Source organism: Cryptomeria japonica, chromosome 7 (assembly GCF_030272615.1).
Source record: "Cryptomeria japonica chromosome 7, Sugi_1.0, whole genome shotgun sequence".
In the NCBI taxonomy this organism is placed as follows: Eukaryota; Viridiplantae; Streptophyta; class Pinopsida; order Cupressales; family Cupressaceae; genus Cryptomeria; species Cryptomeria japonica.
This window is the reverse complement of record NC_081411.1, coordinates 839,308,262-839,380,350: the sequence shown is the minus strand read 5'-3', so window position 1 is coordinate 839,380,350 and position 72,089 is coordinate 839,308,262.

Sequence of the window (72,089 nt, the reverse complement as noted above, 5' to 3'; positions counted from 1 at the left end):
GAATGTATTAAATTCCTTAGATGTAAATTCACCTCCTTGATCTGATCTTAAACATTTTATTTTCTTACCGGTTTCATTTTCTACCATTGCTTTGAATAGTTTGAACTTTTCAAGTGCTTCTGATTTTTCTCTGAGAAAAGTAACCCAACACATTCTAGAATAGTCATCAATGATTAGCATGAAATATCTATCACCTTGTAAGCTTTTAGTTCTAGCTAGACCACATAAATTAGTGTGAATCAAATCAAGAGCATTATTTGATTTTTCTGGGATACTTTTGAAACTATCTCTAACTTGTTTTCCAAATTGACATTCCTTACATACTGTATTCTGAGGTTTGACAATTTTAGGTAAATCTCTAATTGCCTAAGTAGTACTAATCTTTACCATGCAATCAAAGTTTACATGACAGAGTCTCTTATGCAATAACCAAATTTCATCTATATGTGCAATTAAGCATGTGTTTTCATTGTTATTCAAATGAAAGATATTACCTCTAGTCTGATTAACGGTTGCAATTTCCAAACCAGTTTTGTTCATGATTTTGCATTTTCCATTTTTAAATTGTAACTGAAATCCTTTCTCAACTAATTGACCAACATTCAAAAGATTATGCTTTAATCCTTCAACATAGTAGACATTGTTAGTGTTATGCTTACCATCAAGAGATATTGTACCATTACCTTTGATTGAACAAGCTTTGTCATCTCCAAATCTCAATAAGCCTTCATTGTATTCTTGAAAGTTCAAGAATTTACCTTTGTCTCCTGTCATATGGTGTGAGCATCCTGAATCAATGATCCATTCATCCTTTACTTCAACTTTAGCTGCCAAGGCCTGTACTAGCTATTGAGCAATAGGTGTCAGTTGATCTTCTGTTATAGCAACAAAAACCCATCCATTGTCTATCAGATCCTCATCAGAATCATTAGTCACACCTTCATCAGCAATGTAACAAGATTTGTCTTTATTCTTCTTAAATTTGTATCTCTGATATTTAGGGTTAGGCTTGTATGTTCTTCTAATTTCTTCTCTTAGTCTAGCATGTCTATAAGGGCATCTTGAAGCCATATGACCAATCTTATTGCAGTTAAAACATTTAAAGGGTTCTTTACCTTCATACTTACTTCCAACTAGACCTTTAGGCATTTTCCTTGCAAATAGTGCTTCAAGTTCTTCAAGTTCTTCATTTTCTTTCCTACTTTCTTCAAGTTCTCTTGCATAAAAGGATTTCCAATCAGATTTGTCAAATGATGGAGCAGATGATGTTGATACTTTAAAGGCCAAATCTATCTTTATAGTAGCAACAAGACCAAATTCTTCAATTTCAAAAGTTGAAATTTTCCCAATCAATGTATCCCTGGTAACTGATGTATTAGGCATTGTTCTTAACTCATTTATAGTAGTGACTTTCATTTTATATGCCAGTGGCTATCCTCTTAAAACTTTTGAAACAATATCATCCTCACTTAAGGTTCCTCCACAATATTTAATACCCAAAACAATTTCATTTACTCTTTCCATAAAAGAAGAAATCCTTTCATCTTCTTCCATTTTCAGAGGTTCATACCTGACTCGGAAGCTTTCAAGTTTTGCAATTTTGACTATGGAATCTCCTTCATTCAGTGTTTCCAAATGATCCCAAATAGCTTTAGCAGTAGACCTATCTGATAGTCCCATAATTTGTTGATCTGATAATGCGCTCAAAAGTGCTTCTCTTTCTTTGCAATCATTTTCCTCATCTTTTGTCAAGTTAGATGGACTAGGCTAACCTTTTACAGTAGTAGTATAACCATTCTTTGTAACTTCCCAGATATCTTTTCTAATGCAATTTAGATGTGTCTCCATTCTGATCTTCCATATGCCATAGTTGGTTCCATCAAGTTTAGGATTGTCCTTCCTAAAATAAGTAGTAGACATTGGATCTCCTCAAGTTGTTAAACTTTTGTAAAAGAGGACTAAGCTCTGATACCAATTGTTAGGTCCCGGAAACAACTGAGAGGGGAGGGTGAATTAGTTGTCAAATAAATTTAAACCAAAAACAATTTAACCAGCTTAATGCTTAATACCGGTAAACTAGTTAAGTATGTCGATAGACAATTATAACAGTTAATTGCTATACCGGTAAGGATTAGTGCATGAAACATAAACACAAAGTCAACCATAACACATAACACCAATATTTGTATGTGGAAACCCTCTAAGGGGAAAAACCATGGTGGGAAACCTTACCCACAATTAGATGATACTACTGTAGATAATAAGTGTACATAAATGGGGTCTGCACATGTAGAAAGGCCAACAGCCTAGAGCTGACTGCTCAATCACAAAATGGGAGTCACACTAACTACAGTTGGATGGTTAAATCCAATAAGAATGTACTGCACAAAATAGCATCTTCACATGTTAGATTCAGTACCGGTGTAATGCTGATATGCTTCCACAAAAACCTAGCTTCACCTTCAAATGATGTCTATGTTTATAGCTCTGCTTAATCTCGCATATACCTTCACACAATCCTTTTTCGCATTCCATATTTGATCTTACAAATAAGATCTTACATTTATATCATAATCTAAGACCAATTTTAGTAGGTCGGCTCTACAAGATATTACAATAAAAATATTTTACAAACAATATAATATCCGATGCAATAACCAATTGAACATGTCGGCTTAATGTATTTACAACAATAATTAATCATCTCCATAGCATTCCATGTTGATCTGGAAAAGATAAACCTGCCGGTGTAACCCTAGACCTATTTGTCGGTAACAACAAATATGCAACTATGAATATACCAATGAACAAAACTCTAGGACAAGATGTCCAAATGATGTCTTCGACATAACCATGTGTCTTCCATGCCATTCCAAGTGTCGGTGATCATTAAATCTTGTTGGTGTACCAGATACCAGTAACTATGCAATAGTTGCTTGCCGGTGAATGTTGTTGGATCTCCAATGTGCTAGTATTTTAGTAAGTGTTGACATCAATGACAAAACCATACCAAAATACCAACATGTTATACACAACACTGGAAGATATCCTCAAAGGAGTCAAGGAGTTTTTCCTGAATCCTCTATGAACCAAAATCCAAACTTGTATAGTGCCTATGACCATCAATCAGATGGTAGTGGCTATCAAGCGGCAACTGGTTGGAGAGTAACCTATATGATTTTCCATGGCAGTAGTCTTGTTGCTTCAACATGCAGGAGGAAGAATGGTAGAATGAACAATGGACCATGGAGAAGACATGGTGTGGTATGCTATCATTGCAACAAAATGGGACACCCTGCTAGAACCTGCAAAATGAGAAATAACATATTAGATGATATACCAATCACTCCAGAAGGAAAGATTGATGTTGAAACTATTCAAGCAAATATGAAGACAACATGGAAGAAGAAACCTGAAGAAGTGTCATAAGAAGAACTAGTTTTTGCACCTAGTGTGGAAGTCGCTGAACTGGCAAACTAAGTTTCAGAAAAGCTTAGGGGGAACAAATCGGTGAAATGTTTCGAACCCTTGATTTACATCAATAAAAGAACTTAACCGGTATGTGTTACCTATCAATCGACAAAAGACCAAAAATGGTAAAAAGAAAAATTAGGGTTTATAACCTAATAGTGGAGCATTTATTATGGTAGGTGAAGAATTTGTTTAAAAGGGATTTTCAAGTCATTTTCACTTATCAATTTGTGAGCAAACAAATTCTCAAGTGCAAAGCGACCAAAGGCAATTTGTTTTATGATTCAGAGAGATTTCAAAAGCTTTGAAGTAAGAATCCAGAGATAGTATCAATCAGCCAAGTGAATAACACTAAGCGATGTTCCAAGTGACCTAAGTGGTTTGTTGCAAGCCACAACATCAAGGACCTAAATCTTGATTCTGAAGGTATTTTTTGAGCTTCTTTGTTTATCATGGCTTCTGCATCGCACTCCAGTTCTAGTGCACCTATTGATTCAGTAAATTTCATCCAATGGAAGGCAAAATACAATGCCCTATCCTAGATACCCACTAGTGTTATAGTTGAGGAAGGTATTTCAGATTATAGTGATTGCAAAATAAAAGATCTAGGATCTATAGTGATCCATTCTCAGTTAATTTTATTATGTGGGAATGACAAGAAGATCAAACTGAAATACAAAATCCTAGAAAGAAATAAACTTCATAATACGGTCTATTTTCTTGAAGAATTTATAGAAGATCACATCCGCATCATTCTAAGTAGAGTGCATGGTGAGAAAATGTATCTTGAGTGAACACATGACATCACACATAGAGTGATTTATGTTGTCACTAGTTTCTGTAACGTTGGAGAAGTACTAGCCCTAAGGAAAGTCATTAAGATGGAAATGACCAAGCTCACCAGTTCTATGAGCGACCAATGTGGAATGACCGTCAACACCATCAATGACGATCTAGTCAAGTATGCTTGTATGGTGATAGGTTACCGGACATTCTATGCTAGCAAAATTAACTCTGTCTCTATAGTAGTGGTGAATGTCTCCTACAAAATGATCATGGAAGATGCATCATTTGATCTATGCACCTCTATGCAGAGGCAACTTCTGGTAAACCTAAAATCTATCAAATAGGACAATGCCTTAAGCTTTAAATTTGGACAACTATTAGTAGGTTTGTTTTTCTATTTTCAAGGCTATTTTCTAGGAGTCAGTGATATACAATGGTCTGCTAACCAACTAATTACCAAGAAAATCAAAGAAAGTCTTCGAGTGGTAGGAACCAGTTATCCTGAAGTCCTGAACAAATACTTTGATGAATTCAGATGCAAGATGAGCCAGAGGATGAGAATATCTAGTGATATTGTCGAGAAGTATGAAGAGGACATCTGCTTTATCATTAGAGTAGATGAGTGCATAATGGAGGCAGTTGAGCCCAGAAAGGAAGAAGTGGAGCCCATGGGATATGAGGTGATGTATGACATGCTTGATGGGTATGCCTCTACCCTACTTACTTCGCCTCTTGATCCAAAGAAGAAGAGAACTGACACCTAATTGGAGAGGGTAACACTAGTTGAAGAACATTTAGTGAAGAAAGGAAAGGTAGTGCCATCGGTATTGGCACCGGTTACTTCAGTAAGTCCTAAAGTGACCAAGCGGTCACCGGCCAAGAAGAAACTGGAAGTTGCACCTACCAAGGTCTTTGAAAGAAAGCAGAAAACTAAGAACACCTCACTAGATTCTGAGGATACAAAACTTGAGGTACAGCCTAAAAAATACTAGGCAAATGAGGAAGAAGACAAAGACAACCAACAATGAACTGGCATCATCAGCACTGGTAAATATAGACATTTCCTCTTACAAACCATTGACACATTGTCAAAGAACTATCAAGAATATTAGGAGAAAAGTGCTAAGTGATTTAATAGATCATTTTGATGATTTTAATGACAATGAAAAGGAGGAAGTTGAATAGGAAGCTATTCAATATTTATGTATTAATGATCAGTCACCATCAGAAATTAGATCTGTGACACCAGATTCTTTATACAATTCTTTAGATAACAAGTGGCAAATTGCCATAGAAAAGGAACAGGAAATAAGAGAGAAAATATTTGCACAATATTTTCTTGATGTATCAAATTTAGAACTTTATGAAGTTATGGAAAAGTACAAAGGCCTCTTCTTCATGAGAAGAAGAAGACTCTTGTTATTGGAAGGAAATGTCCTTGAAGTGGTAAAAGATACCCACTCACATGCCAAAGCTGCTTTGAGGTTGCACCAAGTGACTAAAGCCAACAAGAAGGCTAAGAAAGAACCGCAAACCAAAAAATCAGATGAGGTATATGATAGTGAAGGAGAACTGGTCACTAAACAGATGGACACAATTGATGTTGATGCTTTGGATGGTGAAAATGTCACTCTAGATGCAAAAAAGGAAAAGGATGATAAAGAGAGAGCGGGCAAAGAAAAGGCTGATAAAGTGCAAGCAGAGAAAGAGAAAATGAATCAAGAGGAAGAGAAAAGGAAACAAGCAAAAGAGGAGAAGAAGAAAAAGGAAGAGGGGAAGAAGAAAAAGGAAGAGGAGAAAAAGAAATAGGAAGAGGAGGAGAAGAGAAAAGAAGAAGAGAAAATTAAATAGGAAGAGGAGAAGAGGAAAAAGGAAGAGGAGAAGAAGAAAAAGGAAGAGGAGAAGAGGAAATAGGAATAGGAGAAGAAGAAAAAGGAAGAGGAGAAGAGGAAATAGGAAGAGGAGAAGAAGAAAGAAGAAGAGAAGAAGAAGGAAGAAGAAAGGAAGAAGGATGAAGAGAAGAAAAAGAAAGAAGTAGAGGAACAAAAGAAGGTAGAAGAGGAAAAGCAAAAAGCCGAAGTGAAGAAGGAAGTGACAAAGAGCACACATGTGGAGTCACCAAAGGCAATCAGTAGTCAAGTCAAACCGGCTATCATTACCAGTCCCATTGACCTCCAATCTATGAATGAATCAGAGCTACTGCAAAGCATTAAGCTTGCCCAAGAGTGACTGGAACCACTAAGGAGGAAGAAGGAGAAAGATGTTATTCAAACTATGGTGGAAACTCTTACCAGTTTGATTCTCAGTACCAACCTCCTCAATACCGATTCCTCTCTGGCCCAATTGAAACTTTTATGCACAGTTGTAGAGGACCAGGTACAATGCTTGGAAGATGTTATTGAAGCCAATGCACAAAAGAAGCATGAAAAGGCACTAAACACTGCCTTAGTGAAGAAATTAAACGAGCTCTGGTTTGAACTTCAGAAAGCACAGAAGGACATAAGAGATGCTCTAGATGAGGGGAAACTACTACTCAATAAGATATGCCAACCCCATCTATTTTGTGATGATGTGCTTGCACAAAAGAAAAAGCTGCAATCTAACTTGTAGGCATATATAAGCACCTTCAAGATTCCCTATGATTCCTTCACCACATATGGCCAAACCGTTCACCAGTTTCAACTCTAGACTGCTATAATAGAGCTGGAGATCAACAACTCGACCCGTGATTTGCAGGAACTTCAATTGGTTCTACTACCTCGACTGCAAATACTTTAGAAATGCTATCTCAATCTAGATCCCTTAATGGTCACTCAAGAGATGAGTACCTTGGACACCATGGAGGAATAGGTATCCCAGATGCAAATGGAAAGTGAGGTTGCTACCTCATTGCTTGAGCCATGGTCTCTATCCGTGAAGACCTTTATGCAGGATTTTAAATTGGTTTTTGATAAGTTTCACTCATTATTGTCATTAACATTTATTATATTAATGATAATATGAACAGGGGTTATTCTGCAGTACTTTGTCATTATTGGCAAAGGGGGAGTAGTATTTTTGTATTTAAAAATTTTGGTGAATGCTATGTATACTTTCATGTTATCACTTTAAGAAAGTAGTATACATTGTATTTTCTGCAAAAGGGATAGTGTATATGCTTAGGGGGAGTAATTTTGATTATGGCATCTTTTTTTGTTGTTGTAAAAATACTTAGATGTCAAAATTTTTCCTAAGTGTTGCCATAAATGCCAAAGGGGGAGATTCTTGGCCTTTTTTATGATGATATTGTGATTGTCATTGATGGATACACACTTGCTTTGAGATCACTTTTTGTATGTATGAATTATGCTCAACCAGTATTTTTTCCAACCAGTGTTATGTATTATAGTCTTTAGACTATCAGTGTTTTGTAGAAAGTGTTTACCGATCTCGAGTGGTATGAAGACCCAAAGCGGTATAAAGACTCAAGCGGGATGAAGACCCAAGCGGTATGAAGACTCAAGTAGTTCAAGGATCCCAAAGTGGTATGAAGGAACAAAGTGGTTGTTATCATTTTTCCCAGTCTTCATTTTGACAAACCAGTAATTGGTAAAATGTGTGAACTGGTAATCGAAAAATGTATGAATCGGTATTACTCTGTGATGAGTTACCAACTGGTATTTTTGTGATGAGTTATCATCCACCAACACTTTGGTGTTGATTCTGCGCCATGTTACCAAATGTGTCCAGATGCACTGAACCTAGGAACTTGCAATGTAATCCTATTTGTCGGACATGAAATCAGATTCCTTTATAAGGACATCATGTCTAGGGTTTTAGTGGTTGTTAGGGTTTTTAGGTGGTTGATGAAGTTTTTGTATGTGCGATCACAGAAGAAGATTAGGTCTTTGTGAAGAAACAGAGTGTGGAGATTTTGAAGACTAAAGTAATATTGAAGTGCATTAACAATGAGCTATCAAGGATCTAACCAAGCATACTATGCTAGTATTTAGATCACTCACTTGTTGATTACTCACATCTTTGACAAGTCTGAAACCCTTAACCGGGTAGGCCTGGCAAAGCCTTTGTAAATCCTCTAAAAAGGTGGTTCACAACTTTGGATATGAAATCCTCTCACATGGTAGTCTTTAATCGGACTTATCTCCTAAAAGAGATTGAGATTCCTAATAGGATCTATTTTGTTGAAGAACATTGTATGACCTTAACCGGTCTGGTTACTATTTTGTAGATAGTTACTTGTGAGTTTCATCTCACCGTGGTTTTTCCCATTTGGGTTTCCACGTCAAAATCTCTTGTGTTATGGTGATTGTGCTTCTATGGGTGAATGCCTTATTTATTGCTTGGTTTGCATTTGTCTTAACTTGTTTGTTAGTAAAATTGTTATACTAGTTTACTACTAAACTGTTTAAGTGTTTGAGTTCAGTATTTATTGGTATACTAATTCACCCCCCACCTCTTAGTATTCATCACCACGGTCCTTGGCTTTTTTATTGAAATTTTGGAAGTACAATTCAATGATATTATAATGCTTAACCCCAAAAGATTTGTGGTAAATTCAATTCATAGGTTGGTCTAAAGGCAGAATTAAGTCAAAATTAAGATCTAGGGCTGCATACATAAGAGCTCTCTTTCTTCATTTGAAGGCATCTCATAAAATATAGGAAAAGGTTGTTGGAGCAAGCATAAGGAGCTTTCTATGCAGTGAAAGAGAAGCCTATGTGGAGTCTTCAACAACATTGAACAACATTCATCAAGCATTTTTCAAGCATTCATCACCAATTAGGAGCCTTGAAGACACTGAATAGTAATAGGAGATCTAGTGGCAATATCTCTCCCTTGGGGATTGGTATGATTTCATGTTATTTTCATGTCTTTGTATAAGATTCTTTACATCAATTTGCATAATTACATTCATTCTTTAGATCATTTAGCATATTTAGTTTGAAGTGTTGTTATTTACATTCACATTTATATTTAGGGTTTACTCTCATGCTTAGGGTAGCTCTAGTTTCTTATCATTTAGGATCTTGCATACACAAAAGGTTCTAGCACACACATTTTTAGTATATTATCAGCTATTTGTGGTGATGGAAATCACCAACATAGGGGTTTGACTAAGGCAAAACCCCATATAGCCACCCAAACCTTCCCTTTTCAGTTACAGGTGCAGAAACAGGTACCTGGAGGCACTTTCAGCTCAGTAAAAGGCATAGGAACTACTAAGAATCTTTAGATCTTCCCTAATCTACCTAGAATAGGGGCATGGCACCCTAGTCCTACCTAAGACAGTGGCATGATTCCATGGTTCCTCTACTTTTTTAGTGATTTTTAGCAAGTTGCAGCTTTAGGTCATCAGATTTGTAGTCTTTCGGTTGTAGCCTCCTGTCTGCAGAAACAGGATAGTGGCATGGCACCCTGATCTAGGTTAGTTTTATCCAATTTGTAGCATCAAGTACACATCCAGAATCCTCTCCCTTTCATGCTTTCAGTATCTCAATTTCAGATATGTAGGTTTGTTCAATTTTGAGTTCATTTATGCTTTATTCTATATCTCCTAGCCTAGTTGATCATTCAAATCCTAGTTTTTCTCATCATTTACAACAAGAGGAATAGAAACCCTAAGAGACAATCCTTAACTCTCTCTTTCCCACAAGAAGTAGCCAAAGTGATCTATCTCCCTAGGCTCTTTCATATTCCTAATATGTTGGCAAAAGTAGGATTAGGTCCTAGTCACCCGGTCCCACTTTTCCCGCCACCACAGGAACAATGTCAGAAGCTGAGTCAAGAGAATGTTGTCATGAAAAATGAAATGCAAGCCCTAACTATGAGGATGTCCAAGGAGATTGAAGACCAGAAGAAAAATGAAAAAAATATTGTTATATCTATGAAAGATAGATCTAAGGAATGCATCTGGTTGGTTCATGAAAATGATATGTTGAGAACTGAATTGGTAGAATCATAGAACAATGAGCAAGAATTGGAAAGAATGGTAACAATCCTAAGAGATGATCTAACTATTGCAAATGAATACAAAGATAAGTTCAAGGTTAGTTCTACTAATCTTGATGAATTATTGAAGGATCAAAGGGACACTGGATACACTAGAGGTCTTGGATTTGAGCATTGCAGTGCCCCTTCCTCTATCAGAGTTTTTAGACTCATATTTGACTTTAGTTGACTTTTTCAGTGCATACATTATATTGTGATATTTTACTTAGACTTTATGTGATGTTGTGATATGCTTTAATTTGAGTTTCAATGTATGTTTTTCATGTAGTATTTTCTTATTGATGTTTAAATGTTATTTTATTGGATTACTGACATGGACTGACATATTTATTTTATATGTATGATGAGTTATATACATGTTTCATGTTTGTAAGTGTATGGGGTGAGAGAAGATGATTTTCCTTCACTCACTTCGGTGAGATAGGGAATGCCACGATTCTCCTTCACCGGTGTGCTTTCTCTGGCTATATATCTATATGCACATGTGGTTCATTGACGCAGGGAATTGTAGGTACAAGTACCATGTAGGTACAAGGTATCATCTCCACCTGGCTTCACAGGTCTAAGCATACCTTACTCATCTGATGGAAGTGGATGAGAAAGTCCTAAGAGCTACGTTGTTGGCATGTGATGAAGTAGTGACAATGTATGTTGTCATTGATGTCAATAAGTGAATAGCTATGTGGTACCCAAGTAGGTGAACTAGTATGAACCAGTATGAAGACTGGAAGTGGCTATTGGGATGGAGTGAACCAGTGTTGGGGTTCACAGTTTGACTATCAGTTGGTAGTCTCAGTTCAGCTCTAGGGTTTCCGGTTTGGCTTGTGTGGTGCAACCGATGATGTCTTGTGATGATTTAGTTAAGAACAAGGATAAGGATCAAGATGCCACATTAGCTATGTGCACGTGAAATATTTCTTCGCGGATCTTGGACATGAAGATAGAATGCATTGAAGGATACCTTGGGAATGTGTGTTTTTCATAGAGGTATGAGAAAAGAACATAATGGGTTACTATTTTTTAGTTGCGATGAAGATTGGATGATGCAGAATGACTTGAGATCTTTCTCACATTGTTTTATTCTATACAAAGCATTTTAATACTCAAGATTGGACCGCTTGTAATTGTAAACCTAAAATGCTTAGGGTTTAGGGTTTATGCTAACCGACCTAATGGTTGTTGTTTATAAGGTCGATGATGTTTGTTATTGTTTGTTGTTGGAAAAATTTGTGTGTGTGTCTACATGTTTTGATACTTGCCAAACTAGAGTGAGGAATCTGTAGAGTGTGATCATAGAAGAGAGGAACTAAAAAGGATCTTCCTTAGCAAGAAGCGTTGTTATCAGATCAGGGTGTTTTACCTATTGTCTTCTAACCATTTCAGCAAAAGGTAAATCCCTTGACTGGGTAGATTTAATAGGATTTGTTGTAAATCCTCTAACTAGGTGGCTCAAGTTCATTGAGTTATTTGAATCCTCTAGCGAGGTAACCTTTAATAGGGTTTCAACCTTTAACAGGGTATATAGCCATCACTTAACTAGGTGATCCCTAACAAGATCGGTTCCTAATATAACCTTATTGTAAAGTCTTTAACTAGACTAGGTTCCTAACAAAGTGGATTTCAAAAGAGTTCAAAAAAATCTTATGGGTATTCATCCCCACCGTGGTTTTTACAATCTGGGTTTCCACGTGAAAAAACTGTGTGTCATGGGCTGTGTATTTTTCATGAGATGATTGATTAGTTTTTGTTTTTTTTGTATATGCATGCAAAACTAATGGTTCTGATATTGCTAATGCAACTCATGCATGTTCAAACTAGTAAAATAGCTATCTAGATTTGAAAATTGTTGTATGCTATTTGATGTCATTTTGTTTTACCGGTTTAGTTGTCTGAAGCATTTTTGTTTAACTGGTATTGCTATGGTTAAGTATAGTGGTATAGACAACTGATTATCTATGTCCAGAAAGTGTTAAAATATTAAAACAAGTTTTGTCTATACTAATTCACCCCCTCTCTTAGTATCGGTTATAGTATTAGTTGTTCATTGTTATTCATCAATTGGTATCAGAGCACCTCTAGGTCGTCAGTGATATAAGCTTTACCACTTGAGGAAAAAGATCCTACTTTAATGATGAAGAGGGAAGGTCCTAAGTTCAATAGGGACAACTTCAAAATATGGAAAGACAAAATGAAGATTTATATCAAGAGTTTGGGTGCTCAACACTGGAACTATGTTGAGAATGGGCAAGTCATGGAAGCCCTTATTAGCAACATCTCTGACATTGAGTTCATTGATCTACAAGATAAGGACAGTCCTAAGGATGTCTGGGACACACTGGAAACCATTTATGGCAGTGATGAGCATGTCAAGCATGTTAAGGAAGAAAGCCTTAGAGGAAAATTTGAAGACATGAGGAAGGTTGAAGGAGAGAACATTCAACAATATGGCACAAGGATCAAGATTATGGTTGGAGATATAAAGAGCACTAGTGGAACAATTGATGATACCAATGTTGTTAGCAAAGTTCTGAGATCATTGTTACCAGTCTATGCAATCAGGGTTGTTGCTATTCAAGAGCTAAGGTCTATCAACAAAACCAAGGTATCTTTAGACTCTATTATTGAAAAGTTGACTACATATGAATTGAATAGCTATGATGGTAGTGTTAAAAAGACAAAGTCAACCTTTAGAGTGTTTGTTTCTTCTGCTCCAACTAGAAAAGGAAAAGAGGTTAGCACCAGTTATGAATCAAGGCCAAGTAGAGATATGGATGATGAGGAGATTCTGATGGAGTTAGAAGCTCTTCTTGCCAAGTGACTCCCAAAAGGCACCAAAAAATACAAAGGTAAGCTCCCTCTAAAATATTTTTCCTACAATAAGATAGGACATATAGTTGTTAACTGTCCTAACAATGATAATAAGGATAAACTGGAAAGGTTTAGAAAGTATAAAGGAGGAGGTAGGAGAAATTGTCTTGTCATAGTTGATGAAGTTGCTACCGATGAAGAATCTGAGGATGAAGAGAATCAGGACATAGTGTTTGTAGTTGTAAAGGAAGAGGTGTCTGATCAAAAAGACCTTGTCTCTCGCATTGACAACTCTAATGAGTGGATCATTGATAGTGGGTGTTGTCACCACATGACTGGTGACCAGAGAAAGTTTCTCTCTAGAAGAATATGATGGAGGTGTTTTCCAGTTTGGCAGCGATGCACCTTGCATGGTGAAAAGAAAAGGATCCATCTCACAAAATGGAAAGAGTGGTGTGGATGACGTCTACTGGGTAGAAGGCCTTAAGCACAACCTTTTGAGTGTTGCTCAGCTAAACGACAAAAGAATTATTTTGGAGTTCAAAGGTGGAGTCTACAGAATAATTGGAAAGAGTGGTGAACTTATTGACATTGGTAAGAAGACCAAAGGAAACCTATTTCAGCTAAATGCCATGATTAGTGGTGCAGGAGCACCTATGGAACACCTATGAAGCACCTGTGGAGCACCTATGGAGACAAGGTGCACTAGGGTCACTGATAAGCCTTCAAGGGGAATCAATGATTAATAACGTATTAAAGGACTTTAAGGTCTTAAAACAATTTAATCATGGCCATTAAAGACAATAAATGCAATGAAATGTAATAGAAAGGTCAAAAAGCGTAAAATTGTCAAAATTGGCAATTAAGCCTAAAAAGGGCTAAAATTGGGTTTTGAAGGGTAGAATATGTTTGTGAGGAATAAAAGATGTTTAAAATGTTTTTATGGTCATCTTAAGACCATTTTTATGTTTTGGTAGAGTTAGGGGTCATGTTTGTTCATGTTGACAACTTTGTTTATCAAATGGCAACGTTTCGAGCAACTATTATTATCAAAATTGTAAAAATGACAAAACTAGGTGGTTAGAGGTAGTTGGGTGGTTATGGTTTAGTCTTTAAGGACACAAGTGCTATAAAATTATGTAAAACAATGATATTGATGGATATGGTGAGTGTATGGTCGAAGACAATCATTTGGAGCAATAAAATCCATATTTTTATGTGCATTTTCTGAGTTTCAACGTGAACAGTCTGATCCTTATTGATTTTGATACATTTGATGTTCATATCTTGAAGGTTTATTGTTTAGGAATGATAAAGGAGTGATTTAACCTTTCTTTGGAAGTGGTGGAATTCATTTTCATTGTGTTTAAGCAAAGTTCTTTGCTTTTTTGTGAAAACTGCCAGAACCCTGGCTTAGGGTAACCAGTGGCTTTATAAATGTGATATCTTTTGTTTTATTGATTGAAAAAACCTCATTTTGGGTAGGGATGAGGAAAAGGATGTATTTTACCTATAAATAATGTGTGAAGGGTTCCATGAAGGTTTTGTCATGTGCATGCAAGAGGTTTTTATGACTATCATAGTCACAGGGGCAGATTGACTATTACAGTCAATGGTGGAGGCTTTGTTTTATATGACAAATTGTGTGATGGAAAGGAGGGCTTAGGGAGGTGTTGTTAGGTGTGTTGAAAACCTTCTAAAGGTGTTGGAGAAAGTGGAGTTCCCAAGAAATGAATTAAACCAATGGTTTTCCAAAGATAGCAGCAGACAGTCATAGTGTGACAGAATGACAGTCACATAAACATGCAGCCTGATGCGGGGGCCATAGCTCGGAGTTGAACCATTGGATTTGTCTAAATTTTTGATATGTTGTTCTGAATCAAGTTATTCATAATCTCACTATAGCAGTTGAGGATTTTTGATCCGGGTCAAAAGTTATAAACCTTTGTGCATAGGTATATCTAAGAGGACAACAAGAAGGTAACTTTGGTTTTATTTAATCAAAGTGTTAAGCATTTTTGGCTTGTGAACCTACTTTGGAGTCTAGTGGATTGTAGGGCTTTCAAATGAAGTATGAGAAGAGTATACCTTTGTGTTAGGGTATGGAGGAGGCTTAAGAGTCAAGTATTGATCCTTGAGTAGGGTCCAAAGGTGTGAGTAGGTCACTAAAACCTTGATAGTGCAGTCTTAGTCATATTGATGAGATGATCAATAATGATCAATGGAAGTTGGAATGGGAGTTAGATTCACCTAGAATGTTGAAGGATACTCTAGAGTGTCACCTTGAGTGATTTAACCCTTGAGAGATCTATAGTAGGGGATCCCTCTGCATCAAATGGTATCTGAGAAAGCAAAAGGTTTGGGATATGTGTGTAGGAATCCTAGATAGGGGAGAAGATGTATCTGACAAGGTCAAAAAGAGAGTTTTGTAATTATTTCATAGAATACATGGATGGTGGAAGGAAGAAAAGAGAAAAGGAGATGAGAGAAAGAAGAAATAAGAAGAGAGGAAGAGGATAGATGAAGAAGAGTTGAGTAGATTGAAGAAAGAACTTGATGAGATTGATGAGAAGTTAAGAAGACTTGTAGAAGAGAAGGAGAAATTGAGAAGGGAAAATGAACATTGGGAAGCACAAATGAAGTTGAGGTTGGAAAACCTAGAGAGGAAAGTGAAGAGTTGGCACTTGAGGGTGAAAAAGAGGGTAGCTTGGCCTATGAAGAGGCTAATAGCAGCAAAGAAGAAGGTTAACAAGGAAGCCTTGAAGGTGAATGATGAGTTGAGATGCCAAGGTGAATGGCATGAGAATGAGAATAAATTTGGTGAAGGACAAAAACCTGATCTATGGGCATTGTATATAGCCATAGAGGAATAATGGAGAAGCCATGGTGCAAATGACTCACTTGAGATATTGACACAAAATATTCCTATGATGGAACAAGCTGATAATGAAATCAATGATGATGCTATATTTGTTTTTTCTAATCATTTGTATGTAGGTTTTTTGAGTTTTTACATGGATGCAAATGTTGGAGGTACTTATATTGAGTACCATTTGCTTGGGAGGAGTTGCAATGAGCCACCAAAGCATGGAAATTTTATTGAAGGGTACAAGGAGCAAGAACCTATGAATTGGAAGACCAAAAAGAGGAGGCATCCATTCAAGGGGACCTTGAATCTTTTGTCTCTAGGAGTATGGTGCAGTAGCACCTATGGAGCACCTATGAAGCACCTATGGAGCACCTATGGAACACCTATGAAGCACCTATGGAGCACCTATGGAGACAAGGTGCACTAGGGTCACTAATAGGCCATCATGGAGAATCGATGAGTAATAAAGTATAAAATTCCTTTAAGGTCTTAAAACAATGTAATCACACCCATTAGAGCCAATAAATGCAATGAAATGTAATAGAAAGGTCAAAAAGTGTAAAATTGTCAAAATTGGCAATTAGGCCTAGAAAGGGCTAAAATTGGGTTTTGAAGGGTAGAATAGGTTTGTGAGGAATAAAGCATGATTAAAATGTTTTTATTCTCATATTAAGACCATTTTTATGTGTTGGTAGATTTAGGGGTCAAGTTTGTTCATGTTGACAACTTTGTTTGTCAAATGACAACTTTTCGAGCAACTTTTATTGTCAAAATTGCAAAAATGACAAAAATAGGTGGCTAGAGGTATCTGGGTGGTTATGGTTCATTATTTAAGGCTATAAGTGTTATAAAATGATTTAAAACAATTATATTGAGGGATATGGTTAGTGTATGGTCGAATACAATCATTTGGAGCAATAAAATCCATATTTTTATGTGCATTTTTTGAGTTTCAACGTGAACAGTCTGATCCTTATTGATTTGAATTCATTTTATGTTCATATCTTGAAGGTTTCTTGTTTAGGGATGATAAAGGAGTTATTTAACCTTCCTTTGGAAGTGGTGGCATTCATTTTCATTGTGTTTAAGCAAAGTTCTTTGCATTTTTGTGAAAACTGCCAGAACCCTGGCTTAAGGTAACCAGTGGCTTTATAAATGTGATATCTTTTGTTTTATTAATTGAACAAACCTCATTTTGGGAATGGATGAGACCAAGGATGTATTTTACCTATCCAAGGTGTGTGAAAGGTACCATGAAGGTTTTGGCATGTGCATGCAAGAGGTTTTTATGATTGTCGCAGTCACAGGGGCAGATTGACTGTTACAGTCAATGGTGGAGGCTTTGTTTGATATGGCAAAGTGTGTGATGGCTAGGAGGGTTTAGGGGAGTGTTGGTTGGTGTGTTAAAAACCATCCTAAGGTTTTGGATAAAGTGGAGTTCCCAAGGAAGGGTTTAAACCAGTGGGTTTCTGAAGATAGCAGCAAATTGTCATAGTGTGACAGAATGACAGTCATAGAAAAATGCAACCTGATGCAGGGGCCATATCTCGGAGTTGAATTGTTGGATTTGTGTAAATTTTGGATATGTTGTTCCAAATCGAGTTCTTCAGAATATCACTAGAGAGATTGAGGATTTTTGAACCGGGTCAAAAGTTATATACCTCTGTGTATAGGTCTATCTAAGAGGACAACAAGAAGGTAACTTTGGTTTTATTTAATCAAAGTGTTAAGCATTTTTGGCTTGTGAACCTAGTTTGGATTCTAGTGGATTGTAGGGCTTTCAAATAAAGTATGGGAAGATTATAAATTTGTGTTAGGTTATGGAGGAGGCTTAAGAGTCAATTATTGATCCTTGAGTAGGGTCCAAATGTGTGAGTAGGTCACTAAAACCTTGAAAGTGTAGTCTTAGTCACATTGATGAGATGATAAATCATGATCAATGGAAGTTGGAATCAGAGTTGGATTCACCTAGCATGTATAAGGATCCTTTGGAGTGTCACCTTGAGTGATTGAACCCTTGAGAGCTCTAGATTAGGGGATCCCTCTGCATCAATTAGTTAGCATCTGATGGAGAAATTTGATGATAGTTGGATATGGCATAGGAGACTCTATCATATGAATTTTGATAATATTGTTAAAGCTAGTAAGATCAAGGTAGTAAGAGGATTGCCTTTGTTGAACAAACTGGAGAATGCTTTATGTATATAATTTCATCTTGGGAAGATGTCTTCCTCAACATTCAAAGGTGTCTTTTTCAATAGAGAACTTACTTGATCTAGTGCACACTGATCTGTGTGGTTCGATGAAAACAAGAAGTATTTAGGGAGATCAGTATTTCATGATCCTTACCGATGACTACTCAAGAATGATGTGGGTCACATTCTTGAAAGACAAGTCTGAGGCATTTTGAAAGTTCAAAGCCTCTAGAGCATTGGTGGAGAAGGAAAGAAACATAAGAATAAAATGCCTAAGAACCGATCAGGGAGGTGAATTTAATTTTGATGAATTCAACAAGTACTATGAAGAGAAAGGCATCAAGAGGTAGTTGTCTACCCTAAGGACGCCACAATAGAATGGCATAGTAGAAAGGAATAACAAGACTGTAATTGAAGTGGTAAGGACTATGTTGATTCAAGGAAATGTTGCTCACACCTTTTTGGAGGGAAGCGGTGAGCACTGTAGTTTTTACTATAAACTAGGTACTCATCAAGAAAGCTAAAGACAAAACCCCTTTCAAGTACTAGAATGGGAGAACTCCTAATTTGAGTTATTTTAAAAAATTTGGTAGTAAGTTCTATATCAGGAGAGGTGAGCATCTAAGCAAGTTTTATGCTAAATGTGATGAAGGAATATTTCTAGGATATCCCACTAAAAGAAAAGCTCTCAAATGCTACAACGACTCAGAAAATTGTTGAGAGTATCAATGTTAGGGTTGATGAATCCCCTGAGGAGCCTAAGGAAACTAGTAGCAAGCAAGCAGAAGATGAACTAGGTGTAGCCTTCTTGTTAGGACCCGGAGGCAACTGAGAGGGGGGGGCAGTGAATCAGTTGTCTATTAATTTCAACCCAAATATAACTTAACCAAACTTTATGCCAGTTGATAGTTTAACAATTAATTGCAATATTGGTAAAGTTTAATGCATGAAATAGAAAGACAAATAACATACACAACCCATAACACAGTTATTTATACATGGAAACCTTGTAAGGGGAAAAACCACAGTGAGAAAACTTACCCACAATCAGATGATACTACTGCAGATAGTATGTGTGTACAAATGGGGTTTGCACATGCAGAAAGGCCAATTGCCTAGAGCCCAATGCTCAATTACAAAATGGGAGTCACACTGACTACAATTGGATGGTTAAATCCAATGATAATGTACTACTTAGAATAGCATCTTCATATGTTGGATTTAGTATCGGTTAAGCTTTGATTATCTTTCTCATACCTTTCTTGAATCTTCAAATGATGTCTATGTGTATAGCTCTACTTATATACACATATACCTTATTATAATCCTCTTACCACATCTTCTCCATCCTCTCTCAATCTCACAAATGAGATCTTACATATATACCAAAACCTAAGACCAAATGTATAGGTTGTCTTACTAAGAATATTACAATAAAATCAATTACAAATGAATCAATATGCGATGCATGATGTTGGCTCAATGCATTTACAATAATAACAAATCATCTCCATAATGTATCGTATTGATTTGGATAGATAACGCTTGTCATTCCATAACTTAAACCTATTTGTTGATAACAACAAATATCCAAACCCGATTAGATCAATGACCGAATCACCAAACCAAAGTGTCCAAACAATGTATTCAACATAACCAAGTAATCTCCAGATGATAATAGATCATCCTCAATGTCAATGAACAATATAACCTACCAGTGAAACAGATACCGGTGACTGTGCATAAGTCACTAAACATGTCGGTGAACATAACCAAAGATCTCCAAGTGCTAATAGGTGTTGATAAGTGTTGACATCAATGAAAAAACCAATGCAACAAATCCATAATACCAACAATCTCCCCCTTTGGCATTGATGGCACCACAAGATGGAAAAACCATCTAAGTGCCAAAGAAGAAATGCCAAAAACCAAACACCAACAATCTCCCAAAGACATGATTAACCAGAAATCTAAATACAGATACAGAGAGTAACAATCTCTCCCCCAATGAATAATGTCTCCAAAAGATAATGTGTTTTTCGATAGATATCTCTCCCCCTTTGACATCAAATGCCAAAGTAACCAGATACAAACAATTCATAGAACTTATTACAAAATACCAACTTATCAATTTATCCAACTACTCCCCCTGAGAAGTATCTCTCCTCATCAAAGCCACAAAAAAGATTTCTCAGTTAATTCTGCTGGTCTGATGCCATGCTCCAACTGTCTAAGTTACTACCGGTGAGGGTATAACTCCAAGCTTCTCTCTTAGATATTCAAAAGTTTCCTTAAGAAAAGGCTTAGTAAAGATATTTGCAATCTATTCTTTAGTATTCACATTAACCAATTTCACTTCTTTTTCTTCAACATTCTCTTTCAGATAATTGAATTTGATAGAATCATGTTTAGTTTTAGAGTGAAGTACTAGATTCTTAGATATATCAATTGCTGCCATGTTATCACAGTAAATGATTATAGGTTCTTTGCATTTTACCTTTATGTCCTTCAACATTTACTTAATCCATAATACTTGTGTATAATTAGTTGCTGCTGCAACATATTTTGATTCTGCTATTGATAGTGATGTACAACTCTATTTCTTGCTCAACCATGAAATTAGACTGCTGCCAAGAAAAAATGCTCCACTGGTGGTGCTTTTTTTGTCATCTACATCTCCTACCCAATTTGCATCTGTGTACGCACATAAATCAAAATTTTCATCTTTAGGATACCATAAGCCAAGATTTGTTGTGCCTTGTAGGTACCGAAAAATCCTTTTTACTATTGATTCATGATTTTCCTTAGGATTACTCTGAAATCTTGAAACAATACATATTGCATTCATAATATCAGGTCTTGCTTGTGTCAAATACAATAAACCTCCTATCATAGACTTGTATCTTGTCAGATTAATAGGTGTTGATTCATCCTTCAATGATAGTTTATCAGTTGTAGTCATAGGTGTGCTTACCGGTTTAGAGTTTTCCATGCCAAATTTCTTAAGTAATTCCTTCAAGTACTTTTATTGATTTATGACTATACCTTTATCAGTCTGTGAAATCTGCAATCCTAAAATGAATTTTATCTCTCCAATCATAGACATTTCAAATTCTTCCTACATCTTATTAGAAAAGTCTTTACACAATCCATCTTCTCCTCCAAAAATGATATCATCAACAAAAAATTCAATAACCAAGATGTCATCATTAGTCACTTTGTAATATAAGTTGTTGTTAGCATTACCTTTAGTGCAACCAAGCTTCAAAAGATATTTGTCCAATCTAGCATACTAAGCTCTAGGAGCTTTCTTCAATCCATATAAAGATTTCCTTAGCCTGCAAACCATATCTTTGTCATCTTTCAAAGAAAATCCATTAGGTTGTTCAATGTAAACTTCCTCTTCAAGATCACCATTCAGAAATGCACATTTAACATCCATTTGATATACTTTATAATTGTTGTGTGCTGCAAAAGCTAAGAATAATCTGACTACCTCAATTCTAGCTACCAGTGCAAAGGTTTCATTGTAATCAATTCCTTCTTTCTGTGAATATCCCTTACACACTAATCTTGCTTTGTTTCTGATTAGCCATTTAGTTCCAATTACATTTTTGTTTTTAGGTTGGGGAACTAATGTCCATGTGTTATTCTTTTCAATTTGTTCCAATTCATCTTCCATATCTTTAATCCAATATTTATCTTCACATGCCTCAATAACTGATGCTGGTTCAATTTGAGAAATTAGACATACCTCTTCATTTTCCAGTCTTCCTCTTGTCATAACTCCTTGATACTTATTCCAAATTATCTAACTTTCAGAGTGATTCAATCTTACATACCTGGGTGTATTCACTTACTGTTGTTCTTCAGTCACTGTAGAATTCTCAGATGATGCCAGTGTGACTGGATCAACATTCTATACCAATGTATTCATTTTAGGTTCATTTCTAATTATCTCTATTGCCAGTTCAGAGTCCATTGACCTTGAATTACCTCTAAACTGTTCATCGATCTTGACATTTGCACTTTCAACAATTTTTTGCAATCGCTTGTTAATTCATCTATATGCCTTGCTCTTAGATGAATAACCAATAAATATTCCTTCATCACTTCTAGGATCAAATTTGCCAATATACTCATCTCTCCTAATATAACATTTTCTTCCAAATATTCTAAAATATTTAAGAGTAGGAGTATTACCAAACTATAGTTCATGAGGGGTCTTACTGGTTTCACCTTTGATGTGAACTTTGTTGAATGTATAAACCATTGTGTTCACTACTTCTTTCCATTATACATGAGGTAGGTTTGCTTCTGATATCATGCTTCTAGCTACATCCAAAATAGTTTTGTTCTTTCTTCCCACAAGTCCATTCCGCTGGGGTGTCTGAGGTGTTGATAATTCTCTTTTGATTCCATTCACTTCATAGAATGTATTAAATTCCTTAGATGTGAATTCACCTCCTTGATCTGATCTCTAACATTTACTTTTCTTACTGGTTTCATTCTCTACCATCACCTTGAATAATTTGAATTTCCCAAAAGCGTCTGATTTCTCCCTGAGAAAAGTAACCCAACACAATTGAGAATAATCATCAATGATTAGCATAAAATATCTATCTCCTTGTAAACTTTTAGTTATTGCTAGACCACATAAATCAGTATGAATTAAATCAAGAACATTATTAAACTTCTCTAGAATACTGTTAAAAGTTGTGCTAACTTGCTTTCCAAATTGACATTCCTTACATACCAGATTGTGAGGTTTAACAATCTTAGGTAAATCCCTTACTGCCTTAGTTGTACTAATTTTCACAATGCAATCAAAATTTACATTACATAGTCTCTTATGCCATAACCAACTTTTATCAATATGTGTAATCAAGCATGTCTTCTCATTGTTATTGAAATGAAAGATATTACCTCTAGTCTGATTACTGATTGCAATTTCCAAGCCAGTTCTATTCATGATTTTGCATTTACCATTCTTGAATTGTAACTGAAATCCTTTTTCAACTAATTGACCAACACTTAAAAGATTATGCTTCAAACCTTCAACATAGTAAACATTATTAGTACTGTACTTACCATCAAAAGATATAGTGTCTTTTCCTTTGATCAAACAAGCTTTGTCATCTCCAAATCTTACTAGACCTCGATTGTATTCTTGAAAGGTTAAGAATTTACTCTTATCACCAATAATATGATGTGAACATCCAGAATGAATGATCCATTCATCCTTTTCTTCAATTTTAGCTGCTATGGCCTGCTCTATCGATTAAAGAGTAGGTGTCAGTTGATCTTCTATTAGAGCAACAAAATCCCATCCATTGTCTGTCAGTTCCTCATCAAAATCATTAGTTACTCCTTCATCAGCATAGTAACATGATCTGTCTCTATTTTTCTTAAACCTGTATCTCTAATATTCAAGGTTAGGCTTATATGTTCTTTTAGCTTCTTCTTTCAATCTTGCATGTCTATCAGGACACCTAGATTCCATATGACCAATTTTATTGTAGTTAAAACATTTAAATGATTTTTTACCTTCATACTTACTTCCAACTGGACCTTTAGGCCTTTTCCTTGCAAATAGTGTTTCAAGCTCTTCAACTTCTTCATTCTCCCTTCTAATTTCTTCAAGTTCTCTAGCATATAATGCTTTCCAATTGAATTTTTTAGATGATGATGATGATACTATAGATGATAAAGCTTTGAAATCCAGATCTATCTTAATTGTAGCAATAGGACCAAATTCCTAAAGTTCAAAAGCTGAAATTTTTCCAACCAAAGTGTCTCTAGATACTGATGCATTAGGCATTGTTCTCAATTCATTAATAGTAGTTACTTTCATTTTGTATGCTGGTGGCAATGCTCTTAAAAGTTTAGAAACAATTTCATCTTCACTTAAGGATCCTCCACAACATTGTATACTCAAAACAATTTCATTAACTCTTTCCGTAAAAGCAGAAATCCTTTCATCTTTTTCCATTTTCAGATTTTCATACCTGACCTGGAAGCATTCCAATTTTGCAATTTTGACTATGGTATCTATTAGGATTCCCACAAATACTAAGAGGGGGGGTGAATCAATATCTAACTAGTGATATGAATTTTCTAAGTTAAAACATGCAGAACATAGAATAACAGTATACCAATATGCAAGAATTAATGCCATAAACATAATCAAAAAAATCCACATGAAAAGAACACCATAACACAAGATGTTTAATGAGGAAACTCGGTGTGGGAAAAACCTCAGTGGGGTTTGTGACCCACAATATTCACTCACTGGCCAATAAGAGAATATTACTTACAATAGGGGCCTGCACATGCAGGAAGGCGAACTGCCTAGAGCTCACTGCTCAATGAGAAGTCACACTAACTTACAATAAGGATTATACTAATCCAATGACTTGTACTACTTTACAATAGCATCTCCAATTCCAGATTCAGTACCGGTTCTTGCTCTATTCTTTACATATACCCTTGACCTATAATTTGCACATTAGGTCTACCTAATAATTTTCTTTTTGCTCGCTACCTTACCTTTCTAAATGTCTACAATGATCTCCTTTATATACAAGAGTCATTTTACAATTTTCCAAGTTGACTTACAATAATAAACAAAATATTACATATCAAAAATCATGTCGGCCTCTATGCCAGTATACATATTTTCTTTTGTGCCAGTGTCACTATCAGTGCCAATGTAGAGTGATCTTGTTGATGTCGGTGCATTGTCTCGCCTATGTAATGCTTTGTCGGTATGATGTCTTGCTGGTGCCATAGGATTGCAAGGTTGCCATCAATGACAAAACCTTCAATCACATACAATGTCTCATTCGAGTGTCCATATGCCAACAATCTCCCCCTTTGGCATTGATGGCAACACTCATGAGAAATTTCAAAAAGTGTCCAAAAAATGTTTACCAAAAATATGAGGGCTCCCCTTGAGCATATGATTCCTGTCTTTGAACTTTCTCATCCTACTACTCCCCCTTTGGCATCAATGACAAAGGTTTTTAAGATGTTAGTAGAGTTTGTAGTTACATCTGTTCATATCCTCAACCCTATAGTTGGGTAGTTATTATCTGAAAAAGATCACCAAAAATTAAATTTATACCATCCATAAACTTTTTGCTATCTTTTATTGCTATTTCAGTCCTCTTCACAGTGCCGGTGAGATGATGTAAATGCTCTGTCAGTGTTTTGCTTCCTTGTGCAAATGCCTCTGAGATTTCCTTCTACAGAGATGCTAAATAGTCCAATCTTGGACTCAGTTTAGATCTCAAGTGTTTTGCCTTGTTTATTATTCTTTCTTTCTCTCTTTCCTATTTGAGCAATTCTTCCTCAAAATTTGCTAACTTTTCTTCAAAAATAGATAATGAATCCGGTGAGTTGACAAAATTGTCTACAAGTTTATTTATCTCATCCTATGTCTTGCTTATTTTCTTATCAATATCTACAGTCAAGAAGTTTGTTTTACATGTATCTTTATACAAATTTTTATACTCTTTCAACAAACTACATAGTTCTGGTAGAAGTGTGTCAAAGTCTCTATTACACTTCTTTATTTCTTCATCAAAGAATTTCTATTTCTCCTTTCCTACCATGTCCTTTACTGATTCTTCCTTTATTTTCTCAATATTTCTAGAAATGTATTTACATAATGTATCCAATTGTCCTAAAGAATCTTTATTATCTATATTACAATTAGGAGCAACTAACTTCAAAATTGGTATTGAATCATCTATTATTTTATAAGCCTGTGAACTGTAGTCAATTATTTTCTTAATGGATTCAAGTAATACTTCAGTCACATTTGTTGACTTGAATGTTGATGATGACCCAACAAACTGAGTACCAGTGGAAGTGACCATGCTTGTATTGACCTCTGGCAGGTCAGTTTGTGTTTACATTTCTTTTAGCACTAGTTTCCCTGGTTCACTACTTACTGGTGGCACTGTTTCCTTGTGAACCTATTCCGGAGCCTTTAGCTCTGTTGGTTTCTCTGTATGTGCCTCAGATTCCATCTTTTTCCCTGTATCCTCTACCAATTTGTCTGTATCTCTTGTTACCGGAGGCTCTTTAGCCATATCTAATTTGTCAGTTGTATCTTTATCAACTATTATGTTGATCTTTTGGGTATCAACATTTACAGTGTATAGGACTTCAAGATTTGGATTGCTATCCTCTACATCCATACTTTCAACTGCCAGTTGGTCTTTAGTGGTTGTAATTTTCATAGGTGGGGGTAGGTTGTCTTTAACCTTTATGCTTGGAGGTCCACCAACTTTGCCTTTCCCTTTGTCCTTATCCTTCTGATATACTTTAATAGGCTTCGGGTTCATGTATTCTACTTGTTTTTCCTTTCAACTAGGAATATGTCCCAACCATTTTCTATTTCTTCTGTAACTTCAGTAACTCTTCCTGCCATTAGTGAAATATGCTGGTGTGCAGTAGAGAATACTATCCAGTTTTCCTGAGCAATCAAATCATCAATTTCCTTGGGAGAGTTTACCGGATATACAGCAAGTAGTTTTTCTATTTTTATTTTCTTGTCTAATTCAATCACTGCTTGCCTTCTGGCCTCAAGTCTTTTTTACAAATCATTAAAAATTTCATTCACTACTTCCATCAAAAACTTTTTTTACATGTCCATATGCAGTATTACACTTTCCTCAACTTGCCCTTTCTCATCAGCAAATAAAGTGTCATAAATTTTCTCTATGTTTTTCAGTTTTCCTTCCTCTGTGATCTCATTTAGCAATATGTATAGAGGTGCCAAGTCAGTTTTTGTCTTTTTCTTTTTTTTAGGGGTTAGCTTTTTCTTAGGTGTGACCTTTCTAACCGAAGATCTCACAACTTGTTGCTTCTGCCTTGTCCTTCTAGTTGAAGGAGTGGTTGTCGGTGAGGGATCTCTTTTCCTAACAACTCTTTTAAAAGTTGTTGGCATGTCACCTTCCGAAGAAGTACCTACCAGTGATAGATGAGCTTTAGGTTGTGGGGCTGCCAACTCATCTTCTGTTATGCCGGTTTTCTTTAATACATCTTCCTTAATGGCCTTTGCTTGTCTGGATCCTTTCCTCACAAATGCCTCTACCTTCTTTACTCTTTTCTTAGATTGTATTTGGCTTTGTATGGTCTCAACACTACCAAATACTTCTTCCTTAGGTTCTTTGGGGGCTTCCAGAAGTGCTTTAGCATAAGTTTCAACTATGTGGTCATCTGTCTCATAGCCCATTTCGGTTACCCAGATTGTCCTTGGGATGACTGCTTCCATCTATATTTCATCTTTCTTAATAACAAAGCATATGTCATCTTTTTATTTGTCTACTATTTTCTGAGATAACCTTATTCTTTTCTTAATTTTTGTCTTCAATGCTTGGAAAAAGTCATGAATGTTGTTTTCTTTGTTCTCACCCATGGTATTAAATAGTTCTGTCAATTGCTTTTCTACTGGTATGTCATATCCTAGTTCTTTATATCCTATACTGAGAACCTATTTTGTTATATGAAGCATTAGGCATACTAACAAATTTCCAAATCTGAAAGTTCCTTTCATATCCTTCTTTATCTTTCCAAGGTTGTCTATCAGTTCATCTTTTAACCATTCACAGATGTCAATTTTTGCATTGTCTGTCACCATATCATACACACTCTTAATGCATAAACTTGAAACTGAGTTAAGTCTATCAGCATGAGTGGCTTTGTAACATAATATCATACTTATGAATCTCACATTGATATCCTTTACATCGTTAACCCTTAGAGATATCTTATCGAATGTTGCACCTATTAGGTCTATGACTAAATCATTGGAAACCTTCTTGTTTTTGTCTAGTCTCTTACCGGTGGTCGGTAACCCTGTGACAGCTTTTACCGCTTCCTTGGTGATCTTATGAATTGCATCTAGCCAGAAAAATTCTCCATGAACTCTACTTAACACTATTCCAATCACATCCTTAGGAAATTTAGGAATGCTAAGGATTTCTGTGAATCCTAGGGTTTCAATAACCTTGTGTTCAGCTTTAACATTGCCGGTATCATCACATATCTCAGTTTTATACATGGTTTTTATTTCCTCATCTCCTAACTCTTCAATGTTGCAGTGGATGTACATTCTAGGGTCTTCAACATATACAACACCTTTAGGAATTTGAGAAAATGCACCTAAGGTATCATCCTTCTTTGCTATCTCGGGGACTAATTGAAATATGAGCCTAGGTCTTTTAATTACTTCCACAATAGTAGGGTTTGCTATGTATTCAATTGCAGAGGTGGATGCCATGATTAAATACCTTTTTCTATCTTGGATGGATGAATGCTTGGAGTGTGCTTGCTTCTTGCTCGAAATGCCTTAGCTCAGAATCTTCGTGCTCTCTGAAAGTTTGAAATCATGGTGAAATGAAATGGAGCCAAAACCTTATTTTTATAATGTCTTTACACCATCTACCACATTAATTGCATGCCAGTTAAGTATTCACTTAACATTGTTTGCTAGTAATAAGTAATTTTCAACTTCTTATTTCTAACCAAGGGAATAATAGCACATGTGTCATTAGATTGCCAAACCCTCAAGGAAATTTTCTTCAATTAGATGAAGAACTTCTTGCCAGTGGAGCACTTCTCTGTCCTGCCGGTGAAGCATCACTCTATCCTGTCGGTGGAGCATTTGTTGGTTCTATCGGTGGAGGAGTATTCCCAATATTTAGATCAGCTTTTCTAATCCATTGCTTTGAGAATTCTTGCTTAACCTCTTCAACCTTTTCTTTACATTTCAAGCTAGCACTTTTGTTGTCTACCAGTGTACCTTTACTTCTACAAAATTTAGCAATATGCCCAACCTTGTTACATGCATAACAAGTTACATTATTTTTCTGAATAGCTTTCCCATAACCTATGCTGGTTTGTGTTCTGCATTGATTAAATAAATGTCCAAATCATCCACAAACATAACATCTCACATTCATTTTGTAGTTTTTCAAAGTTATGACCAATTTTGTTGCATTTTGAACATTAACTGGTGGATGTATTGATATTCTGATAATTCCTAGATCTACATTCATTTTCCCTATGACCATACTTATTATAGTTAAAGCATTTTCCATTGAATTTATAAGCATTAGGTGGTCTTACCGGTTTGTTGTGATCCTAAGTATTTGTAGTACCAGAGCTTTCACCAACTTCAAAACCAATTCTAGAAGTGTCACCTTTAGGTTTTTGATTCTTCAATAAGGTATCAAGTTCTTCTGAGCTTTTCTTGAATTTTTCTTTATGTTGATTTGTAGTTTCCAATTCCCTTTCCAAGATTTCTTTTTGTCTCATCAGTTCATTTGAGTCATTTTGAGTATGCATCAGATCTATCTTCAACATGTCATTTTCATAGCTAAGTCTTGTGTTCTCATTTGCTACATCACTTAGTCTTCTGGTCAATTCTTCTTCATTCTTCTTCCTATCCTCAATCTCTTTGCAAAATCTCATAGTCATATTCTGCATTTCATTTTTTGTTGTCATGTTCTCTTGTTTTAGCTTGTGTATCATATCATTAAGTGATTCCTTTTCATCATTCTCATTTTGCAAATTTTCACAAAGTTCTCTTCTCTTATTTCTTACAATAGTAAGATTTTATTGAAGTGCCTGAATGATATCCTGAACTGCTCTTAAATCATCTTTTAATTTGATATTTTTCAACTTCTCTACATGAAACTCCTTCAAGTTGCTTCATCAGATTTTCCATCTTTACCGGTGTCAAGATCTTCCTCAAGCTATTAGGCTTCTGAAAATAGAGGACCAGGCTCTGATACCAATTGTTAGGATTCCCATAGATACTGAGAGGGGGGGGTGAATCAGTATCTAACTAGTGATAAGAATTTTCTAAGTTAAAACATGCAGAACATAAAATAACAGTATACCGATATGAAAGAATTAATGCAATAAACAGAATCAGAAACATCCACATGAAAAGAACACCATAACACAAGATGTTTAATAAGGAAACCTAATGTGGGAAAAACATCAGTGGGGTTTGTGACCCACAATATTCACTCACTGGCCAATAAGAGAATATTACTTACAATAGGGGCCTGCACATGCAGGAAGGCCAACTGCCTAGAGCTCACTGCTCAATGAGAAGACACACTGACTTACAATAAGGATTATACTAATCCAATGACTTGTACTACTTTACAATAGCATCTCCAATGCTAGATTCAGTACTGGTTCTTGCTCTGTTCTTTACATATACCCTTGACCTATAATTCGCACATTAGGTCTACCTAATAATTTTCTTTTTGCTTGTTGTCTTACCTCTCTAAATGTCTATAATGATCTCCTTTATATACAAGAGTCATTTTACAATTTTCCAAGTCATTTTACAATAATAAACAAAATATTACATATCAAAAATCCTATCGGCCTCTATGTCGGTATACATCTTTTCTTCTGTGCTGATGTCGGTGTTGGTGTAGAGTGATCCTGTTGATGTCGGTGCACTGTCTTGCCTGTGTAATGCTTTGCTAGTATGATGTCTTGCCGGTGCCATAGGATTGGAAGGTTGCCATCAATGACAAAACCTTCAATCACATACAATGTCTCATTGGAGTGTCCATATGCCAATAGTATCACCTTAATTCAATGTCTCCAATTTATCCCAAATAGCTTTAGTAGTAGACTGGTCTGATAATCCCATGACTTGTTGATTTGACAATGAGCTCAAAAGTGCTTCTCTTGCTTTGCAATCATTCTCTCAATCTTTAGCCAAGGTTAGTCGATTAGGTTGACTCTAAGTAGGACCAACATAGCCATTCTTTGTAATATCCCATATGTCTTTTCCAATGCAATTCAGATGTGTCTCCATTCCAATCTTCCATATACCATAGTTAGTTCCATCAAGCTTCGAATTGTCCTTCCTGAAATACTTAGTTGCCATAGAATCTCCTCAAGCTATTAAACTTCTATAAAAAGAGGACTTAGCTCTGATACCAATTTTTAGGACCTGGAGGCAACTAAGAGGGGGGGTGAATCAGTTGTATGCAAGGGATATGCTCAGGAAGAGGAAGAAGACTATGGGGAAACCTTTTCCCTAGTGGCAAGACTAGAAGGTGTTTGAATGTTACTTGCATTTGCAGCATTCAAGGGATTCAAGGTATACTAGATGGATGTGAAGTCTGCATTCTTGAATGGAATCCTATAAGAAGAAGTGTATATTGAGCAACTAGATAGGTTTTCTTTATCAGAAGATAGTAACATTGCGTGTAGATTACACAAGGCCTTGTATGGATTGAAACAAGCACCAAGGGCATGGTATGAACAGTTACACTCTCATCTTATGAAGATAGGATTTCTGAGAATAAGTGAGGACATCAACATCTACCTAAAATCTGAAGGTGATCAGATACTAATCAGTGAAGTATTTTTAGATGACATAATCTTAGGAAGAGATGATGAAATGAGTCATGCATTTGCAGATGAAATGAAGAAAGAGTTTGAGATGTCTCTGATTGGAGAGATAAAGTTTTTCATTGGTCTACATATTCAGCAGATGAAAGAGGGTATCTTCATTACCTAGTCCAAGTATATCAAAGAAGTATTGAAGACCTTTGGCATGCAGGAGAGAAAATCAATTGGAACACCGATGGTGACTAGCTGCAAACTAACAAAGTAGGATGATATAGCATTTGTGGATGAGAAGTACCAGTCGATGATCGGTAAGCTACACTATGTGGTGCACAATAGATCGGATATTGCTCATGTAGTGGGCATAGTGGCCCATTTTCAGAAGAGTCCAAGAGAATCCCACTTGGTAGTGGTAAAGAAGATTCTTAGATATCTAAAAGGGATAGTTGATTATGGACTGTGGTGTCCATATAATGGCAAATTTGATCTCAAAGTATTTATCGATGCAGATTGGGCAGGTAATGTGGACAACCGAAAGAGTACAACTAGTGGAGCGTTCTTCCTTGGTGGGAGACTCATCTCATAGAAAAGTAAGAAGAAGAGCTATATTTCCCATTCTACAGCTGAAGTGGAGTTGTGGTAGCATTTATGAACTGCACTCAAGAAACCTGGATGAAGCATGTACTAGATAACTTCAAAGTAACTGTATCTGAACCGGTGAGTATTTTTTTGTGATAATACTAGTGCAATCAATATCTCCAAAAATATGGTATTGCATGCTAGGACCAAGCATATTGAGCTCAAGTATCATTTCTTGAGAAGAAAAGTTCAGAATAAAGAGGTTGTACTAGAACATGTTTCCAGTAAGGAGTAGCTAGCAGACATATTCACTAAGTCCTTACCAAAGACTATATTTACCTATTTGAGAGGTGAATTAGGGGTTCTACCCCTTCATGAAGTAAACTAAAGTTGTGTAGTCCACATCAGTCAAGTACTACTATGTCAAATCTTATAGGATTGATGTGTTGAAGGATGCTACTCTATAAGGGGAGAAGCATAGTGAAGATCAGAAACTTGTGGCTCCACTTTGGCATTGTTGTCAAAGGGGGAGAAGATATATGATGATGAAGACATATGGGGGAGAAGATATATGTTATTTAGAATGGTGCAGATGCTGAGCACTTATACACTGAGTATTGCATCAATGCCAAAGGGGGAGATTGTTGGCATATGATGAAGTGATGACAATGTATGTTGTCATTGATGTCAATAAGTGAATATGTAGTGAACTGGTGTCAAGGTTCACAGTTTGACTATCGATTGGTAGTCTCAGTTCAGCTCTAGGGTTTCCAGTTTGGCTTGTGCGATGCTACCAATGATGTCTTGTGATGAATTAGTTCAGAATAAGGATAAGGATCAAGATGCCATGTTATCTATGTGCGCGTGAAGGATTTCTTTGAGGATCTTATGCGTGAAGATCAAATGCATTGAATGTCTACCTAGGGAATGTGCATTTTTCTTAGAGGTATAAGAAAAGTGCGTAATGGGTTACTATTTTTCAGTTGCGATGAAGATTGGATGATGTGGAATGACTTGAGATCTTTCTTAGATTGTTCTATTATATGCAAAGCATTTTAACGGTCATGATTGGATAGCTTGTAATTGCAAACCTAAAATACTTAGGGTTTAGGGTTTATGCTAACCGACCTAATGGTTGTTGTCTATAAGGTCGATGATGTTTGTTATTGTTTGTTGTTGGCAAAAGTTGTGTGTGTGTCCACATATTTTGAGACTTGCCAAACCAGAGTGAGGAATATGCAGACTGTGATTGCAAAACAGTGGAATTGAAAAGGATCTACCTTATCAAGAAGTGTTGTTATCAGATCGGAGTGTTTTACCTGTTGTCTTCTAACCATTTCAATAGAAGGTAAATCCCTTGATTGGGTAGCTTTAACAGGCTTTGTTGTAAATCCTGTAACCAAGTGGGTCAAGTTCATTGAGTTATTTAAATCCTCTAGTGAGGTAACCTTTAACAGGGTATATAGCCATCACTTAACTGGGTGATCCCTAACAAGATCAGTTCCTAACATAACCTTATTGTAAAGTCTTTAATCAGACTAGGCTCCTAACAGAGCAGACTTCAAAAGAGTTCAAAAACAAGCTTGTAGGTATTCATCCCCACCATGGTTTTTCCCATTTGGGTTTCCAAGTGAAAAATCTATGTGTCATGGGCTGTGTATTTTTCATGAGATGATTGAGTAGTTTTCGATCTGTTGTATATGCATGCAAAACTAATGGTTGTGATATTGCTAACGCAACTCATGCATGTTCAAACTGGTAAAATAGCTATCTAGATTTGAAAAGTGTTGTATTCTATTTGATGTACTTTTGTTTTACCGGTTTAGTTGTCTAAAGCAATTCTGTTTAATTGGTATTGCTATGGGTAAGTACAGTGGTATAGACAACCGGTTATCTATGTCCAGAAAGTGTTAAAATATTTAAAAAAAAATTGTCTGTACTGATTCACCCTCTCATCTCAGTACTGGTTAAATTATTTGTTGTTCATCATTATTCATCACGTTTTACCCTTGTCATGCTTAAAGTGAGCATCCCTGTCATTCATCAGTTTCCCTTTGTTTAGAATGCGAGTTGTATGTTTATTTGAGTTATTTTAATTGTGTTCTTTGTGTTTGTGAATTAACTATTAAATCTTAGAGTATTTAATTTGAAAATATATTTTATTTGTTTATTTAAATAAATGGATAAAAGTTATATGAGACCCCTCAATATTATAAATGGTTAAGTCAATTTGTGCAATTAATTATATTAGGGAACTTTATTTATTTATTTATTTTAATTGTAAAAATTAGCTATGTATATACATTTTTGTAAAAAGGTTAAATAGAATCAGAAAAGTAAAGTAATGAAATCTTTCTTTTCCCTCATTGAATTTGAAAATGGAAATATTAAATTCAATTAAAATTTGAAAAAATGATATTGTGGAGAGAAAAGAATTTTTTTTAAAATTCACTTTATGGAGAATGAATTTGATTGGTTGAGAAAAATTTCAACCTAAAATAGTTTTAGGTTAAATTTTTTCTTTATTTAACCATATTCTTTCATAGGAAAGGGAGAGGAAATTTTAGGGAAGAGATTTTCAAAGAAATTTTTGTATCTTGGTTGAAGGAAGTTTCCAGATTGTAGGTTAGGCTCTTCTTAGTTTAATTCCTTGGTTGCTATTAAGGTTGGTTTCCCGTTTTGTATACCTATGCTTTGTTTTAAAAATATGTACTTGGTTGAAGAAAATCTCTGTGTGTTTGGAAATTTTCTGGTTGCAAACTTTTTTTAGTTTTGGTTGAAAAAGGAAATATAGCTTTCAAAATTGGAAATTAAACCCTTTAGTTTCATTTCAATTCCCCAAATCATTTCTGATTTGTAAAAGAAAAATTAGTTTTCAAGTAGAAAATGTGTGAATGGTTGTTCACTGTGGATTTGAGAAAGATTTCTTTCTGAGTTTTCAATTTGTTCATTTCTTTTGAAAATTAGTTTGTTTATAGTATTGTAAATTGGGGGAAATTTATAAATTTATTCAATTTCACCCCTATATGGGATTATACTGCCAAAATTTTGCCAAATTTGGTTGCTTGGGAGTGAATTGGATTTAAAATAAATAAATTACACTTTCTCTGTTATTACTCACAAATTTTTTGAGTTTATTTTTGTTGGGGGGGGTTTTTTAAAAGTGATGCTCTGCAAAATGGGGTATGTTAGACAAAAACTTGTGGTCTTATAAGACATAAGAAGCACAAGAAACAAAAAGAAATGTTAGTGCTAATCAACCAAAGACTAATCTAAGCAGGCATACCAAGAGAGATACTAAAAACATAATGAAGCATTTAACTATGAAAATAAATGCGAGAAGACATCTCCAAATGCCTTCCACCATGCTTGTAGCTCCTCCTCCCTTATTCCACTCCTCTCCAAGTTCCAAATTAGTGTAGCTCTCAGTAGCTTTTTGCACTATGGATGCCTTATTGAGGTTCAAGATGAAAGATGATTAGCTAAATGCTATGGAAATGAGAATGAAAAGATAAAAATAAGAGATTATCTAATAAGCTAGAGTTGATTTTAGACCAAAAGAGTGAATATGATTTGTTTATGCTAAATGCTCTTTGAAACTGGCTATAATGTAAATGTTCACAATTTTTTAGGATTAAGGCTAAGAATGCTAAATGCTTGAGAATGCTTCAGGATTTTTTTGAAAATGAGGAATGTGAACTCTATTTATAGGAAAAATGGAGCAGTGGATGGTTGAGATTGAGTAGTCTCAACAAGGGTCGGGATTGAATGATATTCAATCTATGTGAGGGTTTTCAACCCAATCCCAAGATGACAAGTGTCAACATGATATGGGTTGAGAGGAGAGGGAATAAACATTAAATCCTTGACATGACTTGAGGGTTAACTTGGGAGGTGAGGTTAAGGTTGAGTTGAATGAATAAATTCATTCTTCAAAGAATAATGCTTTTATCCAATGGATTAAATCTTGTGCAAGAGTTAGTGAGGATAATCATGGTCAAAGAAATAAATGCTTGAGGAGACACATGGGTTACATGAGGGTTGAGTTAGGGGTCAAAGTCCCTAACCATGGGTGCAAGTGGATTTAACCATAAATGGTCATGTAAGAGCCATTAGTGGTTTGGAAGACTTTAGATGTTAGCTTGTTGGACACATAAAGCATTAAATGCTTTTCAAAGACTTTGGAGTCTTTGAGAAATGACTCCAAGTTGCTTAGGAATGCAACAATAATTAGGGGATGGATTAGGCTAATTAGGAAGGGGTTAGAAGAATCTAGAAGGGGATTTAGGATTGCAAGTGGGTTTGGTGGGTGAGGGAAAATAGGATTTTTATTAAAATAAAATTCATTTATTTCAAGAAATAGGTGCAAGTAGCATTTTTAGGAGAATGCAAGTGGGGGGATTTAATTATTTAAATAAATGTTTTATTTAATTTATTTAAAAAAGGAAATGGGATTAAATTGAATAAATAAGATTTATTCATTTAATTGATTGTGAATTTGGTTTAATGAATTAACTAAAATAAATTGAATAATGTATTTAATTAATAGGAGAATGTTTGAAGATGAAGTAATTAAATATTAATTTAATTAACTGCGGGCTAGTGGATTTTTAATCAAATAAATAGCAAATATTCATTTAATTAAACTGGACAGATTTATGTGACTACATTTGACCCTCTTTGAGACGATGTGGTTTATCGCGTCATTTCAAAGAAAGAAAAATAGGTGTGAAGAGATATGCCCCATAAAATGTTAATTTAATGGGTGGTATGCCCCCTCGAGAGATGGGCTGAAAATTTTGAAAAATCAAGTGATCTCTCAAAAAAGAATGAGAAGTGGAGGAGAGGTAGAATAGAAGAAATTAGCAATAATGGTGAAAGAATGGAAGAAAATGGAGTGAATACAAAGAAACAACAAGCCAACGAGTACCCTTAGGTAATGCTAGAGATATAAAGTAGATGTAGTGTGTGGTTTGGATTGATGCTATACAATTGATCAAAATTGTTTGGACAATCTGGTGCAATTGGTTTAATTACCCCAATCGAGTCAAAGCATGACAGTTGATGTCAGTTGGTCACTTGGATAAGATAAAGTCTAAGTAAGTGAATCAAAGTGACCTAATGTGACTTAGATAAGTGATGTAATTGCTCGATGAAGTCAAGGTATATGAAGAAAAATACTCATTGAGACATAGACAATTGATGTAATTGTCCGTTGGATTATGTTGGATTCGTTGATCAATTGATAGTGTGGGCATGGGATGGATGGTTGTGGTGAATCATGGCTGCCTCATTGAGACTAGGTCATTGTGATAAATGGTTGTTGTAGTCTAGGTTTGCCATAATCAATTACCTATTGAGACCTGAAGATACTTGATCAGAGTATCTGTTGATAGTCTAGGTGTGTGTGAGTTGATATACCTATGCAGACAGGGTAACTTGCTTGGCTTATAGGATGACTGAGGATGGGAAGTACAGCCCCTCTTGTTAGAGATGGATGGTGATGAACGTAGGTTGATTAAGTTGATGGGAAACAATGAAGGGACTATGATGATGTTGATGATCAAGATGGGGAGGGTGAGGGGGTGGATTCAATGTTAGATAGAAGAAATGGAGGACCTATTCCTATGGAAAAAGAGTGAAATAGAGTATGCACCCCATTGTCATTACTATGTATGAATGATATGCATCTATTTATGAATGTATGGATGGATGGAATGCAATATATATAAATGAGATGGAATGACAATCCATAGTGCTTTATTTTTCATCATTGAGCATGATAGTATCAATCTTGGATGAAGTAGTAGGAACCAAGGATGGAGCATTGTTCTTGAAAAAAAATAGCATAAATAAAGAATAAAGAATATGGACCCTCCATAATGGTTCATGCTCATATTGTCAAGGTATATGCTATAGTCAGCAAGCCGTAGTGATCCATGACTATATTTTGCATAAGATCACGTATATTAGTGAACTTCCCACGTAGAAACCATTAGTATCTGCCCTAGAACTTCATTGGAATAATTCACAGAAGATATATAAACAATGCCTAGGAACCATCCTAACCACTCTAATCACTTGTGGATATCCCAGAGTAGCATAGGAACCTGATATAAATGAGTAAATAACCTACAAACCAACCAAGCACATGATAGCTTAAACAAAATTTTCTTGTCAAAGAAAATGTGATCTTGTCTTTGTTTTGGTAACGAATGATGCATCCTTGTTAAGACAGTTTGCATGTCGATGTTGATTGTTTGGTTGATGTGATAAGTGGTCATCATTTGAGTATTTCACAATGTTTGGTTGGTATTTACCTGGATTTGTATGTACACAGGTGGTTCCATGTTTTTGATTGATTTTTTTATGTTTTTTACTATATTTGGATTTTGATTATTTTCCAATGTTTTTGGTATTTTGTGAGATGGTTTTGAATGAAGAACCCAATGAATCAAAAGTAATGCAGAATCCACTTCCATCAATAGGTTAAGGGCATTTCCCCTAGTTTAGACATGACTATGAAAAAGTGGGATGCAAGATGCATGAAGTACTATCCTTGATTGCAAAACAAGCCATAATTTGAATGATGGATGAGTGGATGCAATGAATGTGATCGCAAAAAGTCTAAAAGACAATGGAGCCATAGCCTTTACAAGTAGCGTCTGTTTTCTAGGTTTTCACCATCGTACTTACCCAAGGTGCCACTGGAGTGGTTGTTCACCATTTGGATGCATGATTTTTCTTTACTATTTTGATTTTTTTGTTTTTTCTTCAGGGCATTTATCTAAATGTTTTTGGCATTTTCTTGGTATGTATGGGAGCCCGATGCTCTGTACATCTTATGTATAAAACCGTTTGAGGTTCATGTTGTTGATTGAATCTACTAGCGGTTCTCCTTCTAAAGTAGCCAACTGATATGCCCCAGACCCAAATATAACAGTGATAACATATGGACCCAACTAGTTTGATTCAAACTTTCCCTGATGTTCTTTGTTTGGTTGGTTATGAGGATTCTCTCAAAGAACAAGATCACCTACTTTAAATGTATGAGGTCTAACTTGGTGATTATAGCTTCTGCTGACGTGATGCTGATAGGCTTTGACTTGATTGTATGTAGCTTGTCATTTCTCATCAAGTAGTTCCAAGTCTTGGAGATGAGAGACTCGGTATGCTTCATCATCTATGAGATTATGGAAGGAAACCCATAGAGATGGTATCTCGACCTCAATAGGAAGGATGGCTTCTGCTCCATAGACCAATGAGTAAGGAGTTGCACCTGTAGGGATTTGAATGCTAGTTTGATACACCCATAGTGCTAGATTTAATTGAACATGCCAACCACGACTGACATCATTAACTATCTTCTTGAGGATTCTGAATATGTTTTTGTTTGATGCTTCGGCCTGACCATTTCCTTGTGGGTAATAGGGAGTGGAAAAGTGGTGTTGAATGTGAAACTTCTCACAAAGTTCACAGACATCCTGATTTTTTAATGGAAGCTTGTTATCTGTGATGATAGACATGGGTACACCATACTGGCAGATGATGTAATTAAGGATGAATGAGGCAATCTTCTTGCCATTGACTTGGGTAATTGGAACACCTTCGATCCACTTTGTGAAGTATTTGGTAGTGGTAATGATGAACTTATGGCCGCTAGATGAAGATGGATGAATTTTACCCACAAGGTCAAGTCCCCATTGACAAAAGGGCCATGGTGTTGTGATTGGTTGCAATTCTTGTGCTGGTGCATGTATCAGGTCTCCATGAACTTGGAATTTCTTGCATTTTCTAACAAAATAATAGGAGTCTTTTTCCATGGATGGCCTATAGTATCCAACACCTATGATTTTCTTTTCTAGGGATGGGCCGCTTGCATGAGTTCCAAAAATTCCTTCATGTACCTCTATGTTATCACATCATTTATTCCTCATGGCAAGAGTGGGTCATCTTTTCCATTTTCTTGTTGGAGTCCTAATTCATGCTATATTACCATGGTTCAAGTCCTTAATGCATCTTCAAATCCTTTCTCTAGTCATTTAAGTCAAGTTCAGACAATTGATTGAACTCTGTGAACACGTCGAACTATTTTGAACTGGGTTCAATAGGTTCATTTAGGCTCCATAGGTTCCAAGGTGTTTAGAAAAAAAAATTTGTACTAACATTTTCTCTAAGTGTTTTGCAGCAGCTCTTCCAAAAGTTTTCTTGTTCGGTGATATAGCATTTGTGTTGAACTTATTGAACTGAGTTCAAGGGGTTCAATTATGTTCAACGTGTTCAACACACCAAGTGGTCAACAATTTGACACGGCGTACATCTTGAACTACTTGAACACTCAAGAAGTTGATTTAGGATGTTCATATGCATTCAATATTGGTGGGCCCCACAGGTTCTAATGTTTTGAAAAGTGCATTCATTGCTAAATATGGAGAGGCAAAACTATATCTTAAGTGATGTCATTCTTTGGCTTTTTCAAAGTAAGTAATCATTTCGAGAACTGGCAGTTTCTTAAAGAATGCCACCATGCATTCAATGCATGCGTGCGAGGTCTAATCCACCAACTTACCATGTCTAGACTGAAATTGTAAAATCATTGCATTTAATGTATCTGTATCATTACCTTTCCCAATAAGGTATGAAAATTATTTGTACTCCGCATTTGTTACTTGCTGCTGGATCTTTGTATATGTTATCCCTGGATAGGAGTCTTTCTTGCTGATAGCCATCGTTCGATTATATAACTGTGAAGGTGAGTCTTTCCTTGTTCTCTCCAGTGTTTTCCCTTGCATTTTCTCTCATACAGAAGGTTTCTCTGCAATCAAATTTAGGTTTCTTGTTTTGAAGTTATGAAGTCCACTTTGCATTTGTTTGGAAACGTCTTTAGCTTGGCATCCATAGAGGCCATAGTTAGTGATACTAACCTAAAAGGAGAAAACCTTGAAGAATTGATAAAAAGGGTGTTCAAGGGTATTGATAAGTCTGTTTGTATAGAGATTTTGAGTAGTGGACTTTTAGAAGCCACAACCTTTCCTCTAGCAATTCCTTGTCCAAAGTTGGTTCGGGAATGTATTGCTAGATACGACCCAGTATCTGAAACTATTAGGAGAGATAATGGTGAAACCCTTCTTGTCATTAACCGTGAGGTGATTGCTTCAGTTTTCAAGATACCAAATTACCAGTTTTCCATCTTTTCTCCTGCTCAGTCAATTAGTGAGTTCAATGCAGACAGAGCTGGTCACTGAAATAATGTAGCAAAATTCTAGTTGAAGGTCCCTCAAAGAGGTGGTTCTAGGTTACCCAAGAATCCTAACAAGAACCACATGTTGCCACATATTCATGATGTGATGCTTCTGTTGCACCGAGCCAGAGTTTCTGCTGAAGCTTATAGCTTTGACGAATGGATTTATTGTTATGTGCAATTAGTTCTAGAAGGAAAACAATATTTGGATTGGGCTGAATTAATTGTTGATTCAATGAGAGAGCAGTTGAGTTTAGCTAAGTAGTTTCAATAAAACTTCTTCATGTCCTCATATCTCTTGTATTGTCTAGCTTGTGTTAAAGAGTTAATGGGTATACCAAAGCAGCTCACTGAGGAGGATGTTCCCATGTATGAGTTCTATCCTTTGTTGTAAAAGGATAAAGCCCTACAAGATTTCAGAAGGGTACACAATGCTTTCCTCGGTGATATGTGTCATGAATTGAAGAGTGCAAAGGCTAAACTGATTTTAGATGATGCATAGACTTTGATAAAGAGGTTCGGTAGTTTTTACATCTAGTTCCCACGCTTTTTCTATATACGTGTAGGAGGATTTGAAGAGGAACCCTTCAAGCTCCCTCACTTCTGTTTTGATTGCTTTGTTCTAGCAGAAGTATGCAGGCAACTGACCTCTATGATAAAAAAGGCACAACCTAAGGACAAATGGGAAGGTCATTTTCCCATAGAATTGGGAATGTTGTCTTGTAGTTCAATGTCTGATGCATTGAGTATAGGAGCAGACCTTAGGAATTTCAATTTTTCTCTCTATTCTGAAAGAAAAGGGTTTGATAATAAGGGATTTTCTCGAAGCCTTGGCAGAATTCCTTATCTTCATATGCCATAGTTAGAAGATTTCTAGGAAGATTGTACAGATGAACTTGAAGTTTTCAAAAGGGAAAACATGAGATTGGTGCTAGAACAGGTTGTCTCTTTGCAAAAAAAGTTAGAAATTAAAGGGCTTGAAGAGGATTATCTTGAATTGTTTGAACCAGGATATTTAGCCCATGCAGAGATTGAAATGCCCCCAATTAACTAGGATGAGGAGGAAGATGATGATATACAATTGAGGACCAAACAAGTTCTAGAAAGAACCATGGCATGGGTGGCTAAAAAGAAAGCAATGAAGTTAGGCGCCAAGTCCCTTTCTGAAAGAAATAATAAGGATCCTCTATCTTCACCAAAACGTCTTTCTAACAATGCTCCTATTCGTGTAGGTAAGGATACCAAGTCGCCTCAGCTTAGACATAGGTCTAGTCCAACTTTGGATTTTAGTACCCCTCGGCATACTCGATCACAAAGTGCCACCCAAAGGAAGATGGATCAGGTCAAGGATATGGGAGTAAAGGATGTTGTGCTCAAGGCTCAGATTTTTGAAATTGAAGATTTGGATGGTGAAGTTGCTAGTGACCTGGACTCGTAAACAGTGACTATGGCTATGATGCCACTGCTAGAGATGATTGAAGGAGCTACTCATTCTGTTGTGACCCCTAAATGGTTGACAACCTCAGTGAATAAGAAAAGGCACTTTCTTCCTATGACCATTCCAATTCAAGAAATGGTTGCTAAGTACACAAAGAAGAATCCAAAGCCAAAAAGGTTCAAGACTGCTGCTCACCTAAACAATGATGAAGAAACTGGAAAATGGATGGCTGAAATCGACTCGTACAAACCAAAAGTTGAAAATAGAGAGGCTGGTCCTGATGATTTTGAGATCACAAAGGTGGAGTTGGGAAAAATGGGTAGAGATATAGACAACCATTTTTTCCAAGTGTTAGCAAAGAAAATGCTTACCAGGTCAGAGAAGGATGGACAAGAGAAAAGAGAACTAAAACAACACATAAGTGTTTTGGCTCAATTCATTGATAGTATTGGTTGCCTTGGAGAAATTCCAATATCTCATGCTACTGAGAACTTCGACCCAACTTCTCTGGAAAACAAGAAGTTAATGAACCAAGTTCAACATGCTAAGAGCATTGCTGAAGCGGTGGAGAAATGGATTGAACAAATAATCAAAGATGGTGAGAAGTACATTACTGACTCCTGAAAATTATGTGATGAAATACAGAGCCTTATTTCTGAAATCCAAAACCAACTTGTGTCATGGGAGAAAGAAGAGTTCAAATGGTCGAATTTCCTGCCTCTGTTTGCCAAAATAGAAGAATATGGAGCTACCAAGTTTCTGACAGAACACTCAATTAAGCTAGTGGCCGATGAATGTTAGTTTTTTGTGCTGAAGAAAACTATAATGTGGCGAGTGCTTACCTTCAAGTCTGTGATTATAGATGCAAGGACCTTTGTTTATGAACTCTAGGATCTACAAAGTAGTATAGTCAAGGATAATAAGGTGGTTAATCCCGATCATGACTGGGAGTTAGGAATTTGTGGCTTAAGCACACAGGAAGCAATCAAATCTTTCTGGTTGAACATGGAGAAGATCAGAGCCAAGGGTAGCTTCACATTGGAAGATATAACCAAGGTGGCTACGATTGAGTCTATGATTTTCATTGGGAATGATCAGCTGCTGAAACACTCAAAGAAGATGGTGCAACATAGGTGGAATAAAGAGGTGGCAAAGGTGAAACTCAATGCAATGAAAGTTCTGAGCCAATCCATTATTCAAAAACTTACAACTTCTCATGGCGCCTACGAAAGCGAAGAGGATGATAATGATGGAATATGACATAATGCATCAATTTAGGACTAATTTCCTTTATTTTTATAATTTCTCATGGTTATGCAAAGACTTCGAGACATCTATCCCAAAATATTTCTTGTTGGTTTCATAACTATTTTACCAGGGAGTGGTCGAGTTTTTAGGGAGACCTCCCCCGTTTAGACTATAAATTAAGTAAAGTAGATTGTAGGAGGCTTATATTTTAGTAACTAATTTTGTGAGCTTCGACTCAAGTTTTTGTTTTGGCATTTTCTATTTTAATCAAAGGAAGAATCAGATTGTTGAGACCTACGATGGAAAAAGATTGGCAGATGTATTTTTGTGTCATTGTTGCATAAGGATATATATATGAAATCTGATCATATTATTTTTGGGGAGAAGGAAAATCTGTGTATTTTGAATCCTAATAGATAACATGTCTTTGCATATGCTCATCTGATCAAGTAATAGTAATGATCATTCCATTATAGTAATTCATTATTCCTTTGATGTTCTTTCTTTTGAATGTGTTGTTTACTTTAGAAAAGATTCATGATTGAGGGCAGATTTATTTTTCCTTAAATCTGTTCATTTTTTCTAGTTTAGGTGGAAAAATTATATTGAACTTTGTTTCAGTTGCTATAGTTACATGCATCGAAAAATTAAGGAAAATAGATTTCATTGTTTGTGAGACATGTGAAAAATTTCAGCCTTTCATCCAAGAATGAAATGGGTGGCCTTACACACTTTTGGGTTAAAAGCTTTCATTCAGATATTAGAAAAAAAAAAACACATTCCATGAAAAACTAAGATAGGGAGCTGTACCTATGCAAAAATTCAGAGGGAAGTGATTTGAACAACGCTTACCCAACTGTTCAGTGAATTATTTGTTCTTAGAATAAGGTAACAAAGTTTAAGATTAATCATTTAGAAACAAAGAGCAAATCTATTCACTAACACTCTGCCAAGGCCTTTGTTATCTCATCCTATTCCAAACATTGAAGGATAGTACCATCAAGATTGCATCAGTATAGGGTTTCAACAATGATGGTATATCAAGTGGTTTGGTGAATGAAGGTTTTACATTGGTTATTCGATTGGTTAGGAGGAAGTGTGTGATCACAGAGGTAGGTGTAGAACTCACCGTACCATTACGATTCAGAACTGACAAGGCAACATATCATCTTGGATTCGGGGATATCATAAGAGGGAATCCAAAGCTATTCTACCAAGAACTCATAGCGTGTTGAATTCTATGGAAGATTGAGGAGAGATGTGATAGTAGCCATAGCATCAGCAGCTCAATTCTAATCTTTGGGTATCTGCTCAAAGGTGACAGTAGTAAATGATGTCTTTAGATTGTCCACCATTTGCTTGTACAACATGAGTTTGTCATCCTTGGTTTGATATTCATCTGTTACTTGTTGGATAACCAGTTGGGAGTCACCATATATCTGTAGCTCTTTCAATTTCCATTGTATGGCTAGTTGGAGTCCTGTGATCAAGGCCTCATACTCTGGTATGTTGTTTGTGCATGGAAATGTGAGCCTGTAAGACTTCAGGATGTTGTCACCTTGAGGTGTGATAAACAGAATGCCTACCCCTGAGCCATACCTACTGTATGAACCATCAAAGTATAATTTCCATGGTTGTGCTATTGTGATCATGAATATCTCTTCATCTAGAAAATTGGAAATGAGAGGATGATCACCTATGAGTGGTGCATCGGCCAACTGATCTGCAGTAACTTGACCCTTGATAGCCTTACGGTCCACATACTTAATGTCAAATTCACTGAGAATCATCACCCATCTGTCCAAGCGGCCAGTCAATGTTGCTTTGCCGAGTAAGTATTTTAGTGGATCAATCTTGGCAATGAGTTGTACTTAATGTGTTAACAGATAGTGCCTCAGTTTAGTGGTTGCCAAGATTACTACTAAGAAATCTCACTCAATAGGGGTGTAATTGAGTTCATAGCCAACCAGTGTGTGAGAGATGTAGTAAACAACACACTCTTTCCCTTTTGCATTGTGTTGAGCTAGTAGCACTCCCAATGTTGTGTTTGTTGCTCAGATATAGAGTAATAAAGGCTTACTCAGATCTGGTGGGATCAACAATGGTGTATTCATGAGATAGTCTTTAAGCATCTGGAATGCTTACTGGCATCTAGTATCCCATTGAAATCAGATGATTTTGTGTAGCAAGTGTGTAAAGGGGTGACACTTATCTGCCAGTTGTGCAATTAATCTTCAGATGGATTGTAGCCGCCCTTGTAATGTCCTTAGTTGACTGATGTTCTTTGGAGGTGGCATGTCCATGATTTCTTTGACCTTGGTTGGGTTGACCTCAATGCCTTTGCTTGAGATAATATATCCTAGAAGCTCCCCAAGGTTACTCCAAAGACACATTTCTTTGGGTTGAGTCAAACATTATATTGTTCTAGTCTGTCAAAGATTTTCTCTAATATTTCCAGATGACCTTCTCTTGTGAGTGATTTTTCCAGTAAGTCATCAACATAATCTTTCATTATGTTATGCATCATATCATGAAAGATAGTTGTCATTTCTCTTTGATAGGTCACTCCTGCATTCTTTAGACTGAAAGGCATTACATTCCAATAGTATGTTCCCCATGGACATGTGAAGGTTGTCTTATGTTGATGCTCTAGTGTGATCTTTATCTAGTTGTACCCAGAAAAGCCATCCATGAGAGAAAGCATGGCATGTCCTGTTGTTAGGTCTATGATTATGTCGATGTTTGGTAGGGGGAAGTCATCTTTAGGACATGCCATCTTTAGATCTCTGAAGTCAGTACAAATACGGATTTCCCCATTTGGTTTTCCAACAGGCACAATGTTGGATATCCAATCTGCATAATCAATTGGTCTAATAAAACCAACATCCAAGAGTTTCTTAAGTTCTACTTTGACTAGCATTGCAATATGGGGATGCATCTTGCAAAGTTTTTTCTTGACAAGCTTGGCTCCTTCTGTGATGGTGAGGTGATGCATGACTAAATCCAGATCAAGACCAGGCATGTCTACATATGACCATGCAAAGTTGATCTAATGCTTCTAGAAGAATTCAAAAAACTTAGGTTGTTCCTTTAGAGTTAAAAGAGATGCCAGATGTATGTGGTGAGGAGTTTCAGGAGTCTCCACGTTGTATTCTTTTGTCTCTTCAATAAGGACTATTGATTGCTCCTGTTGTGTACTAGAAGGGAGGATGTCAAACCTTTCATCCTCCAGCACCTCAGAGAGGTTTTCACTATTGGATACACTCTTTCTTTTTACTTTTTTGGGATCAAATAGTGCCATAGTGTGGTTTTCACTAGAAGATCCATGTTTTATTGTTATATTTTTATAGCTGAAAGGTTTGGCATCCACCCTGAAGTAGGCTGCACTATTAAGTTCAATGGAAAATCTAGCTTTGTGATCCCCACTTGGCATGTTATCCCATAGTTCCAAAAGTCAATGATCACCTCATCATTTTGGAAATGGTCAAGACATGGGGGATTAGGTTGGTTCCATTCGATGAGTTCAGGATTGATAATGGGCATTACCTCATCGATCAGGTTAAGTTCATAAGATGTGTCAGTGAGGGTCAAGACATTGTGGTGAAGGTCATTTATGGTACTCTCCCTATCAGAATCAGGCATAGGATGTGATGTAGGGTCTGTGGAAGATGTTTGCAGTTCAGGAACCCAAGAGGTCTTTATCTGTGCTTCTCCGTAAACAGGGATATCTTTTCAAGGTGGAGGTAGTGATGCAACTTCCTCATCTGAAGTATTAAGATGGATGAAATCAAATTCCCACTCATGTGAGTCAGTCTTTGAGTGACTGTCGAGTATCCGATTACTATACCATACTGGGATGTCCTTTGAGTTAAACACCGCAGGTGTGATCAGTTGATGTACCATTGTAGATGAAATGATCGGTGTTGCAAGAAGGATTATGGGGATCAACGGGGAGTATCGACATTATTGAATCTGTTGCTTCTACTGGAATTGCCAATATTGTTGATACTGCTAGGGGTTCTGATATTAATAATGGTGCTATTGATATAGTTGTTGTTACTCAAGGGGTTGTTGGTTTGATTGGTGGGATGATTGGTGTTGTGGATGTTATTGTTGGGATGTTTAACCGTATTGGAGTAATTGGCATGGTTCTTGGTGCTATTGATATAATCAAAGGTGAACTCTTTATGTTTGTAGTCGGCTGATATAGAGGTTTGTTGGGTTTCCTTTTGAATATGAGTTTAGGAAGAATCTCCTTTTGAAATCCTAAGCTTGCGTTATCTTTGGGCTTTAATTCCAGCTGCAGTGGCTCATGTCATCCTTGCTTGCAAGGTCCCAAAGAACTCTGAACATCATAACCCATTCTTTGGATTATGAGAAGGCCTTTTCCATACTGATCTTGTGGGAATCTTATCTTGCGGGATGTCTATGGTGATTGGGTCTTTATAGATCTATTATGCTAAGTCTTCATCTCTGGTTTCTTCTTCTTGACTCTTTCCAAGGATAAAAGGCATCAAAGTGCATGCTGGCTTGACTAGTGGTGTTTGAAGTAACCTTTGAGGTTTACCATGAGTTCTAGGAGAAGTGGGTAGCTGCCCAACACAAAAGAGTTGGCTGAGATTGTACTCCCTAGGACCTTCCTTTGCCATTTTCATCTTTAGCTTCTCTTGCTTGGGTATAGTGGTGTTTGAAATGGAAAGAGAGGTTGGACTAATGTATGAGGTGGATGAGGTGGCTTCTCTATTGTTAGGAACGGTAATCTCTGGTTGATGGTTGATATTGTTACAATATGCAAATGGATTTGTATCACCCAGGATTGTAATTTCTACACCATTATGAGGAAACCTGATATATTGGTGGTAGGTGAATGGAACGACTTGCATGGCATGTATCCAAGGTCTTCCTAACAACAAATTATATGACAAAGGAAGCTCCAAAACTTGACATATGATGTGCTTAACCACTGGACCCACTTAGATTGGTAACAAAATTGCTCCTTTGGATGAACGCACTGCATCATCATAAGCTTTTATGGTTATCTTTTTGTGGGGATCCACTGATTCAATTGCATACCCCAATGCTATGACCAATTTTAGTGTACATATGTTTAATCCTACTCTATTATCAATCAAGACTCGCTTGAACCTATGTTGGTTGATAAATCCTTCAATATGGAGTGGGGCATTATGAGGTTGCTAGAAGGATGTATTGTAACTTTCAGAGAAAGTGAGACATGGTGATGACCTCAGATTTCTAGCCATAGCTTGGAACTGTTCTATATTTAGATTTGCAGGGACTGACAGCTCTTGGAGAGCTTGATCCAAGATTGTTTTATGAGAGGGGGATAGGCACAAAATCTCTAAGATGGAGATAAGTGTGGGCATTTTATCTAATTGTTCCACAAGGTTATACTACTTTGGGATGGAAGGGGTGCCTTGTGGAACTACTTTAATGGTGATCTTGTTGTGACACGTAACAACATTGCAGGTACAGTTTGGATTTTTGATGGTAATGGTTGCAATTTGTTCATTGGCATCATATAGGTGATTCACAGTGTAATTATAGGCTGCTCGTGTATAATCAGTGGTATATGTGTTTCACCCTAAAGTGGAAGGACCCCTTTGATCTTATGATGGAAGTGGCTTATTAAACATAAGATCATCATTATTTGTTATTTTTGGGTCATGTCCTTCAATTTCATTCATGCCTCGGTCAATAAGATCCTGAATAAGATCTTCCAATATGTGACAATTGCTTGTTTCATGCCCTTTCCCTTGATGGAATTCACAATATTCATTGTCCCTCCACCATGAAGGTTTAACCTGAGGTTCGTAATTGGATGTTTTTGGTAGGGTCACTAGATTTTAAGAGACCAACACATAACACTATTTCAATAGGTTACCCTAAGGGAGTGTATGTTCATTTTTGTTTATAATTTTGTTGGTGTTGTCTTGGTTCTTCTTGTGGTACATTGCATCCTTGATTTGGTGGGGGAGGAACCGTATTGGTCTTAGGAGGGGGGTTTTGCCTTGCAAAGTGGACCACGGGTTGTGCACTTTTGATAGTCCTTGCATCTACAACCCCGCCATTGACGATGTTTTTGTTTTTATTCCAGAAGTTAGGTTTATCATTGTTGAATCAAGGGTGAGGGGCATCTTTGGGTTCATTGTATATTTTAATAAGCCTCTTTTTGATGAGGGCCCTTTCACATTTTAAACCCTAGGTGATCATTTCATTAAAGGACTCTATGCCTTTCATGTCCAAATGAAATTCTATTTCTTCGTTCAAGTTGGAAATAAATATTTCCACTAGCTCTCTTTCAGGTAGATAAAGTGAACGTCTACTAGAAATTGGTCACCATCATTGTAGGAAAGCTGAAAATAGCTCCCCTTGTTTTTGCTTAGTGTTACATAGATCAGCCATGGTGATATCGCGTTCAATGTTATGTGAGTAATGTGCAAGGAATTTTTGGACCAGTTCTTCGAATGTCCTAATACCACCTACTAGTCAGGAAAACCATGATGTATTTTTCCTACCCAAACTTTGGGGAAAGAGTCGCATTAGGTATGTGTCCTCATATGCCACTTCTAGGCATGTTGAATGAAATTCCCTAACATGATCATGAGGGTCTCCTTTTCCTCGATACTTTGTGAACTTAGGTACTTCAAACCCTCATGGAAAAGGTGGCATATGTAGATTCCTATCAAAGGGATAAGGACAAATATCATTAAGTGAAAACTGGTTTGTTTTCACACCACTGTGGAGTTGTTGGGCGAGATTCTCGACTTGTTGCCACAACATGTCTATGTCATTTGGAGGAGGAGGAGGTGGAGGATTTCCTTGATGAAGGTTGTATCTGATGTGATCTCGACCTTTGTCATCCTCATTATGACTTTGGCATTTTGATGCTTGTCATAGTTAATGAATATCAAAATCAAAGGGTAGTTTGGCTCCCTCTTGGGCAAGTCTTACAAAGTGAGCATCAACATTGCTCCTGAGTACCTCATCAAAAAGTTGATTAAAGAGAGGGTTGTGTTGTGCCCTTTCTATTGTTATGGGAGTAGGAGTACTTAGATTTTCATCATTTGCATTTCCTCCAAGGGCTTCTTGAAATTCATTGAGATTTTCCTCCTCTTCCTCTTCTATCTCTAGTTGTCTAGACTGGGATCTAGTTTGAACCATTTTGTTTATAAGTTGTTGTTGAAGTTTGGTAAAAATGATGATGAGTTGGTGATGAAATGAGAGATTTATGTTTGGTGGAGTGTTTTGCATATGGATCTCTAGTACTAAAGGTAAATGTCACCAAAAGTTTTTCCTTGAATTGCTTGTTGTGTTTGGTTGACAATGTTTGATATGATAAGGTTTAGAGAGATTTGAGATGTGTTACAGACCCAACTACCTAGTAATGAGAGGATTCACTCATAGACTAGTTTTAACCCACGTAAAAATTCCTCTTAGGATGAGTTTATCCTAGATGTAGAGACACTCTAAAAGTGATGTATTGTGTTTGATTCAAGCAATATTGAAAGAGAACTTAGGACAAAAAACCTCTTGATGTTCTGAGAGTTGGAATTTATTTGATGAGGTGTGAATGTGATAATAGGTGAAATGTTAACTTCAATAAAAACTTTGCGTTACAAAAGGAACAAAATCTTCCTCTTCTCTTTCAGGGGTTGGTGGTTCTTCCCTAGCTGAGTTATTTGAGATACAAATATTTGGAAAGAAAGCAGGATTGATTTTGCCTCCCTTGTTTTTATGATAACTCAAAGCTCTATATTGAGTAAAATCTCTATGGTTTAATGACTCTTGATCAAACTCGTTTGATTTTCCTTGAAGATATAGATGCATGTGACATAAGAAGGTTCTATGTGAGACAAAGATTTTTCTATTAAGATAGAATAAATTCCTTCTTTTGATGAAATCCATTGAGCTCAATGGTCTTTTCTTCAAGTTGATATGTTGATGAAGATTTTTCTTTCTCAAGATGTGAAGAATGGTCATATAGTTTGATACTTTTCTTTTGCACTTTGTTTTGATCTTTGGTTTTTGAAAATGTTTGTGTTGGATGAATACTTGTTTTTGGAACTTATTTTTTATTTTCCTTGACAAGAAAACAAAGCAAGCACACAAATACAAGAATGTTGCCTCAAAAGGCACAAATAAGTGTGGGTCTAGATCAACCCAATCTTTGGACTTTTATGACCCTTTCCTTCCAAATTTTTTTGAGTATATTTTTCCAAAAATTCTGAAGTCAGCTCAGTTTATCACTGGTCTTGACACAAAATGAAGACACTTCAAACACTCTTTATCCCTAAGGTCAAATGGTCAGTTGCGATAATTTCAGCCCACATCTTGATATTTCTTCAACTTTGGTACTACATACCTTATGAATCCTGCCGTGGTAGGTAAGGATGTTATATACTAAGTCTTGCATGAGCATAACAAATAGATGACCCCTATGATGGGGGAGTTGCCACTTTTATTAGGCTACAAGTAACCTTTCAAAAAGCTATGTTTCTAATCAAGGAAATATGTATGGTGAGTATCTTGGGAGAAAAACCATCTATGCTCTTGCACTAAACTTATCACAAATATTCTCAATCAATAGAATGGGTGGGCTACTACATAAATGTGTTTAGTAATTTTTGATGTTGTCATGCCCAAACTTTTGGGCAAAAACCCAAACAACAATTTTTTTTTGAAACACTTAATTATGTGCAACCTATGCTTAATTATATGTGACAACTTAACAGGTTGTTCCAAGCGGAATCTTAAATTATAATAAAATGTTTTTCTAACGAGAGCAATGAATAGAACAAATTTATCTAGAAGCCTTAGGTTTCTATAAAACTCCTAGATGACAAAGTTAGGATATTCCTAACATAACAAATTACGATAACTCCTATAATCAAACGAAACGAAATGATTTTATAAGGACAATAATAAATTCACATCGAATGTCCCTTTTATTATAGTTGCAAATTATAATTCTTAATTAGATCGACTTCTACTAAATAGGCATTAATAAAATTACTTGATTCAATAATTAATTATTTATCTCCTAACAAGTTTCCTTCGTTTGAGATAATACATCCTTCCTTTATAACCTGATTAAATCTTGCGTATATAAATTAATTATTAATATGATTTTAATGTAATAATATTAATTAATCAAGCAATTGAAAATTGAAGTGTCAAACGTTAAAATGTTAATTGCTTTATTTAGTATAAGATTCCATCTAGGCTAAATGAGTTCGCAAGGTCAAGGTCTTGGACTTATTTTCAAATATATATAATTCCACCATGATATCCTCTTCCAAAGAAATTATTATTATCTCACCATTTAATAAATAAATAAATTCATTTACACAAAAAAATCTCTAAATTAATTAACAAGGGAAACTATTGATCTCCAATAACCTTTTAATTACTTAGGAACTAAATTAATTAGTCCTAGCACGAAGATTATTAAAACCTATTATTCAATTTAACAATAATAAAAAAGGCCTAACAATCTCGACTAAAGGGCCAAATAAACCCATAGTGGAAATTGCTCTAGAAAATTAAATCTGGAATTGCCTAAATTTGGGTGGACTAAAAATAATCCCCTATGTCCAAAATAACTTACAAAGTCATTAAAATTTCCTAAAAGATTAAACTCCAAACTAATTTTAAAATTTAAACATCATATTTAAATGTTTATATAAACATATAAAATATGAACATAAAATAATATAATCAAACTATAGTTAGATTTATACCTTCATATACTTAACTATATATATATATATATATATATATATATATATATATATATATATATATATATATATATATATATATATATATATATATATATATATATATATATATATATATATATATTTGAAACATATAAGTCTATATTAAATAAATGGGGAATACCCTATTCAAATTTTTTGAATGGGTTTCCCCCTCTTTTATCAAAAAAACTATGTTGACCTATGTTCTACATTAAGTGCATCTATGCTAACCCTATCTCGAAACTGGGTTAGGGTTGCATATATTTCTTGAAACTAACCTAAACCTATTTTATTTTTTTCTTTTTTTTAAGTGTGTGTGTGTGTGTTTGTTGTAGGGCAAGGGAGGTAGTGGCCAAGGGTTTCATCGGCGGCCATGGAGGGAGGAGGTGGAGAAGGGTAATGCATGATGCACCATACGGGGTTGCCCCTGCACGCCACTGTGTTTACCCACAGTGGTGGCTGAGCACTGCCCACTGTGAGCACCCACAGTGGCGGCCTGAAGCCTTTCTATGTTGACCATTGTGGTTGCCCACAGTGGCGGCCTGAGCCGCGCCGACCATTGTGTGCATACACGGTGGTTCAAGCCCTACAACCCGAAACCCCTCTTTTTTTTTATATTAAAAAAAAATCTCTTTTTTTGTTATAAAAAAAATATAAATATATATATATATATAGTCACCTCTATAAGTGTGTATATATATATATATATATTTATTTATATATATATGTATATATATATTTATATATATACATATATATATAAATAAATAAATATATATATATATGTATACGTATACATATACATATGTATATGTATATGTATAATATATATATATGTATATATATATATATATGTATATATATATAAAATCTTTCATTGGTTAAATCAAGGGTAGCGATCAATATGGATTTTTCATAGATGAATATTGTTATTCTTAACTTGCAGGAAATTAATAAAATAAATGGCAGCATAGCAATAGTCATATATTTCATTTCTTCATTTAAATCTAGGCATAAATCTATTGTGCATATATTAGATTTTATCCTTATATTATTTATTTAATATGAGACATTAGGTCAACCCATTTTTTTTTTCTTTTAAACTAACCATGGTATTATGAAGGCAAGGTATTCTCTTAGGCTTGAGGCATGTATATTTTTTCTTAAATACATAACAACAAGCTTTCTAAACTAACATATTTAAAAAAAAGTATTTATTTTCCTTTTGACAAATCTAGTTTGCTAACTTTAGAGATAGACTAATAATCTTAAATTTATTTTTTGTAATAAATAAAATGATAGAATTTAATAAGTTTTAACAACAACTACCTTAGCTTAGAAAACATTTAAAATAAACTTAGAGATAGACAATTTAAATCCTTTTAACCATAATTTGTAAATGGGAATAAAAATGCTTACTTTTCTCTTACTAACGTGCAAGTTTACTGCTTCTTTCATTTCCATTATTTCAATATGCATAAAGAGATAAAATGGACCTTTATTTCCAAAAATAACATTAATGTAACAAGATTATTTCAACAACTATAGGAGCTTAATCCAAGAATAAACATTTCATTTTTGCAATAATACTTAATAAAATAATGCATTTATTTCAAGCATATTTAGAATACAATATAGTCAACATTACAAATGGGTGAGATACCCAACTACTCTCTCATTTCTATTAATGAGGACTTAAAATAAAATGAATACTTTTTTTTTCTTCTTCAGAATAAATACAACATATAGCTTTTCTTTTACATTGCTGTAACTAAAATATCATATCCCATTCCCAAATCTTTTTTAGCAAACCAAGTAAAGCCCAGCAACTCCTAGATGTCTCTTTCTTTTCTTTTCCAAGCAACCTGTAAAGATGTCAATCTAGGATCTAACCCTAAACTACTCTTTATTCATAAATAACTTAAAAGTTCAATCTCTAAGCATATTTTATACAAGATATAAACAACATCGAATATATCATAATAATGCACATGAATAATACAATATCCAATACTAAGAAGTTCTTATTTCCTACTTAGGCTTCCAAATTGCCTTAAGAATACACAAGAAGATGCATCTATCGATCTTTAGTCTGAGTCGCTTCCTTCTATCTTTTGAACGCAAACGAGAACAAGAATCAGGCTCTTTTTTCGCCCAACCTTGAAGCTTACGCTTCCCCAGAATTCTCGGTCAATCAAGAATACCCGACCCTGCATGAATTGGTTTAACCAAAGAATTTGAAAGCAAGAGGGAATCTGGTGCATGCCTAGATAATATATGCATTTTCATTTTTCCTACTTCATTCTAAGAGACAAGCATTCACTATCATACTAGGATGTGGTAGAGAGTATAAATAAGGAATTTTCATCTTTTTCTACAGATAATTCAAACAATAACTCGGCTGGTATATGCCATGCAAAACAAAATAATAGTTGGAAAAAGCAACTATTCTCCCTAAAACATCCACATTGGGCACCCGTCCCGAAAGGTAAATTTTTCCAACTCAAGCTTAACCCTAGCTTGATTCCCTCAAACACAAATTCTATTGAGAATACAATCTTTCTTTTAAAACAAAAATAGAGATATCATTTCTGTTGCTTACTAATAATTACTTGTCTAATATATCTATCAAAGACAATCTTTCAATGTATTGTGGAAAATGATAAACTTTTATAAGCAATAATCTTAAAATCAATCTTTCGTCTAAAATAAAGTACATACAAAAGAAGGTGTTAAACATGTATGAAATTAATCTCATATGTAACCAAAAGTATGCAAACACATTCTAAAAATAAAATTAAAACTATTTATTTTTGTGCAAAATATGATATTAACATCTTTTCTCTAAATTCTTTTCTTTTATTCCACAATGGTTTATAAAGCATTTCAAAATACAATATTAATAATTGATACCCATTTGGACGTACCTATCTATTATCTAAACTTCTATTTCTACACATTTTATACCAAATTTAACAAATAAAATAAAACATAAACAAAGGATTCTAACCTCTTGGAAACTTAGAGTGGATTGTAAGCTTTTGACCTTGTCGTTCTTCGTCAAATGATTCCATGCCTTGGTTGCAAGTCTCTCTTTCTCTCCAACTATTCTTATCTCTATCCAACTATCTCTCTATCGCTCAATCTCCATGATATTATCCAACTATTCTTCCTCTACATCCAACTATTCTTCCTCTCTATCAAACTATTCTAACCCTCCCTTCAAGAAATTATCGCTCTTCTAATCTCATGTGAGAAAGAATCCAAGAATGTGTGTGTGTATACATCTATTTATTCTAATCTTTGGCTATGTTTGCTACTATCCTCTAGGTCTTATTTACTGTTCCACTATTTCTATTGTCATGTGGTTGTAACTATAATCTCCATGTAGTTCTATGAATTAAATACCATCCTTGTTTTGTGGCAAGTTTGAGTCTTATTGTTAAAACTTCCAACCATTTTAGTTGGAGCTTGATTGCTGCATGGAATTTGTCGACTTCAGCTTATCCACCGAAGAGACACATTGCATGCCAAGTCGTGTTGCATGCCAAGTAACCCCAAGGGGTAATGGGAGTGTTAAAGTTTCCATCGTGCTCTGGTCTGTGTAATTGCTTTGACGGCGACCACCATGGATGGAGGGAGTTTTGCTAACAAACCAACCAAAGCGGCTACCGTGGGTGGAGGAAGTTTGTTAACACACCGACCAAAGCGGCTCTTCCTTTGGCTTCAAATGATCGACCACCTTTTTCAACCTGCCACCTTATATTAATATGTCCAATATTATATTTATATATTAAATGACTCTTCTTTAATATTAAACATTAAACTTTGTTTTTAATAAACCCTTTCTTTGATTAAATATATATATATCAGATTTTCATTACCTAATTTAATTTCATAAATACATATACCATGTTTACAAATAGATGATCAAATTATATATATATATATATATATATATATATATAATGTGTATATATTTTTTTAATCTCAAATGATTACGTATGAATAGACAAAATTCTTGACAAAGTCAAATTCACGATAATTGGATATTGATATATGTATATGATTGAATAAATTTCCCATATATATATTATACTATTATTCAATTTACAAAATTAAACTCGTAAGTACAATTTTCATACATTTATACATATCTAAAAAGAACGTGTATACATTTTAGGATAATATTTCATAATTACTCATGCAACTTAAATTCAATTCAATCACCACTCACATCATACAATCAATGCACATGTATAATTATTTAAATCAATCTACTACTCATTCCGAATTCATCATTTCAATTTGAACAAACACTCAATAAGATCATTTAAATCATCCATCTTTCAAGATGCAAATATAAATCCTAATGTGGTGTGTCAAAGATTCCCTTTTCCATCGAAGTCATTTAGTTAAAAGCAATTCTACCTAATTAATGTTCTTGCCTTTGACCTCCTTCACCTCATCCTACATTACTTGCACTCAAAAATTTATCAATATTGACAAACCCAAAAGAATATTGAATTTCATATCATTTGTAGGAGTAAAAATCATACTATTTTTCCTCATACTAGATTATGAATGATCTAATCTATTTTAAATTTCAAAATCACATTACATCTTTAAATTGCACAATATTAAATAAAATATTTTGTGACACAACCTGCATAAAGTCATATGGCTATGTCCATGGAGAGCTCACCTCCTAGCCTAGGCTTACTAGAAGCCACCCCCGAGCTTGGAGAACCAAGCCCTAGATAGGTTACACACATGCAAACACAACAAGCAAGGGAAAAACACACAACAACACTTTCCCAACCAAGGCTACACTTCATCACAAAATGTGATATTTTTACATGGGTGGAAGTGGACCAAATACTCTGAGGAGACTGGAAGAATGGTAGATCACAAAGCCACCTCATGGCAAACAAAGATATATCATAGGTTCATTAACCCCACATCCTTATGTCCCCCAAGGCATTCATGCCATTCTTTCTCTCCTTATGACCCCCAAATGCATAAACTAGGCCATGCAGTAAGGGTCACATATACACCCCTTGAGATTCACTCTCATAATGAGAGCCTCTCACTCGAGGGCTATCAAACTCCTACCACCCACAAGGCCATCCTACTCTCCCAAGAGTAGGAGGCCTTGGTTACTCCCAAATCACAATAAAATGCATAAAAGAAATAACAGATAGGTCTAATAATAATTTCACAAAGGAAAATACAAGAAAACAACTTATACATACAAACAATCTTTCCAACATAAACATGCAACATGAAAGGGAGAAGATGAATCCAACCTTCAATCTACCCAATAGTTTGCTAGAACTAGTTTGAAGATGAGTAGCCCAATTCCACAATCCTTTCTTCTACACTTGGCCAAATTTATTTCCCAAAACTATTCTTTTCAAAATTTCCTGATCTCAAAAATGGAGAGTGGGTGATTGCCCACAAAGTCTCTCATTCTTGCCTAAAAAGACCTCAGTGAGAGTTCTCATAGGTTTCTAAAACTGAAAAAGGAAAAAATAAGAGATGTAGGATTTGAGAAATACAAATCCACAGAACCCAAAGAAACTTGCATGCAAGAAACCTGTCATAGAGAAAGAGAGAGAGCGAATACAGGGGTTTTGGCTCTGACAAAGTGAAAAGATTTATTATCAGAGAAAAATGAATCAAGAGAATGACAATAATACAAGAGATCAATCCTTATAAAGGAGATCAACACCAAAAGGAAAACCTAACCCTAAGGTGAGAGCATTTAATAATTAAATATTAATTATTAAATGACTAATGTATGCATAAAGAGAAATCTTAAGAGGAGAGTAAAGTTAATTTATTACTTTACTCTAACACCCCCCCTTAAGATGAGCTACAATGTAGCTACAAACAATGTAGAAGAAAGCAAAGGAACTACAATGCAAAAGAGGGTCCTGGCAACAAGGCCTGATCAGGTACCCGAATACAAGAAAATCTCTATAAAGCGGAGTAAAGGAGAAAACCCAGTGGGAAAAAACTCCTCTCCAAAAAAGAGATATAGAAACATGCTAAAAAGAAAAACATGAAGGAAGGAAGGCCTCATTGAGACCCCCCAAGGACAACTTCCTTCACCTCGAGCATGGAGCGCAACTGAAGATAGCGTGGAGATGCCAAAGGTTTAGTGAAGATGTCTACAACCTGCTCCTCTGTAGGAATGTACTCCAAGATGAGAGAACCATCCTGAATCAACTGCCTGATGAAGTGCATGTGGATTTCAATGTGCTTTGTCCGCTGATGCTCCACTGGGTTGCAAGAAATGTGAATGGCACTCTGATTGTCACACCAAAGAATAGTGGGACAATCTGGAGGAAACCCAAACTCTGTCATCAACTACCGAAGCCATAAAATCTCCTGACTGGCTAACACTGCTGCATGGTACTCAGCCTCTATAGATGATAATGTAATAGCAGACTACTTCTTGCAAGACCATGTAATAGGACTAGAACCAAGGCAAAAAATGAAGCCAGAAGTAGACTTTCGATCATTGACATCACCAACCCAATCGGAGTCAGTGAAGCCAATGATGTGAGGGGATCCTGAAGTGTAGTGAATGCCATAATGTGTGGTGCCCTGAATGTACCTCAAAATACATTTGGCTGCTTGCCAATGGCTCTCATGAGGATCATGGGAGAACCGAGAGACAAGGCCAACCGCAAAGGAAAGATCAGGATGAGAATGTGTCAGGTACAACAAACTGCCAACCAACTGCCTGTATAAAGTGGGGTCTACTGAAGGAGTAGAGCAAGTGGAAGACAAAACAACACCTGACTGAAATGGAGTGGGGGTAGACTTGCAATCAAGCATGCCAAATCGCTGAAGCATATCAAGAGCATACTTCTCCTAAAATATGGAAATCCCATCCGAAGACTGAATAACCTGTAGACCCAGAAAGAAGTGCAAGAGACCAAGATCTGTCATCTCAAACTGCTCCATCAAAGCTCTCTGAACACTCTGAATCATGGAGGATGAGCTACCTGTAAGGATGAGATCATCTACATATAGCACAAGAATCAAAAAATCACCCTCCTGACACTGAATATACACTGTGTGATCGGAATGACAATGTGTGAAGTGAGAGGAAAGCAGGAAAGAGTCCATCTTCTCATACCAAGCCCTGGGGGCTTGTTTGAGACCATACAATGAACGGGGAAGTCTGCAAACCAAAGAAGTGTCCAACACAAATCCTTGAGGCTGCTCCATATAGATCTCCTCATGTAGATCTCCATGCAAGAAGGCACTCTTCACATCCATCTGAAACACTGTCCATCCTTGTGAAGCTGCAAGTGAAAGTACCAGGCGTATAGAATTCATCTTGGTGACAGGAGCAAAGGTCTCAGAGTAGTCAATACCCTCTACCTGAGAAAACCCCTTCGCAACAAGATGGGCCTTATACTTATCAATAGAACCATCTACAGCATACTTGGTACGATACACCCACTTGCACTGAACCAACTTTCTTCCCTTAGGAAGATGACAAAGATCCCAAGTATGATTTTTCATCAAAGAAGAATACTTCTCATCCATGGTCCTATCCCACTCAAGGTGTCCTGTCACCTCTAAAAAATTTTGAGGATCATTTGAAATGGCATGACTCAAAAGACTAGAACCAGTTGTCTGAGCATGAGTGTGACGAGTATCAGAAGGATCACCTGCCAAAGAGCCAGTTGCCTCAACAGTATCACGGGCCCACCTTGGCAAAGACGGAGTAACTGGTGGTGGTGGAGATGGTGGATCATCATCTACATCATCCTCAAGAGATAAGTAATCCTCAAGAGATGAAGAGGAAGGATTAGGCAATGAGGGAGAATCTGGTGATGGAGAATCCATCTAAGGATAGAGGTCATCAAACTGGACATCCCACCGAAACAGGACCTCTCTGGAATCAGGATCAAACAACCTGTATGCCTTAACATCCTCACAGTAGCCAACAAATATGAGTGGTCGGCTCTTCCTCTCCATGGCTTTCTATTGAACATCAAGAATAAATGCCCAAGCCTCACTACCAAAAACTCAGAATGTAGAAACATCAGGCTTGACATGGGTCCAAGCCTCCTCAGGAGTCATATGTTGCAATGCCTTATGAGGCATCCGATTCTGAATATAATTGGCACAATTGACTACCTCAGCCCAAAATGAAGAACTCATAGCTCGAGACTGTATCATACAATTTTTCATCTCCCATAAGGTTCTATTCTTTCTCTCAGCAACACCATTCTGCTGAGGGGTGTAAGGAACGGTAAATTGATGATGTAAACCATGCTTAGTGCAAAAATATCTGAAAGCTTGATTAACATACTCCCCCCCATTATCTGTCTGTATCCTCCTGATAGAAAGTCCAGATTGCTTCTCCACAAATGTCTTAAAAATCTTGAAGGAGTCAAAGACATCAGACTTGTACTTAAGAAAGTACACCCATGTACGTCTGGAGAAGTCATCAATAAAAGTGAGCACATAACGGGCCCCTAAAAAGGAAGGAGTTGGAAAGGACATAAGATCACTATGTACCAACTCTAGGGCTGCCCTAGCATGAGAGGATCGACCCTTAGGAAAAGGATCTCGATGATGTTTGCCAAGGACACAACCATGACATACACCATCCGTACAAGAAATCTATGGAAGCCCAATCACAAGTGCCTATGTACTCATCTGCTATAGATATCTGTAATTGACATGGCCAAAACGCTCATGCCAAAGCCTGCTCACTGAATCTGCATGTGCTATAAGAGAGCAACCAGCAATGTTTGAACTCTCAAAGCCATCAAAACTATATAAGTGAGATGCAGAATCCACACTCCCAATAGCCACAACCAAGTCAGGATCATGAAGATCTCGAATAACCACATCATGAGGTGAGAACTCAACTGTCTTACTAGAGCCAGAGTGGCAATCTGATAAACGGATAGAAGGTTTGTCGAAATGTTTGGAACTAAAAGCACATCTGAAGACAACCACCATCCAATGAAACATTACCAAAACCCTGAATGGAAAGTTGTGCTGAGTCACCAACTACAATATGTCTAGTGCTTGTAGGGGCTAGAGTGGTGACCAAATCCTCTATGTGTGTCATATGGTGAGAGGCACTAGAATCTAGAAGCCAAGTGGATGTTGAGGACAATTCTCGTGCAGAAAGAGCATGACCTTTCCCTGTGGGCTGTGAAGGAAGCTGAGGTGCACTGATATTATGCTGCTCCATGGCTTCCTCCAAAGCCTCTAAATGTTTCCAACACCTGGAAATGGGATGTCCTTCCTTGCCACAAAAACTGCAAGGATCACCAGATTTCTTCTTAGTCTTGGAGGAAGACTCACCAGACTTTGAAGATTTGCCCTATTTAGAATTGGACTGTGGTTTTGAATCAAACTTAGGTGGTGGCTTGGAGGGATTCTCACTAGCCTCTAAATCTTTCTTAGGCTTTGGTTTCTTCTTCTATTTTCCTTTGGAGGACTGGGCTACCAATGCTTGGTTCTGTGAACCTGAAAGTGAATCCAACTGCTTAAGCTTAGCTTTCTCACGAGTCAGACGATCACAAAAAGACCTCAAAAGAAGGCATGACATGTCGAGCACCCAAGGCATCCATGGTGGAATAGAAGGTCGAAGAGAAGATCTGAAATGGACCCCGAAGCTTGGAGAGGATCAGGAAAATGCACTCTATATCAGTCTTAGTCTTACCACAACCCTGCAAGATAGATCTTTGTTGTTTGAACTTCATCAGAAAGTCCTCAATAGAGGGAAATGAATCAGGTACCAAGGAAGTTAACTCTGTCTCAAGCTGCAAAGCTCTGAACTCATTGACAGTACCAAAAAGTCCTTAAAACTTGGTCCAAATGGCTCGAGGAGTGAGACAACCCTCAAGATGAAACTGGAGACTATCGAAAATGTGTAAAGCCATCAATCCCATAGCCTGATCCATATTGTTCCTATGTTGCATAACCTCAAAGGGACGTGTCAACTGAGGTTGAAACTCATCCAAACAAGACCATAACCCTCTAGATTGGAGAAGAGTCATCATGTGACCCTTCCAAGTGTGGTAATTATGCAGCGTGAGAGATTCAATAGGTCTGTCTGCCATCCTGTGAACTGTGCCTCAACTGCTCTAAATTTTTTTGAATTATTATTAAGTGGTCTTTCAGAACTAGACAAAAGATGTAGAAGGGGTTTGATTGTTTTGTTTTGGTGTTTGTAGATTCTAGTTTTCTAATGTAAATAACAGAAAGCAAGAAAAAAACACCCCCCCACAATGCAAAAAACTAATCCCTAGTACAAACTGAAAGCCAGAAAATGATAGAAAGCAGTAACGAATTGAGACAAAATTTTGAGCACCTAAAGAATTTATTGATGAAATGGACTATATATCTAGAAAGAGCACAGAACCACCTTTCTGACACCTATTTGCTTTCGAAAAATGGAGCAAAAACGAGCAAGTTATGCCCCTCGGAGTGCAAAAAGGCTCATCGGAATTTAACTATGAAAAAATGCAATCAAAATGGAGAAATTTGAAAAAATTCCTACACCATTAGAATGGGCTTGGAGTCAACTTTCCAACACCTATTCATTTTTGAAAAACGGAGATCGGATGCCCGAGTTATGCCTGATTTTGTAAAACAGCTCCAAAAAGGCCTAAATGGCCCTTCTAGCCCTCAGGGGCTTAAAAAAAATGGGCCCCTGGTCCGCTGGGCGACCAGGAGCTAGCGTAGGGGCCAGTGGCATGGTGGTGGCATGGGGGCGGTGCCGCTAGTTCTGGCAGATGGTGGGTGGCGTGCGAGCGATAGTCTTCGCTGGGCAGCGTGGCGGTGGTTTCTTGGCCACGACCGATTGTTACCGCCGGCGGCGGTGGCTGGGTAGTGGCCGTCGGGCTGCTCACCGACGATGCGGTGGTTTAAACTGGCTGCACCTGGTGTTGTGAAAAAAAACATTATTTTAAAAAAAAAAAAAATTGATTTTTTTTTAATTTTTCCACCTCATGTTGCGTGCCCTAGGGTCATACGGCCTTGGGGCATAAAAATTTTTGCCTTTTGGAGCAACTGTGTCCAAATCGGATGAATTTTATATGAAAATAGGGGTTTTTGGGTGCTATGAGCTCAACAGTGAGGTCTGTTTGGGCTCAAAGTGCACTGAAAAAAAAATACCCCCCCATTCCAAAATAAAAAATAGAAGATAAACACAGATCTGATGCAACCAAAACCTAGATCTCAAAATCTTTCAAAAGTCTGAACAAGCTACAACAGATTTGGCTCTGATACCATGTAGGATTTGAGAAATACAAATCCACAGAACCCAAAGAAACCTACATGCAAGAAACCTATCACAGAGAAAGAGAGAGAGCGAATACAAGGGTTTTAGCTCTAACAAAGTGAAAAGATTTATTATCAGAGAAAAATGAATCAAGAGAATGACAATAATACAAGAGATCAATCCTTATAAAGGAGATCAAAACCGAAAGGAAAACCTAACCCTAAGGTGAGAGCTTTTAATAATTAAATATTAATTATTAAATGATTAATGTATGCATAAAGAGAAATCTTAAGAGGAGAGGAAAGTTAATTTATTACTTTACTCTAACAAGAGAAAGTGGGAAAAAGGTTCTCACATCAAAAAGGAAGGTTATCTAACCTAGATGGCACCTTTTAATTTGAATTTTCGCTCACCATAGGAAACCCACTGTTTGAGGTGACTAAAAAGTCACATGGGAGTAGTCACATGCCTAAAAATACTCCTAACACATAGGTATACCTTATGGACTTTAGGAAAAACCTTTAAACTACCCCTAGGAGTCCATTTGACCCCTTAGAAACCCATCTGAAGTTAACTTTCGGGTCAATCCTGAGTTGACCACTCCAAAGACTCTCTACCAAAGGAAAATTTGGGACCACATTCAAATGTTTGAAAAGGCTATGGTTGAAATAACTCCCTCCAAGAGACAAATCAAAAATCAAGACACAAATCAACACGTGTCAAGTGACACAAAAAAATACATTACAAAATTACACATGAAATTTGTCTCTTGTTGGATTTAAATAAATCAATAAATAAAATTTAACACACATGCATCATTTACTATTATAAATAAAATATGATACATATGGGGTGTTGTCTCTCCAAATAGACAACCCCTGGTTTTAGGAACATACATAGGTCTAGGTTTGGTTCTCCATAATATTTCCATGGTCACATGGATAATTTTCCTGCACAACTCAATTACACATTACTTATTCCAAATAACCACATAAAATATTAAACACATGAATAAAAATACACATCAAGCACTCTGCATACAATTGACATTAAACAAATCAATCTATCTTTTATCCAAATAAATCCACATAAGTAATTATCATAATCCTCATAATTTTGATCCATACATAAGACATACATCCTATTTCTATCATCATAGTAAAGTCCTGCAAATCTAATAATGACATACATCATCTTAAAGTTATCCTATTCTAGAATCATATAAAGTTATGTATCCATAACACATCAAAATATACACCTCAAGGTGCAATGATTTTGTAACCTTGTTCAATTACTTTTCTCACCAATCTATTTGTCTAACATAGCCCATCCTATTGAATTATAGCATTTATTAGTAAGGTCAACCATGGTCAACTGAGTTAACCAGAGGTTGATCACGGAGGGGCTCTACATCCTCCTCCCCTAGAGATCGACTTACTCCTGGAAGTCGCATAAGAAAAATAAGAAATAGGGACATAACATTTCCCACAATTTCAATAGGTTACTCTAAATCTTATCTTTCCTACTAGAAAGATGCATTACCAAAACCTAGTTATTATTATAATTAGCTTACTATGTTCATAAGGTTAAATTATTACATTTCCCTTCAATCTCAAGTAGGTGTTTACAAAATTCTATCTTTCAACAACTTGTGTTAAAGCACCACACATCAACTCCCATAATCAAGGTTACACATGATAGTTTACTTATTAATTTCTAGGAGTCATACTTATTAAGGGTTCGTGTAAAACATGTTTATCCCACTGCAATTGTCATCCATGCTCTCCACTAAAGGGAATTGACATCACAGTTTATCCATAATGAATCTACTTATTTTACATCAAGGTGCCTCATAAGGGGGTTAATTACATATTTGGTAAACCACCCTAGGTGTATGATTTCTTCAAACATCCTGAGGCAACAAGGAATAATCAAGTTTAAGTTCTTTGAATCTACCCATAAGTAGGGAAATTTTCTACTTCTAGGGCCCAGAATGCTTGGTATTTCTAGGCACCAAGGTTTTAGTTTCATAGGTACATTATTCATAAAACCCAAACATTAAGGTACATAACCATCCCATTCTAAGGGAGTGATGAAAATTAATAATACTTTTTTTTTTAACTCATCCATGCTATCATCTCCATACACATGCCAAATTTACTAGTCTGCAATTATCATCACTTTCACAATTCATTAGGTATAGATCACACACACACACACACACACACACATATATATATATATATATTTATATTTTATTTTATTTTGTTATAAATTTCCTCTCTTAGATTACTCGCAAATAATTTTATTTAGGAGAATATTCCTTTCTTTACCTTAGTTCGAAATAGCATCCTTTGTTTATTCTGCGTGCCTAATTTCACTCCTTGTGGTATTCTCCCTTGACATAGTATCAGTGGTTCAATGAACATGATAGACATTACACAAATCACATCACTAGGGCTAGCTATATTAACGTCAAAATGACCACTTGACACTTTAAAAGATCAAAATAAAAGTTACTTTTACTAAGTCCAATCAAAGAAGAAAAGTGTCAGCAATTGAAAGATATTAAAATTAGCAACATGGCAAGTGCCATAGCTCCAATAAAAAGAAATATAAATTTAGTGGTCCTTTCATCATAAAATAAATAAATAAAAAGAAAGTACTAGCCCCTAGGTTGCAAAATATTATTCAAAGAAAGTCAAAAATATTGTCGAATCAAACTCGAAACAAGATAACCACTCTAGCCATGCTATAGGGAGTAACCGTAACACATCACCCAATATCACACATCCTAAGTGTGTTAGGAAGTGATTATTAGACTCTTGAGATTCTTAGATTATCTATATTCCTTTATTATTTATGAAATATCTTATACACATGAGATTGCAATCATTTATAGATCATGTTCCATTTTAACCTTCACGTGATTGCTATCACAAACCACACTTTCCTACATAATCCGTTATCTATTTAGGGTTATTAACATCCATAATTATATCTAACAGGTGATTGCACTAACTCTACCATCCTTCGTCCATTCTTCTAGGACTTCCATTGATTTTCTTTACATGCTAAACCTTAGTTCAATATTACGTGGTAACTCATGATCAACAATTTCATGTCTTACTCACATGCAGTGGATAGTTCGGCACAAAATTGTCACTTGTATACTTAGGAACACTTAGGATTTGAAATAAAAATGTAATCATATAATTCTACTAGGGACATCATTTGTTTTCTTAGCACCTTTTCTAGCTCCTTGAATTTTCACCTCTAATAATCCTTTCATTCTCATCAATAAGGAGCATGTTGCCAAATTACTAACACTTATGGTTAAGAACCATTTGGGTTGGACTAATTGTCCAGTAAAATTGATAATGCTTGACAACTAATTCCTTCCCACACATTTCATGACATATTTCAAACAACATGGAGAGTTGACTTATTCCCTCCTACTTCCCTTATGCAACTTATGATATCAAGGGGATGTGCACTCGAGAAGTGACCAACACTCACCCTATTAATTAAAATTTCATAAAAAAAAAAAGTTATCTCTTTCCATATTACTTATTTATATTTACTTCTTGCCAATTTCGGCATATCACAACTTACAATTTCCTTCAAACCACATAAACCACCTTATCATGATAATATCCTGTTACCCAATTACGGTATAACATAAGGGTGTCCCATAATTACCAATGTCTTAAGACTCCCATAATTTCCAAGTTCTCCCTTAGCTAACCACCTAATTCAACTCCTTATCTATGTTCTCATAAAATATCTTATACTGCCAACTAATCATCATTAAAACCTTTATAATACTTCTATACTATCATTCCATAAGCCATTTCCATCTGCATGTTGTTTCATCCGTACTTAATATTTTCACATACCTTCACACTTGAGTGCCATAAATTTACAAACCTACTTCAGTTGTCTCAAGTAGTTAGATTGTGTTACATATTGTCTTGTAACTAGCAACTAGCCATGATTGGGTTGCACTTTTCTCCTTAGGTTCTGAATGAATATTAGTTACTCATTCCAAGAGTATAAGATCCTAATACTTTTACACTCCTTGCATTTCAATAGGGATTTTTGTATGATTCCCAAATCGTCCCTACTCTCCTTGCCATTAATTTCTCCAAGATTGTCTTCCCATAAGGGAACTAGTTATGGCTTTACTTTGCTTGTTTCCCCAATTATATAACTATGGATGAACTTAGGGTTTATTGCAATTACGTGCTTTAACCCAAGAAGTTCATGTATCCTTTCCTTAGTTAATTCATCTATAATATTGCTAGGGTCCACTTATCAAGGAGATTGTCATTCATCATTTTAGTCCTTATCTTCAGGATTATACAACTCTACCTTCTCTGTGTTGCTACAAGGATTGTCTAATGAATGCTCTTAATAAGAAACCTAGCCTGACCTCACGCTTAAGGCACCTATTCATTAGGATAGGATAATGCACCTGTTCATTACAATAGCGCTACTCTGTGTGAGAACAAAATCATTATTTAACACAAAAGCGCTAATTTTGGGACAATAGCACTATTGGGGGAACAATAGTGCTAAAAGACTAAATTGTGATAGCGCTAAAGTGTAAACAAAAGCGCCGAAGTGTGACTTGTATGTCAATTAACACAGTCAAATAAATTAGTAGTTTAATAAGGTTGCTCTTTGATTCATGTCGGGTTCACCAAATGATGCTCTACAAAATGGGGTATGTTAGACAAAAACCTGTGATCATATAACACATAAGAAGCACAAGAAACAAAGAGGAATGTTAGTGTTAATCAACCAAAGACTAATCTAAGCAGGCATACCAAGAGAGATACTAAAAACATAATGAAGCATTTAACTATGAAATTAAATGCAAGAAGACATCTCCAAATGCCTTCCACCATGCTTGCAGCTCCTCCTCCCTTGTTCCTCTCCTCTCCAAGTTCCAAATTGGTGTAGCTCTTAGTAGCTTTTTGCACTATGGTTGCCTTATGGAGGTTCAAGATGAAAGATGATTAACTAAATGCTATGCAAATGAGAATGAAAAGCTAAAAATAAGAGATTATATGATTTGTTTATGTTAAATACTCTCTAGAAATGGTTGTAATGTAAATGCTTGCAAGTTTTCAGGATTAAGGCTAAGAATGCTTTAGGATTTTTTTGAAAATGAGGAATGTGAGCTCTATTTATAAGAAAAATAGAGCAATGGATGGTTGAGATTGATTAATCTCAACAAGGGTCAGGATTGAATGATATTCAATCCATGTGAGGGTTTTCAACCCAATCCCAAGATGACAAGAGTCAACATGAGATGGGTTGAGAGGAGAGGGAATAAGCATTAAATGATTGACATGACTTGAGGGTTAACATGGAAGGTGAGGTTAAGGTTGAGTTGAATGAATAAATTCATTATTCAAAGAATAATGCTTTTATCCAATGGATAAACTCTTGTGCAAGAGTTAGTGACGATAACCATGGTCAAAGCAATAAATGCTTGAGGAGACACATGGGTTAAATGAGGGTTGAGTTAGGGGTCAAAGTCCCTAACCATGGGTGCAAGTAGATTTAACCATAAATGGTCATGTAAGAGCCATTAGTGGTTTGGAAGACTTTAGAGGTTAGGTTGTTGGACACATAGAGCATTAAATATTTTTCAAAGACTTTGGAGTCTTTGAGAAGTGACTCCAAGTTGCTTAGGAATGTGACAATAATTAGGGGATGGATTAGGCTAATTAGGAAGGGGTTAGAAGAATCTAGAAGGGGATTTAGGATTGCAAGTGGGTTTGGTGGGTGAGGGAAAATAGGATTTTTATTAAAATAAAATTCATTTATTTCAACAAATAGGTGCAAGTTGCATTTTTAGGAGAATGCAAGTGGGGGGGATTTAATGATTTAAATAAATATTTTATTTTATTTATTTAAAAGAGGAAAGGGGATTAATTTGAATAAATAGGATTTATTCATTTAATTGATTGTGAATTTGGTTTAATGAATTAACTAAAATAAATTGAATAATTTATTTAATTAATAGGAGAATGTTTGAAGATGAATTAATTAAATATTAATTTAATTAACTAGTGGCTAGTGGATTTTTAATCAAATAAATAGAAAATATTCATTTAATTAAACTGGACAAATTTATGTGACTACAAAAAGTATATTAAAAAAAAGGAAAGAGATATTTAAATTTGTTGTTGTCTTTTTGTCTCAAAATTTTTTTTGAGTTTGCATTTTTCCCTGAGTTTACAGCTGGGAAAGTTGTTTAAAAAAATTGTTTAAAAAAAATATATAATATAAAAAAATAAAAATAAAAATTCATTGGGGGAGGAGTTTTGGGGCAGCCATGGACCCCACGACCCCATGGCTGGGGAGCCATGGCTTCCCCAAGCTATGGGGGGAGCCCAACTATGAGCCCATGTCATGGCCTCCACACAACTGTGGTTGTGTGGGAGACCATGACATGGTCTCCCAGCAACCCCTTCCCTTTGTGAAAGGGGGCCCCCACTTGGTTGTGAGAAACCATGTGGGGGGGGGAGGGGGGGTGCTTTTTACAATAAAGTTTTTAAATTTTATTTTATTTTTAATTTCAAAAGAAAGGTTTTTAATTATATTAAATTATTATATATATATATATATATATATATATATAGTTTATGGGAAATTTTTGCATTGAAATATTTAAAAAAAAAAAACGGGATGGAAATAATTTTTTTTTTTAAGAATAAAATAAATAAATAAATTTATTTATATTTTTATATGTATTAGAATATATGTGTGATTATATAAATGAAATTTTGGAACTTAGTTTATTGTTAAATGGTTTTTTTTAATGTGGGATTTTGAAAAAAAAAAATGTATTAGAAAACCTTGGTCGACTAACATTTTTAAATAAAAAATTATTGTCAATCTAAATTAGCGAAGATACATATGTTGTATTCGCATTTATTTTCAAAAATATAAGTCTTTGGTCAGAGTGTT